Raw genomic sequence first — 72,089 nt, forward strand, 5'->3', positions numbered from 1 at the left:
ACATTCGATGCATCGTTATACCAAACGCAAAGTACATATATGCTGGATAGGGAGCTCGTGCAGTTGCCCAAGATATAAAATATGGTAAAGAAACAAAACATTAACAAGTGGTACGATGATGTTGTCTGCAACTTGTGCAGTTTCCTTGAACTGCACCCAAATCCTGTACTATAACTTTAAGAAAAACTATGTTGAGTCATATGTATCCTTGGTTGAACCAGGAAAGTGACATAATTAGCATGCCGAAGATAGGAGTTGTATTGCCCAGTGGGACGAGGGCACCAACAGAGCTTTTCTTAGCTTTAAAATCTCTAATGAAACCGACAATGCCGCGATTGAAAGTTATATACATTACACATGTGCTTTTCAGTTGTTTTGGCAAGCGGTTTCATCGTTTGTCACGGCAAGTGCGGTTCTTCGATGCCACGGCAAGATTGTCTGATTTAAATCATGATAAGATGTGAACTTCTAAACTACTAGTGATGAGCGAATCAAATGGTCAATATGATTGAGAAGTCGCAATTGTCTTTGTTTGGATGCACACGTGTATCTTTGTTTGGATGCACGCGTGAGTGAGTTATGTTAGAAAAATCTAATATTGAAGAATTAATATGGTGTGAAACGGTTAATATATCATAATTAGCTCATAACTCATTAGTGAAAGTTTTTGAGTGAAGGTGTGTCCAACCGGATATATTTATAAGCTTGAATTTAGACTTTTTTTTAGTGATCTCCCATGTGACGGTATCGGATTTCTGCTATGCACTCTTAATAAATAATATTATAGCTGAGACTCAAATGGTATTAGAGCCGATGGAATAATATCATTTATAGTTTGATTAGAGAAATCCCAAATCCAATATGGAGATTGGTGTGATTTAAACTATTACAATAAGCCTGTGACTCGGTCTTTATGTCCAAGGATGGAATTACTGAAGGCGCAAGTCTTTGCCTTCGATCCAAATATCTGCTTTTATCAAATTGGTTCTTGCGGTAAGACCATTCGATTTTCAGTACTAGACGACAGCCACACTACAAAGCGTGCATCCAAGGCAAAAAGCGTCATGTCTCCTCGCACACGATTGAGCCCAAATGTGCTATCGTCCACACATACCATTTCATATTCGCTCAGATACTTCATCCAACTCTCACCTCTCTACAGTTTTTTGAGATTGAAACTTCTCAATAAGTACACCTGGTTTAGTAACAGGTACTTTGTCAGTCCGCAGTTGCAAATTGCAATAGCGAGAATCGGAACTTGAAGGTTCTGGAGCTCACTGTGTTCCGGTATCCTGAAATGAGAGAACAACAGTACTCCACGCCTTCCTACAGAGACCATGAGAACTGCAATAGTGCGACATGTAGACGTACTCCATGATGGTGTCGCCGGTCTCTTTCGACCTCATCTTTTTTGTTTCTGGGGAAGCATGTTTTCCATCAAAGACAGAGACCGTGAAATATACTTTCAGATATTCAGCTTTTTTATCGGCTTGCGCGTGAAGATATGGTCATTAGAGTGCTTTGTGGCATCCCTTCGAGCCTTTTGTTTTGACTTTTGCATTATCTTCAAATCCCAATCGCCAATACACCATAATGTAGAGAAACTAAGATAAGCATAAGACATGCAATACAAGCATTCGAAGCATTGTATCGCGGGGTTCTTTTGCGAAGAGAGCTTAGCTCTTATTGTTAAAATTTGCCATTTACCACTATTGATGATAAGTTGAAATCATTTACACATTTTTCGTGAGCAAGTGTTATATATAATTGAAGATTTTTCTCCAGCTCCTAGCTTAGCTAACCTAATAAGGTTCACAACCCATTCATTAATTCTAGGGAAAATGATATGAATGATTCATGAACTTTCACTCAATGCATAAGATGATTTTTGAACTTTTAATTTATTCAATATGGTCATTGAATGTGCAATATGATTCTGAAACTTTTAATTAGTTTAATGCGGTCCCTAAACTTTTTATATATATTTAATTTAGTCCTTGGATTGTATAAAATGTTCAATGTTGTCCCCGTTCTTGAATTAATGGAAAGATAATATTAATATTTTCATATAGTTCAAGAACTCATTGTATAAAATTAAAAGTTTAAGGACTACTTTGCACATTTGATGAAAGTTTAGGGGCCACATTGAATAAATTAAAAATTCATGGGTTACATTACATATTTAACTAAAATTCAAGAATCATTTGTGTCATTATCCCTTAATCACATGCTTTCATTAGGTCGATTGCTTTCAACTTAACCATTGCAATGAGAAGGGCAAAGTTCTAAACTAGGGGTGAACATGAACTAAGAGCCACTCAAATCGGACCGAACCGATCTGTTGGGTTCGGTTCCCGATCGGTCCAGTTTTCGATTCCATAAAAATGGAGCCGATGATTGTTGGTTCAGTTCCCAATTCCCTGGGGAGAATTGGACTGACTCTTTTAAAAAATATATATATATATATATTTTTTTCAATTTCTAAAAAATAGCAATAAACCTTAAAAATAGTAAAAACTCTAGTAATTTTTTTAATTTTTTTTTTGTTATGTAATTAGTTCCATGAGACTGGACCGGGAACCAATCACCCTTATTCTAAATGCCTCTAACTCAATCATCTATTCATCACACCGAATAAATATTTACTTTTCCCCTTGCTTATGTCTACGTCAATCATAAAAGTTGGGACAAGAAAAATCCATTCCAACTAATTGAAACCCAAGCAGCTTGTATGCATGCAGGAAAATCGCATCATCGAATTGAACCAAACCCGAAACGGACTTGAATCCTCAAAGACAGCTTGAAATCGACTCGACCTTAAAGTAATCAAAGATTCAAAATGATTCATAAATTAGAAAATTGACTTAACTCATTCATTTGCCGCATTTACTTTCGGATTCGAGGTTGTCATCACAAGACAATGCACCCCAAAAAAGTAAAATGAAAAAGAAAAGGAAAACTAAGACATGGATTCAATTAATCAAATGCGACATGTGAAGGTCCCTTGGGTACCTTATCTTGGGAGGAAATCAAGAGGGACCAACTTGGAGAGGCCCCCCAACTTGGGAGATTTCCATCATCATTGAATGAATTTCATAATACGAGGGAGAGAGAGGAGGGTGGGAGGGGGAAGCATTGAGTGGGCCCCTTCCCAAAGATCATATAACAGGAGGCTGACATCGAGAGGCAAAGTGAGGATAAAACGTGCATTCAACCCACCAATCAGAGCGCGCAGAAATCTCCTCGATCCGTCCCTTCCCAAATCGTCGCCTCCTCCAGTCCTCTCCCCTCCACGATCCGATTGAATTTGATTACACGAGCCGGCCCCCTCCCTTTTCGGCCACGAGTCAATCGCCCCTTCGCCCCCAAAAACGACCTCACGTTTGACACCTTTCGCATTCCCACCACAAGCCAACCCCCACCGGAAAAGATCCTCCCCTCCCTTTCGGGCTCTTTTCCCCTTCCCATCTCGCCGGCCGGCGGAACCCAGAACCGCCGTCCCCCCCTTCTTCTCCGATCGCCTCGTTGACCTCCATTGCCGTTCCTCCGCGTCGTGAATTGGAAAAGGGGATCCGACGGGCGTGATGGCGGTCTCGAGCGGCTTCACCGGGGCGAAGTTGGAGAATTGGCTCCTCCTGTGCAATGGGTCGCCGTCGCCGGCGCCATCGCAGTCGCCGTCGAGGGCGTCCTTGTCCTGGCCGTCCCCAATTGGGTTTCCCAGGAGGCGATTCCTCGCGCAGAGGGGCGTGAGCGTTGGGGTTGGGTTCAATCGGGTCGCGAGATGCGAAGTCGCCGCGTCGGACGCCGTCTCCGGATCGCCCGACGTCGATACTTCCAGCATCTCCGCTCTCGAGCAGCTCAAGACCTCTGCCGCCGATAGTGAGCCCTCTTCCTTGTTGTGTTTGAGCTTCAAAGTGGATTTCTTGCGTGTGCTCTGAACCTGGGATTTTGGTTATGTTGTTCAATCTCATGAAAGTGCGTGTTATTGGAAGCATTTTCCATTTGTCTTTAGGATTGGTGTGGTGAGGGGTTAGGTGGTTTTATTATGTTCAAGAATTTGTGAACTTGTTAGTATTTTCTGAAATTATGGAGCTTCATTTCATGGTGAATGTCGTCTTTAAGCTCAAAGAGGTAAATTCGTAGTAGCGTAAGGGAGAGAGTGTATGTCTGGACCATTTTCTACTTTTGGTTTTAGATAGAAATGCATACAAGATCAAGCAAGAGGTTTAGAGTTAGGTGGTAGTGTAGGATTGCTGACTGAAGATGTTTCGATGTCCAAATTGGGTTAAAACCGTAATGATTCGATTGAACTTGAGAATCTAGTCTGGGGTTTGAGCAATTCGGATTTTATTCTGTTCCTATGGTGATGTACCCCTTTCTTCACCTTTGAGGTGGAACTAATTATTTCCCTCTCTTCTTAGATGTGTTGAGCTTTAAACAGTCCTGCATGTTCATAGAGAGTGGCTTTCTTCCTTTTATTTGTGGGCCGCAAATGTGTTTACCTACTTTCTCTTCCTGTTGCATAAATTCAGTCCTTCCCTGTTTATGACCACCAATCACTGTCTGGTGATTGGTAAAGACTTTTTGTGTGTGGTCTTCTAGATATGAGGGTTGACTAACCAGATATCTGCTTATGTTTAGCTTTTCAAGCAATGATGCAAATAGAAAACACAGAAGCGAAAGTATATATTGTGACATCAGATTCCTATGTTGAGATCACTAAATTTATCTCAATTGTTTTGGTCAGGGTATACAAAAGAAAGGAGCAGCATTGTGGTTATTGGGCTTAGCGTGCACACAACTCCTGTGGAGATGCGTGAGAAACTTGCCATTCCTGAGGCAGAATGGCCTCGAGCCATTGGAGAACTCTGTAGTTTGAATCATATAGAAGAAGCAGCTGTCCTTAGCACCTGCAACAGAATGGAGATATATGTTGTCGCTTTGTCTCAGCATCGTGGGGTTAAGGAAGTGACTGAATGGATGTCTAAGGTGATTTACTTTTGCCCTTGTCATGACTATAATTGTTGGATTCTTGCAACAATTAATTTCCAACAATTAATTGACACTTGTTTTATGGATGAAAAGCACAAGTTTCCTTTGAGTTCTTGTTAAACCGGGATTCTTCCTTTCTGTTCTCTTCTTCTCTGGCGAACGGAATCCTTTAGCAGTTGTTATCATATGATATCCTGCCGTTAGTTCCTTGCAGAAATTAAAGCAACCAAGTTATCCCAGGTCATAGACCTTTAAATTTATTTAACTCGACTTTCCTTTGAATTCTTTTTAGTGAAGGACTCTTCCTTTCTATTCTTCTCTGGTGACCAGAATCCTTTAGCAGTTGTTTTTCTATAATATCCTGCTGTTAGTTCCTTGCAGAAATAAAAGTACTGACCTATCCAGCTCATAACCCTTTAAGCTTGTTAAACAGTTTGTAAAGAATTTAAACTAATGATTTCTGAAGCATCATGGGTAAGTATGGAAGATAACATGTGTCATTTGTGTCCTCAGCATTTTGCTTGGGGGTCTTGTCTTTACAAGGTTGATGCTGCCTTGTTAATTAACAGTTTGCTGTTATGAGTTTTGTCTAGCTGATTACCTGTTCTAATTTGTGTGACCTTATGGAAAGAATTAGCACAAAATGCAGTCAAGTTCTTATCACTACTTTTCTTCTTGACAGACGAGTGGGATCCCTGTTTCAGAGCTTTGTCAACACCGGTTTTTGTTGCACAATGGGGATGCTACACAGCATCTTTTTGAAGTCTCAGCAGGTCTTGATTCTCTTGTCCTAGGAGAAGGTCAAATTCTTGCTCAGGTTAAACAGGTTGTAAAAGTTGGCCAAGGAGTTGTTGGATTTGGGAGAAACATTAGCGGGCTTTTCAAGCACGCCATCACTGTGGGAAAGCGGGTCAGAACGGAGACGAACATTGCTTCTGGAGCTGTTTCCGTAAGCTCTGCTGCTGTTGAGCTGGCTTTGATGAAGATCCCGGAATCCTGCCACGGTACAGCCAGAATGGTAGTAATTGGAGCAGGCAAGATGGGTAAACTCGTGATCAAGCACTTGGTGGCGAAAGGATGTACAAAGATGGTGATAGTGAACAGAAGTGAGGAGAAAGTTGCTGCAATTCGTGAAGAGATGAAGGGTGTTGATATTATCTACATGCCCCTCACAGAAATGCTCAAATGCACAGGCGAAGCTGACGTGATATTCACGAGCACAGCATCAGAGACACCTTTGTTCTTGAAAGAGCATGTGGAGACTCTTCCTCCTGTGAGTTCAGAAGTTGGGGGCCTGAGGCTCTTCGTTGATATATCTGTTCCCAGGAATGTGGGTTCTTGCGTTGCTGATGTTAGCACTGCACGAGTGTACAATGTTGATGACCTTAAGGAGGTCGTGGCGGCCAACAAGGAGGATCGCCTCCGGAAAGCCATGGAAGCTCAGGCAATAATCTCCGAGGAGTCTAAACAATTCGAGGCTTGGCGGGATTCATTAGAGACTGTTCCTACTATTAAGAAGCTGAGGGCTTATGCAGAAAGAATCAGAGTCGCGGAGCTAGAGAAGTGCCTGTCAAAGATGGGCGATGACCTACCGAAGAAAACTAGGCGAGCAGTGGATGATCTCAGCCGAGGAATAGTCAACAAGCTGCTCCATGGACCAATGCAACACTTGAGATGCGACGGAACTGATGGGCGTACTCTGAACGAGACCCTTGAGAACATGCACGCTCTTAACAGAATGTTCAGCCTCGAGACAGAGATCTCTTTTTGGAACAGAAAATCAGAGCGAAAGTCGAACAAATCCAGAAATGAGCTCCATTACTGAATTCTTCTCACATAACTTCTCTCTTACTGCCTCGGAAATTGGAATAAGAGGATTACGTTCCTCACCTTGTCAAAGTTTTCGCTCTTCACTTCAAAGGTAGATGACGATTGCAGAATACCGAGGGGGCGTCAAACGGCAAATGACCCTCGTGTATGTGGGTTTGCTCTTACTGCTGTGTACGTTCGTTCGGCTTTGTAGGATAAGACGTGAGGGATTTTTGGCGCGGGCTTGGTATGGATATCGAGTTATCATTCGTGGAGCTGGATTGTATGTTATACTGCTACTGTTGTAATTAACCAGTTGATTTTTTTCAATAATTGATGTGCTGTAGATTGGCAGTCATCATCTCATCATTATAACCCCGGTAGGCAGACGGTATATCGGACCGCCGGTGCAAGTCAAAATCTCAAAAGCCTGGAAAAAGACCAAACGGTGAAATGAACCTTCGCGTGGAGTAAGACAAAAGCACACCCAAGCACACTAGAACACACAAATCTTCTGCAAAGATACTGACAGAGCAAAAGATCAGAGGCAAGTTAACCTTTTAAGGGAAACACCAATCATAATGCAATGAATACACATGAGAATTCGTAGCCGAACCCGCGTAATAATGATGCTAATATGTTAAGAGTAGATAATAGCTATAGGTAATGAATGCAAGACGAGAAAGATGAGGCACCCAAATAAAAAGGGAAAAAGAAAATTCCATTGCACTAACAATTCATTTACACGTCGTCCCTTAATTCACACAATTCAAAATGGAACCCTGGCCGTCAATGTCAAACCTCCTCCTAACGAGCAACAAGTGTCAATGTTTTAACCCAGACATTTCACAAAACCGCAAGACATGTTTACCAGCTAATACAATACACTACGCCCCCAATTTTTCGAGAAGTTACTGCACGCGCCCGTTTTGGTTTTAGACCGGTGCACAACATCTGTCGCTTCGTGTGGGATCAACATGATCCAACGGATCAGGCGTATGTGGCCTATACGGTCCGGATGTGGCTAGCTAATGATTTTTCCTATTTTTGGTGTCAAACTATTTTCTCTTCCAAAATGTACTTTTGACTGTCGAGCAGAAAATCAGGATTCAGAATCTGGCGTTTTCAAGGCCATGCAAGTCGCTTACTCGACCCAGCGACTTCTTCCCAATCGCCGCGCCAACCGACTTCGCCGACGGCGTGAGCGGCTCCCCACTCGCGTCGACCGTCGCCGTCGCCGTCGCCGTCTCCGCCCTCTCGCTCCCTCTCCCCGTTGCATCATCTGCCGCATCTCCAGGGCTTGCTGCCTGCTCCAGTACAGCTCCGCCAGTTCGGCCTCCAGCTCCCTCACGAACTCCTGCGCCGGCTCCGAGCCCGACTGCATCAGCAGGGCCCGAGCCGACGCCAGCATGTGATAGGCGCTCGTGTAGTCGCCGTACTCCGTCAATCTCCTCGACTCCGCGACGGCCCTCGTCGTGACGAAGAGGCTCCTGAGCTGCTCCACCCTCGGGTCCGATGACCGGACGGCGTGGAGCCGTGGAACCACGAGCGCCCGCTCCGACCCGATGACGGCCTCGTGCGTCGCCGGGTCCCTGTAGCCGCATCGCACCGTCATCACGTGGTGGGACCCGACGGTCGAAGTCGGCACCCGCAGCTCCACGAGCAGCTCCCTCTCCTCCTCGGCGTACAGGTCGCCGAGCCGGACCGACCCCCCCGAGCCGAGCAAGGCGGGCCGCCCGTTGCCGCACGAGTAGACGGCGGCGACCTCCGCCGCGTCGGATCCGGACGCGAACCCGAGCTTGATCGTCAGATCCTGCACCACCACGCTCAGCAAGCCGCCGACGCACTTCGCGAAGGCATCCTCCGATGGCTCGCGACCGAAGCCGCGGCCGCCGCTCTTGCTGAACCCGGAGGCGTGGACCGGTATCTCGACGTGGGCGAAGCGCGTGGACGGCACGTGGCTCGACGCCTGCCTTTGATTCTCGCCGCTGTAAGGGACCGTTTCGTCCTGGCCATCGGATAATAAGATGATGCTGGCTACGGGGTTTTCTCTCGCCGGTCCTCGAGCACCTTCGCGGCCTTCCTCAAGGCGTCCCCCGCGCTCTTCCCTGGCCGCACGTGAGACGGTCGACGACCCGCCGAGCCGCGCGCTGGCCCTGAGCCGTCATCCTCCTCAGAGGCAGCAGCCGCCGGGGAGCCGCCGAGAAGGCTACCAGAGACAGACGGTCGGCCGAGCTGAGCGAGCCGATGACCAGGCGCATGGCGCGCTTCAGCATCTGCAGCTTGGCGCCGGTCATGCTGCCGCTGGTGTCGAGCACCGCGACGAGGTCAATCGGCGCGCGGCGCGCTGGGTCGAGGCCGCTCCGCGTGGCGGCCGCGGGGGGCGGCGCCTTGATCCGCAAGGCGACGACGTAGGTGGCGCAGCTCTTGGACAGGGAGACGACGGCGGACTGAGGCAAGATCTTCACGTCGACGTGCGTCGAGTCTTTGGAATTCGTCATTTGCGAAACGTCGGCGCACGACGGAGTCGGGTTGACGAAGAACCCCTGAAACTCTTCAACCTCCTCCTCTTGCTCTTCTCCTTCTTCTCCTTCTCCCTCGTCGATCGGAACGAATCTCGCCCCGTACTTGGGGGACAGCAGGGACTCGTCATCGTCGTAGCATCTCGAGTAGGCCAACTTAGGCGAAACCGGTTCTGGCAATTTTGGCGTGGTAGGTCTCGCGGCTCTGGGTGAAGCAAAAGATTCGATCATCTTCTTGTCCTCGAGCTTGACTGATTCGGCCCGTGGCGATGGCTGTGGTGGGTCTAAGTGTGGCTGAGAATCTCCGCGGTGGAGGTCCTTGTGGATGGAGAGCAAGGGGACGTCGGTCCAGGAGGCGTTGCAGATGGGGCAGACCAACGCCCCGTGCTTCCGGACGTGGGCGGCGATGCAGGCGAAGTGGAAGGCGTGGCTACACTCCGCTGTGTATATCGCCGCGCCGCGGCCTGTCTTGACACTGCCGAAGCACACCCCGCACGTGGTCTGGAACACAACAAGCACGACGTCAGAAGACTGATTAATTAACGAAAACGATTTACAAAAATGATGCGACGTGTTCTAATTACGCGGTCCAAGAGGGGTTCCTACTCTGAACTTGAAGCTGTTCTTGAAGAAAGACAACTTGAGCGGAGACCGCGGAGACGAAGAGTTGGAGCCAGGCAGCGATTTGGGCGTCATCTTCGTCGACTTGGGAGTGGAGGTCTTGCACTCGAGCCTCGGGGTCTCGCTGTGGCTCACGCTCGCTGTGCCGGCAGCCGGAGACGATCCTGGAGCCGTTCGGCATCGGAGCAGGCTCGGGGTTGAAGAAGAGGGAGGCGGAGGTTCGCGGTGAGCCTGCACTCGCGGCGTGGTGGGGTTGCTCCCGCCGGACAAGAACCCTAGCTTGGCGGCGGCGCATTTACGAGGGCTGGGGCCTGGGCTGATACTCTTCCGCTGGTGCTGCTTCTCGAGAGCCTTGGATTCTCGGTCTCGAGGGATGGTCGTGCAGAATGCTCTTCTCCAACCAGTGCCCATCTTCTGCGCAGTCGAGAGAGAGAGAGAGAGAGAGAGGCAGAGATAAGGAAGACGAAGAAGAGGAAGGAGAGAGGAAGGAGAGATCTCTTTTCTTCCTCTTTTGTTTAGGTACTTTATTGAGGGTGGAGACAAAAAGTGCAAGATCCGATTTTGGGAGAAAGAGAGAAGGAAAAGGGGCATCATATGGGATCGAACGATGCGAGCTGAGGATTATATAGAGACAAATTTAATATGGGCTGGTGCACAATCAAATCCATATATCAATTTTTGGCCACTACTTTCTCTAGTCCCTCTCTCTCTCTCTCTATCTCAATGCACGCACTGTTTGTATTTTGCATTTTGTATTGATAAACCCAAAAAGATCTCTGCATAAGAAGCAGAGGCCGGAAATCTACTCCCCACCACTTCTAGTCTCTACAGTTCCTTCAGCAGCCTCGCCTCTTCTCGTGAATGGCAGTGCAGCAGTAGCAGAGGGAGAGGAGGGAGTTTTATCCTTTGGGATTTCGACGCTTTATTATATTCATCGAAAGGTGTGCTCTGCAGGGATTCGTTTTCTCAAAGCAAATCTCAAACTACAGTACCGATTCACAAAAACGATGTGACGAACTGAGAGTATAGTTAAATATTTCGAGAGAGATGCGCATCGAGCGAAATGCGACTTCAATCGAGCTTGTTTGCTTGCATCAGCGCTAACGTGCTTTGGCTTTTTCTCTCTCTCTTTATGACTTTTTCTAAGTTGACAGGCATGTGTTGCGGGTTCGCACGTTGACGTAAGCCGTCAAAGATGGTGCGTGGGAGCGTGGGCGCTGGCCACCGACATTAAGATGAGTGCTCAGGTTCTGTCCGTGGGGAGCACTCGGTCGCCCTCGCGTCCTCAAAGCCCACTAGTCGCCTGCGATCTACGTGGGACACGTGAACTGAACGGCTGCAATGCATCTCCTCCGGCGGACTTAGAATCCGAATTAGAAATATTCTTCTATCCATGCTCCTTGTGACCAATGTTATCGCCTCAATAGACAAATACGCGTTTAGACTCGAGTCTAGTGGATCGAATTATTCACATTAGTTGATTTTGTGGGACCCATTGTGTTAGTGGCTATGGTTCACTTGATTTGCTGGACCATTGTCTGGGTAAAAGATTTCCTTTCGAAGATACTTCTACTTATGAATAGTAACCATACATTTTGCGCATTATTTCTCTCGTTAGGTATCCCCGGAGTATGGCTTCCCTCCTATTAAAATAGAAAAATCAACTTACCTTAAAAAGAGGGGCTTCAACGGTGTAACTTTATTATAAACGGATTCAAAAGTTGACTCCCATATCATAGTACTTCATACCGTGTGGCATTTATTTTCCACATTGCTTTTATACACGATTCGCCCCGTTCTAAGTGGCAAATCTGTGAAAAGGATTCCTCAAATCATATTCAAATAATGACCCTTTTTTAGATAAGTTTTATATTCAATCAATTCCTAGTATTTATTCATCCAATTTAGGATTTGGGATATCACAAACCTCCCCCTTCTTCAAGCTTATAGCACTGGCTACTTGCATGTGTCCTCATACATTGCTTCAATGGTACTCCTGCTATATAGGCATGAGCATGGTTCCGGAATAAAACCTGAAACCCGAGAACCATATCAATAGGAACTTGTAAGTTTCAGGTTCCAAGATATGCGGGATTAATTTTCATATTTCAAAAAATAAGGAACTTGTCTTAATGGTAAGGATCCAAGTTCTTAGTTAAATGAACCCGTAACATGTAAGCCGTAACTTAGAACTTTGAATAAGTTTTAATATTTTTCTTGATTCATGTATTCGTACAATCTTGCGATATCTTATATTGTTTTGATGATGAGTGTATAATCTTGAAGTACTAGTTTGACCTTTCATTTTATGACTCAAACTTTTACTTTATTAATGTTCATATATTTTCGCGTGTCTTTATGACCAGTAAATTATAGTAGCAAGTGGTAGTCATTAAGGATTTTAATTTACCTTAATCGTTTAATTAATAATACGAAGTTCCATATAGAACTTGGAATCGCTCACCCCTACCGCTATTGATTCTTGTCTCCTTGATGTCCTCAAAGTTGATCAATGAGTTGCACGTCATCCATCTCTCGTACTCTAGTCATCACTCTCATCACTCATTAGATCGATGTGCAATCTAGTATATCCCCTAACATGATATCTATCGGAGGAGGTTATATTTTCATACTATTTATGGCAATCTAACTTGATTTGTGTGGTCTAAGCATTAATGGTTAATGATCATATGGAAGTGGGGTAAATGACACAAATTGTCCATAAATTATGGCTCAATGTGCAATACCATCAATGTAATTTAAATTTATTTGATATATGCCATAAACTTTAATCTAATGTGCAATATCATCCTTGAATTTTTAATTTATTCAATATGATTCTTGAATTTTTTATGCATGTTTAATTTAATTCATAAATTATATGAAAATGTTCAAGATAAATTAAAAATTCAAGGACAATAATATTTACTGAGGTAAAGTTTAGGAACCGCATTAAATAAATTTAAAATTCATGAATTATATTAGATCATTCGTGTAATTATTTTTTAGGATCAAGTCTCAGCTTAATAATTAAGCCATTGTCATTTTTTATCCTATTTAAGAAAAAGGTGTGGCACCTAATTAGCCAGATCTTGGTAACAACTTTTTTGAAGGGGTGAAATGCAGTGGTTTCCCTCCTCGGAAGGGGACAAGCACAGTCACATTATGACTCCCTCTTTAGGGTTTTCTTGCTGGGATGGCCGCATAATTCTCCCTCCCCAAACAGAAAGGACCACAAAAGAAGAGAATGCGAAGCCAAACGATAAAACAAAAAAGTCACATCATGATGCATGCCCGTGTAGTGCGCCTTGTGCAGCGTAGGGTCCTCGCTCCCAGTCTGAGGACTTCCTTCCATGCGAATCCGACCGAGGAAGAGGAAGGAAAGCTACTGCAGTCGTTGCCCTTGGTATGGAGGACGGTCGCGGGTGTGGTCATACGTTGTGGAAATTAACGTGACAAATGTCACAGGACAGCGAGAGAGGGACATTCATTCATTCATTAAACAGTTCTCGCAATGAAAGCAAAACATTAAGGACCCTGACACGGCCAGGACCGTGCATGACCAGTTCAATCTAGTTTCCTAATGCAGGCGTAGTTCCTAGGGTTTCTGGGTCCTTGCCGCTTCTCGATTCTCTTATCATGTCCAAATCATGCCGCAGTCGCATTTACCACAGCCAGTCCCATCATCACCTCCTTCGCGAAATACTCGAAAAAGTTTTAAATCGTTTTTCATCAACGCGGTAGTAGAAAAACCATAAAATAGAATTTGACCGAGCAAAGCTAGGGCGGGGCGACGGGGTTGCGCCGGAGTGGAGGGTCCCTTCCCGATAAAGAGAGCATCGCAGCGTGGGGCGGTTTCCACGACGTTGATAGCAGGAAGAAAGGCCATCAGGCCCCTGGGAACGCGACCTATAAATTGGCATCGAAAACAGTCAATAATTCCGACACGCACGTGGGCCCCCTCGAAGACTTTAACCCCCTACGACGACGACGACGATTCCTAGGGGGACCTAATTGTCCGAATTGTCAACTCCCTCATGGGAATTATAAAACCCGATTATGGTCCCGAAATCGCAACCTAATCACCCCTTTTCCGCTCGAGTTAGGCAGGGGAAGAAGGCCGAGGGATAATGGCTTTTGGGTTAACTTTAGTTGTTGGGGTTTAAAGCACTAATCGATTTCATTATCCCTTGCGAAAGACGAAACTTCATTTGGATTTTGGTCTTTGGAGGGTAGGCTTACTGAACTGTCGCCCGAGCTCTTTTACTAAAGGGGACGGATTTCTTAGTTCTACCCCTTAAAGGGGTTGATAATCTTTAAGATTGCGTAACGTGGCTGGGTTATGATACAAAGAACCAAAATAAAGAACACTCCGTGATCAACAAGCAAAACCAAGATCGATTTTCAAAGTTTGATTATAAACCAACGTTGTTTATAAGCTGGATATTAACAATATCAACTTATTGTCTATTACATCGCTTTATAAATCATTAGTAATATTTTTGGTGTCGTGTTCACAAACGAAAGTGATAATTTACAGCTCTTGGTCAAAAGATGCTACTATACTTTTTTCCGGTGCTTGACAAGCACTTCATAACTACGACAACTCTTCAAAATTGCAGCAATTACCGTCAATGATATTACTTGTCCCATGTTGGTAGGCATGTGTTGTTTTTGCACTTTGACATAAGCTGTCAAAGCTAGAGCTCATCTTGTGGGCAATGGCCACCGACCTGTAAAATGAGCACTCAAGTACCTGCCCATGGGAAGCGCGTACACCGAACTCATTGCATGACAACCCTTGATCTTACAGGATCTATATGCGAGGTCTACATGGATCCACAGGATAAATTTATCGGTCTAGTGGACCTAGGTCCAAGAGACAAATGAAATGTCTTGCTGCCTGTCGCCAAGGTTATTACATTAATGGGGCTTAGATTGCATATCCGCATCTGTGTTCGAGTTTCGAATTCAAGAGATTGAGTTAAAATACCCATTATTTCTCCTATCAGTAGATTGCCCCCAAAGCATGGGTTCACTAATCCTGCTAAAATAGAAAAATCAACTTGACTTAAAAACATGAGCTCGCACTGCGTAGCACTTTGTTATTAATGGATGCAAAAGTCGGCTTCCACAGCACCAGACTCCTCAGTGTTACGTATGTCATTTCTTAGAATACTGGGTTATTGTCTATTACCTCAGTTTATAAATCATAATTTATTGAATTTTATTTCTTTAATAGGTGTATTTCATGTCCACGAACAAAGACTACGAAAGAGACTACTTGGTACAATTTTCACACAACTACAGCAAAAAGACGGTACAGACCATTTCACAACATGTCATGTATGCTTTGTGGAGCTGTTGCCTACGCATCGTTTTGGAGGGAAACGTATTTCCTGGACCCTCATAAATTCATGCTCAGAATTCATCCAATCGCTGCAATCGATGAGGAAAATTGCAGGAACCAAAGCGTCGCATTATTGCACGCGTTAAGTGTGCAAGAAGTTTGACCAAAGAAAAAAAAAAAGACGAAAGTATGCAAGAAGGTTTGAAAATGGAAGGAACCTGGAGAAGCAAAGTACCACTACCCACCGAGAACCTAATATCTTCAAAACGAAGCGGTACATGCACGCACATGACTCACGCACATGCGAAGGAATCGGCGTTTAAAGTAAATGCATCGCAGCGAGGAGCGAAAGTACATCATTTAGAGTACCAAGGGAATCAGTTGCTTCAGTGGATGGATCTTCTTTCCCATGTGAAGTGCCACTGCGTGCTTGTAACCCTAAAATAAAGGATTTAACCCCCCATAAGAGAAGACTTGAAAAAATGGAAGGGGGAAAAGAATGCTAATTCGATTTTGCAACGTCTTTCTTTGTTCCTTCTAAGCTCTCGTGGTTGTTCGTGGTTCACAATAAGATCGAGTGAAAATGGTTTAAACTACTAAACCACATTTGATCAAGTGGTTTTTGATGTTTTGGTTCGATTTGAAAGTACTTTTTCAAAAAGAAAACATTCTTAAATCATACATAATCTTTTTTTTTTTATCTCGTAGATAATTTCGAAAATTTCAATTATTCATGCATGATAGAGGAAGAAGATACACCCTTGACATGGCTAGCTAGCATCCTAGATCCATGGCATTATGGTCTGAAGAACTTTATAGGCTTAGGTGTTGAAAATGAACCAATACTTGTACCTAGAAATTTCCATTTATTGCTTTGTTTAAAAGAATCTAATCATATCGTTATCATGTGAACCGATAAGTTTCAAAATAACATATGATACCCTCTATTCTAAAAACTTCATGAAAGGTTGTAGATAAGTGATCCATAAGCTATAGATCCATCCCTAAAGTGTAGGCCATTGATTGGATCAAACATTTGAAATCAGACAAGGGCATGAGGACTGTTTCTTTCCCCTAATCCTGAGCTTCTGCTAGTAGCTAGGGCAAGTTCCCCTCACATTTAATTAAATTCAATGGATTTTCCCATTACATATGCTCCTCGGCCAGTACTTGGGTTTCTTTGTCTATACTAGCAAATACACACACATGTGCCAAAACAGAGATTGCACAGAGATAGTCAACGATGTTCTTTTATTTATGATTTTTTCGATTTTATGATGATACAATTAATTACAGGTTTCCTCAATAATAAGTATAGGTTATTAAGGAACTTTTTAGGCAAGTATTTATGCTCGAAAACAGCCTTTAATTTTACTTTATGTATATAATAGAGGATATTTAATTGGCACGATCTTGTTAAGCCACATAAATGTTTTTCAATTTGTTTAGCTTCATGAAAGAAAGAGGAAATCGACGTTGAGAGAGAGGCTTAGGAGCCATCAGAGCCCAACACAGGTCTAGATGACAGTTCAAACGCGAAATCAGATTTATTTCATACTGTTTAACTTGATTTAATTCGCATCAACTGGAATTTGGGATTAGGGTTTGGGAACAGATAATCAAGATCCGCTTCCCATTTTCTGCAAAACTCATAAAATATTAAAACGGTCCTTTCCACTTCCCGGACAACAAATTTCTTCCTCTCCCTTCGAAAAATTGAGACGATTGGGAGCTCGAAATAAGTACTAATCAGCGACTTCTGTTCAGTCTCTTTATCATTTAATATTCGCACCATGATCAGACACCTCGAGTCCAGGCTAGGGGAGCTCCAAATATTCTTATTTAATCTAATAACTCATCATTAAAGAAATAATAGTGCAATCATCTGCCGACGATTCTGATGATTCGGTAGGCCTTAATCAAACCACTTAAACAAATGACGATTGCCCACCCCAATCATGTTGGCTGAGTCACTATGATTGCAACCCGGATTAAAAAATAAAAGCCCTAATAACCTCCACATCCGAAGCTCCACAATCTAATACAATACTGGTCAAAAGGGTCTGATGAAAATGTGTGCGCAAGTGGCGAACTGTCGAAAAGAGATTTCCGAGCAGACGGCCTACGCGACATTATTCTAATGGGTCACCAGCAGTTGGTGGTTGTGGTCACATGGATGATGGGCTAATCAATGTTTATAGGTTCAAATCCGATGGAGCATGGAATTAAATAAAAAAAGAAGGGCAGCTTATGGGGAAATAAAATAGGAGCTTGTCCTTTCTGGTTTAGTCCGTTTGTTTTTTCGATTTGGAGATGGTGTTGTGCATTATTAGGGCACATGTAATGGGGACTTGGAGAGCTTGCTTGGATCTCTGACAATGTTGTCATGTTTAGCTTAAGGACAAGATTAGCATGAGGAATGAAATAGATAGTGGGAAGAGATGACCTATGGAATAACGAATCATACGATTCTTTGCTCGGATTAATTAGAGATTAATGGGGTCGTAATCTTATTTATTTATTTATTTGTTTTTTTCACCCTTTCCATGTTATGTGAGTCCTTTTCTTTTTAATTTTCTTTATTTTCAGGTAATGTGCACTCTTCGAATGAACATCATCACGGGTCGGGCGGCTCGACGGAGTCTGATACGCCCGCCAATTCAGTGGGCGGACTAGACCAAGCCCGATAATTGGGCTTTTTGACACGTGGCTTTTCTGTTAGTCAAATGTAGGCCCATAAAAGCCCAAAATTTTCGCGTGATGTTACCCACAATGTTTTTCACATGGTTGACGATCTTAAGGAGAAACTTAGAACGCTTCTTTCATTTTCTGTCAATTTTTTTTTTTAATTATCAATGTTTGTTTTCGGCTATTAAAAAAATAACAGATTTTTTTTTCCTAACGTTCTCTTTCTAGAAAAGGATTTTTATAGTGGTAAAAAGAGATATAATGCCAAGTTTATTTTTTAAATTTCTCAGTGCAATTAAAGTTAAAAAATTTATTACTAGTTTATAATGCTGCACAGAGAAAGAGAATTATTCGCACTTGCACATAACGTACGCATGAATGCTAACACCCTTCAACAAAATTTGCCTGTTTCCATTTCGAGTCCTTAGGCCATGTGGTGCGTTGATGCAACTTTTACCGGCCAGAAATCAATTGAAAGTGATTTGACGTATTGAAAGTATCCGATTATATTTTGTACATAGTCGAAGTGACAAAACATAATGGGCAGAAAAGAATTTTTGGGTCATGTCGTGTCATGATGTAACTTTCACCGGCCTGATATCAATTGAAAATGATTGAATATATCCAAAATATCCGTTATTATTTTGTTCATAGTCAAAGTGACATAATGTCATAGGCGAAAGATCGATCATACTTCCCTCTCCCTTGCGCAAGGCAAGTTGTTCCCCAACTAAATCAAGGTTTTGCTCGTCGTGTCGGCTCAAATCTATGTCCAGATTCATAAGTGACGGTTTGATGACATTTGAAAGCTTGAATATCGCGGAAAGGGAAAACACTGTAATCAGGAGAAGAAGAGCTACGCGGAGCAGCAACGAGTGAGGGGATAATGTCAAGTTCATTTTCCAATTATCAATGTTTGTTTTCTGCTATTTAAAAAATAACAGAATTTACTTATCTAATGTTCTCTTTCTAGAAAAGGATTTGTATAGTGGTAAAAAGAGATATAACGTCAAGTTTATTTTCTAATTTCCCAGTACAATTAAAGATAAATTTCATTACAAGTTTATAATGTTGTACAAACAAAGAGAAATTTTCGCGCACGCGTGTAATGGGCGCATGAAAGCTAACGGCCTTCAGCAAAATTTGTCTGTTTGATTTCGAGTCCTTAGGCCATGTTATGTGCTGATGCAACTTTTATCGACCAGAAATCAATTGAAGATTATGATTCGATTCCTTGAAAGTATTCGATATCATTTTGTTCATAGTCAAAGTGACAAAATGAATAGGGCGAAAAAGAATCATTGGGACATATCGTGTAGTGATGTAACTTTCACTAAGTGGATATCAATTAAGAATCATTGGATATCTCCAAAGTATCCGCTATTATTTGGTTCACAAATCGAAGTGACATAATGTCACGGGCAAAAAAACCGATCGTACTTCCCTTTCCATTGCACGACGCGGGTTGTTCGTTGATTAAGTCATGGTTTTGCCGGTCATGTCGGTTCAATTCTACGTCCTGATTCATAACATAAGTGACAGAGCGATGACATTTGAAAGCTTGAAGATCGCGGAAAGGGAAAGCATCGTAATCAAAACAAGAAGAAGAAGGAGGAACATACGGAGTACCGACATGTCACGGGAGACACTTTGTTCGAATGACCGGGGAACTGCCAGAGCGAGACCGACCGTGTCTTGCATATCTCCCTTTTGATGCATACGTCTTTGTTTGAGAGCGAGTCTTGCGCGTTGTTGCTCTGATGCGGTGCATGCCGATAGTTAGAACCTGTCCATGTTGGTCGGGTCGCATGATTTACACGTGAAGGGGTCTTGTCTCGAGGCTCTTCTGGATTCATCTCTGAACTTGGACGATAGACTTCATTCTCGATAGGCTAGTTGTGGAGGAGGAACTTCTTTCCATCCACGACATTTATAATGATAATCATTATCGTAAAGTCTCGTTTGGTTCAATATCTTAAATGGACTTTAGGATTCTAAAATCCTTTGGACAAATACAAATAGTGTTCGGTTCATTTTTTGCTCAACTTTGGAGCATTTCCAAAGGCCTCTAAGGTCCTTTAACCTAAGGTAAGTCCGGAAATCCTCTAGGAAATAGCATTCTCGAAATGCAAGTTTTGGCCTCGGTCACTGGTTATTCATTTTTCATTTTCTTCATATTTTGCACGAAATAGTTGAACAGAGGCTATGATTATCAGCGGAGGGGTCGTGTGACCTTAGGCGACCGTCACCTAGGTCACAACAACTCAGACAATGCTTAAGATTGTGTGACCTCAGGCAAGGTTGGTCAATAGTTCTTTTGACCCATCAGTGGCTGAGCTCCATCGAAATTATTTGAAATTTTGAAAAAAAAAAAGCAAAAGTCCTTTATAAAATATAATTTTTACTGAACATCATTTAAATTAAGGTCTTTTCCCAATATACTTTAAAATTACAATTTACTAAATATTATTTACATTTTTGAAAACCTTTTTAGCCTAAAAGTATTTGTATTTTTCAAAGGGCGTTTTCCCAAAGCCGTATCAAATGGCCCAAGTATCACTCTATTTCAATTCAAGATTGAGTGAACCAGAAGCGATGGGCTTTGCGGATCTGTCCCAGGGGCTTTGCGAATGCCAATTGAATTTTTGTATGGGCCCTTCGAGGACACTGAACGAGAAGTGGAGCCTTTTTTGGCATTCGACGTCTATCAGTAGCTTTAGTTCAAGCTGTTCAGTGCACAGACCAGTTGGGTGGAAAGTTAAGAGTGCTTCTCACAAAGGCCCGTGACCTTTGGCCCAATTTACAAGTTCATCTGTCTCCCACCGTGGAAAAGCGGCTAATAAAGTTGCGGACTAGATAATTAAGATCCAAAAATAAAAGGTTCTTCCACCGATTTGGATAGCTCGATTGCTCAAGTCCTTTGGGATTTACTTTGTCTTGAAACTCCCCATGTGGGCTCTTGTGTTTAAAGGTTTGAGTTCTTTGATTTGAGTGACATACAATCGAATGGCTACTTTATTTTCTATCATCCGTCTAAACATTTTCTCCATTAAAATCTCATAAATCATCCATGTAAATTTGCCGAACCCCATCAAATCCTTGTGGACGAATCCTTTTTGAGTCATGGACGATGATTCTGATTTTGGGTATTTGCTCTCGCATCACCAGCCAATGCAAGATAAGCGCTTCTCCTTGATGGTTGCTAAGACAGATTTCAAGAAGATTTCGATGCTGAATCCGTCTTGGACGAAGAAATTGAGGAAGGGATGATCAGCTTGGTCACAGATATGACGATGAGCCATCGTCCATAGCTAACCATCCGAGCCCTTGTCGCCGGATTTAAAGATGAGCCTCCATCCATGGCCAACCACTAATCCGCCTCTCTAGATTCGTGGAAAGGTTGCTGTTCAGATTTTGAGGAGGCACAATTTCATATCTGGACCAACGGCGTTGCCGGCTTACAAGGAGCTTGACGTCACATCAGGCTTTGCCACTGGAGGCATTGGAGGCATTGACGTTGTGTCCATTAGGGCTGAGCGCGGTTCCCGGGTAACCTGGGAACCGGAACCGAACCGAGGAGGGTCCTCCGGTTCCCGGTTCCAAGGGGGACCGAACCGGTTCCGGTTCCTTTTTCTGGGAATCGGAACCGGTTACTTAGGGCAGAAAAAGCTCAACCTTGGATGTTCTAGTGACTTATATGTGATGTTCTAGTTAAAGTTTGGCTTCGGCCTCTAAATGAAAGTTGTAAAGGACTTCTTGGAGTATAACATACTCAAATTTGGGACAAAAAAAAACAAGTATAAGTGGGTGAAATCGTTATTCTTTGGAAAGATTGGATCTGGAGATTTTGGGACCGACCCTTGATGAATGCATGGACTGTAAGGCAACCTTTTTGTCGAAATTTCACTTCAGTTTCTTAACAAAAGTTGTAAAGGACATCCTGAGGTACAACATATCAAAAATTTAGAGAAAAAAAAACAAGAATAGGTAGGTGAAATCGTGGTCCTTTGGAGATGGTTAGATCTGGAATTACGGTACTACGAACAGGGATTTTAACCATTCATATTTAATTATCTAGGACGAATTTGACTTCAATGTTTTCATAAAGTATCTACCTTATGGTCTTGGCTATCACATAGTCGAATTTCATAATTTTTTAAGGTCATTTGGGTATTTAATCGGAAATTTTTCTAAAACTGTGCAATCTGATGTGTTCGGATCTTGTAAGTTGCAATGTGTGGACTATATCATTTTGTATGAGGTTCTTTTGGAAATGTGTTCTGCATGAAATATCTCTTCATGTCTTCCTACAACATATTTAAATTTCGTAATTTTTGTAGTTCATTTGCCTATTTAACCAAAAATGTTTCAAAACTGTGCAAGTAGAGAATAGGAAAAGTAAATCGATTTTATCTTTTAATCCAGAACGAATTGGACTACGATTTCTTCATGAAACTTGTAACTCTAGGTCTTAAATACAACGTGTCCAAATTTCAGAATTTTCTGAGTTCATTTAAGGGTTTAATCGAAATTGTTTTCAAAACTTGTACCTCTAGACATTCTTGTTCTAGTGGTGTTTTATTTCTACTTTCTAGTTTGCTATTTGTTTTGAAATTTCTAATTATATTCTATTATTGTTGTGCAGTGCGAAATTAATGTATCAAGATAACATGTCAATGGGAAGTTACCGTGTAGTATACGCATACATTATAGTTTTTTTTTGGTAACATGCACATACGTTATATTTTTTTTTTGGTAACGTGTGTGCACGTTATAGGTTTTTTTGACAATGTGTGCATACGTTATATTTTTTTTGGTAATGTGCGCATATGTTATAGTTTTTTTTTGGTAACGCGCGCGTACGTTATAGTTTTTTTGGTAACGTGCGCGTACGTTATAGTTTTTTTGGTAACGTGCGCGTACATTATATTTTTTTTAGGTAACGTGCGCATATGTTATAGTTCAAATATGAAAATAACAAAAAAAAAAAAAAAACCTGTTGGAACCTGGAACCTACCCTAGAACCTATGACCGACCCTAGAACCTATGATAGGGTAGGTTCCAGGTTCTCGGTTCCCACGAGTAGGTTCCAAGTTCCTCATTTTGAGGAACCTATACCCGAGGGTAGGTTCCAGGTTCTCGGTTCCCACGAGTAGGTTCCAAGTTCCTCATTTTGAGGAACCTATACCCGAGGGTAGGTTCCAGGTTCCAGACGGAACCGAACCGGAACCTGGAACCGCTCACCCCTAGTATCCATGGTCTTTGTGGTATGCTTCCTTAAGAAAATATTAAATAGGCTTATCTTGTTACATCAGCAATAGATCATTCTATTCAGCTCTCGTCATGTATTCATATAGGTTTCACCTAATCATTCTTCACTTTCTCTTTTCAATTTTCTCAAGATTTTCAAGGAGCGAAGGTGTTTTTATATTTGAAAGTGTCTCTCTTTTCGCTCTGCAAAGGTATCTCTCTCTTTGCAACCGAACAAGCCTTCGTCATTGCCTCCAAGAGCCCTGCGACAGCTTTGGCTCATCGTTTACATTCGACGAGCTCAAATTTGCTGGGTTTGTCCCCTCTTTCATGATTATATTGTGTCTACTTTGATCAAAATATGTCAGGGGATTCGGTCACATTATCAACTCCATAGGAATAATTCACTGCACTCTGAAGCTTGACATCATTATGGTGAAATAGGAAAACTTCCCCGTCCGTATCCAATCATCAACAATGGGACTATTAACTAGTAAACTATACTAATATACCTAAATTCTAAAGTTCTAAAATATGTAATAAATATAAATGCTAAATATATATATATATATATATATATATATATTGAAATTGAATATATATTATAAGATAGAAAAAAAAAATCTGAATATATAAATAAAAATAGAAGTAAATAAAAACTAATTTGTTGTTATTTTTTTGTTATTCTGAATTTTCTTTTTTTTATATTAGAATTCGAATATTGTCTTAATTTTATCAATTTAAATAGTTTGCTATTCAAGAAAAATAACTTTTATATTATAAATATTAGAAATTCTATTCACCTTTATCCAATCCTCTATGGAATATTTATCCATCTCTCTTATATCGGACTAATCTTGTGCAAGAACTAAACAAGAATATGATGAATTTTATCCTATCATAAATTTTATTCTAACGACCAAACGTAACCTTAAAAATCACATGTATTGCACATGCTAACGGAAAATATAATGGAGGGTCAAGGTTGTAACAAAATGAAAGTTAAAGGAATAATATGTAAATGTTGAGAATTTGGGGGAAAGCGTATTCTAACCCAATATTCAAGACAGTTTTGTGCGATTTCCCCTATAGTTATACTGAATGATCATTTTTTCTCCTATTGTTTGAATGTTTCAATGCCACTCATTTTGGTAATCTCATTATACAAACTTAAAAGTTGGTTATTACAAGGTTGTTATAAATTATTGTGGTTACAATTTTGAATAAGAGAAATTCACTTGCGTCAAGAGAATAGGCTCATGATAACAAAACCAACATTTGCACTCCTTTAGCATGTTTGTTTCTTTTTGTTGTTTGATATTTTAGAGCAGTTGTAAATTTAAATATGACATATAGAAGTACTAAAAATATGCTTATGACTCTAATATGATGTGAATAGTTTCTAACAATTATGATTTAGGAGTAATACTAGGGACATGCCCGCTAGTTCGTATAAAGAGGCGAACACATATAATTTCAATGAGAGACTCTAGAGTTAAGAAAAAGGTTCAGAAGTTACAAATGTATTTTCGACTGATGGCAAATACTTTTTTCGAATAATTTTGGATATTCTAATCTTCTCTTTGACATATGCCTTGAATGCATGCAAACCACCTTGTTCACATAAGGGATAAGGATTTTATTCATGTATAAACCATAATATCGAATGAACTTGACATAATGATTATATTAGAAATTATTACATTGAAACTATTGTTACAAACAAGCGGATTGATTTCATAATATGCAGAATCCTTTTATGTGTGAGTTAGAAAATAACAACTATTTGCCATTGTAAGTGCTAAGTGCTAATGCTGCTTTATCCCGTAGACTAAAGTCTAAGCGCTCTATTCGTTTCGCGGAAAATAATTTTCGGGAAAACGTTTTTCAGATTTTCCGGCGTTTGTTTCACGGAAAATGAATTCCTTGGGGAAAATGTTTTCTATGAAAGGAAAAAATCTTATAAATTAGGGAAAATGTTTTCCACTTTTGAAAAGTGGAAAAATTTCCTCTCTTGATCTCTCTTTTCTCACACCTCTACAAATTCTCACTTCCTCCTCCCCTTTCTTATTCTTCTTTTCTTTTTTTATTCGAATTATTTTTAAATTTTCTTTTTCTTTTTAATTCAAATTATTTTTAATTTCCTTTTTTTCTTTTCTATTTCTTTTCTTTTTCTTTATTTTTTCTTTTCTTTGTTTCCCATATTCTTCTTTCTTGGCTAGTCATCAGTCGTTGCAAGCGAACCTCAAGCTCACGCTCTGCACTCTTGCTTATCCTTTTCTTTATTTACTATACTTTGCAGTTGTACATTGCTCAAGCAAATTGCTCTACATGCTTTGCTTCTTCTTTTTTTCTTTTGTTTATTGGAACACAAAAGATGCAAGATGATACCACCCACCTGGGTGGCGCTGCTGGCGGCGAGCTTCTCCCTAACACAAGGGAAGGAGTTTGATTCCCGGGCGTCGCAAGGGTGACTTACTTGGGGCACGAGAGATGGTGGTGACTCATGTGCCTCCCCAGGGTTTACTTCGCCGCGCCATTAGCGTACGGGGCTTCCCTGGGTCATAAAAAAAAAACAAAAAAAAGACGTAGGGGGATAACAGGCCACTCAACGGAAAGTCTCTCATTAGGGCTATACATGCTTTGCTTCTTTTCTCCTTTACTTCTTTTTAAAATCCATATGAATATTTTTTAAAGTAGATGAGCATTTGGTGACAATGAGGGAACAAAGATATGAAGCAAGTTTGTCCATATTTAAAGGCAAGTTCATATTTGATGAATTTATAGGTCAGTAGTGATGCATTACTAAGTGGTGAAGTCTTAGAAAATATTTTCCTTACTGAACTCCAGAAAATATTTTACCGAACTCCAGAAAATATTTTCCGAAACATTTTCAAGTTTTAGCCAAACACTAAAAATATTGTCATTTTCTTGAAAAATGACTTCCTAAAATATTTTCCAGAAATGACCCATTTTTCGCGAAACGAACGGATCCTAAGTATGTGGATTTTTACTACGATGCATGCCTGAAAACAAGTAACGATATCATGCTGACAGAGTTTTGAAAGGATTGGAAAGAGACTATCGATAGTTTGAAGATTGTCATGCAAGGCTGCAGCTTTGAAATATTTGAAAAAAAGTAGTACTGTAAGTTTGAAAATTTAGCAAAGTAACATAGTCCCGCGAAGTTTACGCACAACAATTACTTAGGCCCCGTTGGAGTAACAGAGACGTGAGAATGTGAATAAAATTAACGGAATTGGAATAGATACTAAGGTATAAGAATGGTCATCAGTCTCTAAAATACCGTGTTTGCTAACTTTCTGGAATAAGATCCACAGTTTGAATTTTAGTTGGAGATTGCCGATGAAACTATATGCAATATATTTGGAAACACTTCAAAAATTGAAAGCTGGAAATGTAAAGATTGGGATTGGGATTATCCATATTTATTTTAGATGACGCATGACGATATTGTGTGAAAAAGTTTCAGGTTTAAATATTTACCGAGTTTGCTTTATATATAGTTGAGATGATTATACATAGGACGTATAGAAGTACCGATGAAATACATAGTTTATCAAGGAATAAATATCGACAACTACATTTACAATAACACTCCTCGATACCCTTGACTATTCTCGAGCTCGACCAAAACCCTCCTTCGTCCTAACCTTTAGTCAATTCGTCCAATTTAGCACCGTGTACCTTCTCAGTCAATATCTCCAACTATTTAGGAAATCTCCCCTTGATTCCTTGGACAGCTAATCAGCAAATCTTCAACTTATAATTGACTAATTGCAATTGGGGCTATCTTTTTCCTCTAGAACTCACTCCTCGTTAGGTAGAGTTTGAGAGAGAGAACAAACAAGTGGGTTTAATCAAGTTCCTATCTTCTAGGACTGAAGGACGAAATTGAGTTCAAAGACCGATCTTTAATCTTGATTTTCTGGTTTAGTTTTCTTGAAAGTCCCCACATAATCTGAATATTCATTATTTAGTGAGAAAGATGGTTACTTAAAGATGATTCCATGTTGGTATGAATGTACGACTGGAAAAAAGAGTAAAAATGAAATGGACGGTTCATTTAAAGCCAAACTGCTGTTTTTCTAAGACTTCACAAGATAGCCTAAGAACCGAATCTTCTAAATTAAAGAAACCCTAATTGACGGGCTCGCATGTTGATAAACCCTAGTAGGTAGCTAGCTAGCTAGACAATTGGTGTCCACAAGAATTGCAGTATTATTTGACAGCTGCACCTAAATATGAGACCCATCAACCCTAATGCAGATCCAAGGAAAACCATCATAAAGTTCTTACCCGCCGATCTTAATCATGATTTAAGACGGGTTAGTTACCTAGGATAGATTAAAGAAACCTCAGTGGAAGTGTCAACGTGTTTAAAGAATAGTTAGCTGTTACTTGTAATTGATAGTCAAGGCATTGTCGATCGCCGGTGGACTTTTTAAGTTTTGATAAGATGAATTGATGAGATTATGTACCGACAAGGAAAGCAAAACATCCCCACAATATCGTTGTTCATATAAAATCTTGTAAGAACAAGAATGTGCTCCATCTTTTGGGTTTGAGTAAATATAATGATATTCTGGTTCTTCGAATTGAGGGCAAAACATTAAGACATTGTGTTCGTCCAATGGTTATGTTGTAGAAATCATTTTCCCTAAATGTTTAAACTGTTAGAAAATGGGCAATAATATTTTTATAGCATGTGACTTATTAATCCCTCTTGTCATGCAAGCCAATCTTTACACGCACAAGACAGGTTGTGGACGAAACTGTATTAACAAGATAACGGGCGACAAGGAAATGGGCACAATAAAAGGAAGAACGGGCGAACAATGTATTTATAGCATATGACTTAACACTCCTCTTGCGGGTAAGTCGGTCCTTACATGCGCAAGACCGGTTATGGATGGAATTACATAATGGAATAATTGGTGGGACATGAAAATGAACAAAATAATACGGATAGCAAATAGGAGAAAATCGAGAAGGTAGTGCTTAGATTAGAACCATTGACTTGTGCTCTGTTATCATGTCAAATAAATCATTTTTCCTTAAACTTTACACTAATGAACTTATGTGGGCAAGATCATTATTCAAAGCTGCCTTCAATTTGTTTTTAATTAGTAGTGAGGTTGGATATTTAATATCTATTTTCTTATATGCTAAATCTTTACAAAGACAATGACTTGGATTTAGCTGTAGTGAGACTCCCCAACAAATGCTCAATTCCGTATAATCATTCATGGGAGGACATCCTCCGGAAAGATTGCCATGTACTGCATTTCAAAGTAGTATCTTGGTGGTAGGTGATGCTTGGTTTCATACAAGATCTCTATACGATCTTAATGGTAGGTAATGCTTGGGGCATAAGATCTCTCCTACGGCCAATTTATCAATAATGTATATTATTTCACTTAATTTTGTTTAGTTGGGCATTTGAAGGAATCGTTGCTTCAAGCACCATCATTTTGTCTTGGACGTGGGGAGAAAAATAGGATATTAAAGGGAGTTGTTGCTTAAGAAGCCAGATGAAATCAAATCCAGTGGTTTCCTAAGATCTGTGAGGTTTCCAATAATGCACATTGCATTTGAGATATTTAGCCATGCACCTCTTTTACAATACCTAGACCACAGGAATGGAGGAGGAAAGATCCGTGGCCATGTGAGATGCTGAATTAATAATAGAAGCACAGGGGATCTTATAAACTCAAGGCTTAATCATTTAAACTCAGTCAACAGAGTTTGTTCTCCGACCAAAAAAAAAAAAAAAAAAGAACAGTTTGTCCTTTTCCTTAAGTGCAAAAAAGACGAATTATGCTATACAAGTATACATGATACCAGAGAAAAGATTTTGATGTTAGTTCATCATAATTAAGTATCACGACTTTACTAATTAACCATAAACTTTCGGGAAAATTGTCCAAAAAGTCCCTAACTTATTATGCGGCAACCAATTTAGTCATAAACCTTTTAATTATGCCAATATTTTTTTTTTTGGTCTATCTTATTTTAATTCTCAACTCATTCTTACATGTTTATCTCATCCTTTTATAGAGCATGGGAATCAAACTCCACACCTAAAACTAAATGTTCCAGCCCTAGCTCCTAGAAGGTAAAAAGGTTTAGGATTAAAATATACACAATTGGAAAGTATAGGATTAAATTGACAAATTATTAAAAAGTTTGGAAATGAATTGATACAGATGAAAGGTTTAATATTAACTTGGCCACTGTATTATAGGCTTAGGGCTTTTTGGATAATTATCCCATGAATTTTCTCAACACAATAGGCAAAATATGAATCTTGGACAGGTCCAACAATTCTTTACCATCTTTTCATCGTTAATAATAAGGTTTTTGGGCAATAGACATGAAAGGTGGATCTTTTTCATTTGATCTCGATGAACATTTTAGGTAGCAACTATAAACAAAGACTAGCATCCATCATCATTTCAACTCTTAAAGATTTCCAATCCCCACTATCTTATAAAGTGACATCACTCATGAAATCACATAGAGCGGTAAAACACGGGAAAATATATACCAAGGCAAATCAGAAACAGAAAGTCAAATTGAATACTTTTGGGAGAGAAGGAAGGAGAAATGGAAAAAGTGAAATAGGAAAAGTGGAAAATTAAATAAATGAAAAGAAAAGGAGAGGAAAAAGAGAAGAACGCATCTCTCATGGGGTGGCTGTGTCTGAAGGGAAAAATTTAAGATGAAGATTTACCTCGTAAATTTAGAGGATTTCAATTTCACGAGATGAAACTTTCATATAAATTGAGAATACGTCAAAATATAAAAATTCTGCGTTGAAGGTCCTTTGAGATGGGACTGATTAAAGGGATATGCACCTCATTTATTAACGTCTGTGATTAGGTTTGTTCAAGAATGCCAACTTGAAATAAAAATAATAAAAAAAAGACACAAGGTTTTCTAGTAGCATCAAATACCCTATTTTCTCTCTTCTCATCTTTTAGCAATCCACGCAAAAACTTAAAAAGATTATCAAATCAGAAGATTTTTTAGACTTCCTCTAATATAACCTACACTCTCCTTTGACCCCAATGGCAAATTTAAACTCTCCAATAGTTTGTCATTCTCCAATGGGACAGCAAAGGTTTCCAAGTCATAGGGACCTTAACCAATTGAATATCTTGAATCTTCGCCATATGAAATTAACATTTGACTTTCGACTCTTATGCATTGCTTGACAATTTGGTGCGATCAATACATGACCCTTGGTTTTTTTGATAAAGAAAAAACGACCCAAGTTGTCATATTCCTTTATCATGGCAATGGCACTTTCACACCCCAAGTGGTGTTTCACTATATAATCCCTGTCTATTCCATATCAACCACTAAATCTTCGTGTATGGATTTCTTGTAGATAATTGAGCTAGGCATGGCTCCTATTATTAACAACACTGTCTGCAATTTTTATATGCTTCAACTGGGAGCTCTTGTCCTTGTGCCGCTTTGGTAGCGTTCAGCAAGTGGCATTAGCATTATTAATCCTTGCTTCACGACTCTAATAAGATATGACTAGGATAACAAGATTCACAATAGAACAAGCGTGTTGCGAATAAGCTTCTGTTCTCTGCTTGATCGCTCATTCGTTTGTGGCTTCGCCACTCAACTTTTTCCTGTTCTACGCATCTAAATCTCTTGCAATTTACTTCAGACAAGTGTGTGGTCCATCATATGGTTAGTTGGTTTCAATGAGTAACAGGAAACAAAAAGCACGTCCTCAGAAACAATAGTGACGAGAATATGAACGAACCCAAGGAAGCAGTTATAACGCTAGAAAAGACAAAAAGCCAAACTCTTTAGCTAGGTAATGCGTCTCGAATAAAGAATGTTAGAGCCCCTCTCCAACGTTTAATGCCCTTCTTGAGCAGGGAAATCCGTACTGTTCATGACTTAAAAAAAAACAAAAGAGAAAGAAGACAAATCACGTTATAGAATAATATATTGAATGGCCATAATTCTTCCAGACGTAATACCTGCACTTTCATAGCAATATTGTGGGCTGGCAAACTGAAAAGAGAGAGAGAGAGAGAGAGAGATTCATGTAATACCGCTCCTCTGCGAAGGGTGAAAATGGCCGCGGTTTTGCTTTGTTTTGTTACTATTCCGCCCAGATTCCTTTTTCATTAACTTGTATTCTGGTCTGTCCAAATGAGATGGTTCTGCATACTTCTTCTACAGTTATCTTTTTTTCAATCAAACATAAATGTTACTGTTAAATTTCCATCTGGGTACCTGGAAGAAAAAACACAGAACCCTAGAAAGCCAAAGAAGGGGAAATGGGAAGGGAAAAAACGTAGAGAATCTATGCTCAACTTGTGCTTTAAGCTTCTCTTCTCGAAGTGTTACTGGTTTACCGATTTAACCTGCCAAAAGCTTTCGCTTCTTTAGATCATAGGCAACAGAAAACTCTTCTGTTAAGAATTTCAGCTATACACATCAGCAGTTGATGGACAGCGCAGTACTATGTTAAGGGATTTAATCTTGTACATAAAGTATGAAACAAGATAATTTTGGTAAAAGAAGAAAGCACAACGTAAAATGGAGAATTTAATGGAGAGCGGGGGAAAAACATAACTACGATGTTCTGTCTAATGAATCGACTGAAAAAAAGAAAAACAAAAAAAACAAAGTCGTATTTGAATCATGTGCAGAGTCAAATGAAAGAGGCAATGCTCATATCACTGCACAGTTGGAACACGAGGTTAGAAAAGAATTAATCAGTTTCCAGTCGTGTAGCCAATTTTATTAAGTATAAAATTTAATTTCATTGTAATCTATTGACATTCAGCACCCTATCATTGGATTCAGCTCCCATTAGATGACCCTTGCCAGCTACTACATTCGAGCTAATAAATGACACTATTACCACCTCAGTCTTGTCGTATTTGGTCATCTTTTACTAGAACTATAAAAAGGTCCATGTATCTAAAATAATTTTTGCTTTTTTAAAGTCCCACAAGCGTGATATATTCAGTTAAATCGATATTATCATGCTAAGAAATGTCCCTAGCCGTAAAAAATTGATGTCGGATTTCTAAAATATCGATTAGATATTTCCGGAGAAAATCCAAAGTGGCGTACATACTCGCTTTTGTGCGCTTGAAAATCCAAAGGACGAATACTGCAATATATATAACCCCTGTGAAAGTGGCACTCAAGAGGCTTATAGCCAGTGGTATGAACAAGCATATGGCAATCTTTTGAAGCAATCTGGATTCACACAAAAGTTGCAATTAATGATTGTGTGATCACCCTTACCACACCGGCACAAAATTTTCTTACAAGGCAACATGCATCTTTTAAAATCAGGAATATCCAACAGGGTCTCATTCCCTGAAGGACTTTGATATAAGACCATACACAAAAAGCCAAAACAGCACATAAAAACATAAGGGATATTTGCAGCAAGTAGCGATGTACTTGAGCCCCAATTCATATTTGGAGTCCCTATCATATACCTACTTGATTGTTTAAAAAGTAAGGTAAGAATGAAAACATGTCATCGTTCCTTCACCCTAGAACAAGAAAACAAAAGCATAAGCAGTTGATTAGGATTGGGGGAGGGGGTGGGGGATTGTTGTCCTGTTCTGATTGAACATTCTCTTAATTTGTTTGGTATAGTTGTGATTATATTGCACTGTTGCTGTGCGGTTAAGAGCGGCCACTGGATCATACATGTTTAAGGATGCACTACCCCAAATGTGTACAGCGTAGCTTCCTGCAAGATGCCGTAAGCTTCAAAAGTTGTTGGGATGTTGTAGCTGTGAAGAATTCACCAAATGCTTCGTACATGTTGGAACATTTCTTTTGCAATTGTAACTGCCCATCGAAAAATTGTACCAAACAAGCTCTTGGTCAATTACTATCGTTATAAATAGGAAAATAGATAAGCATATACTTACATGCTTTTCTTTTTTATAATTATATTACATGAGACTGGTAAAAGATTTTCGACTGTTGTTTTTATGAGTTTTTACCAATATAAACTTTGAAAATATTCAAGAAAAATCTAGATGTTGATGAATATTATTGTGCTATCTTGAAATTTTGCTCATTTGTTGGACCCATGAGAAATGAGAAAATGATAAAAAACTTATTTTCATATCGGCAATGTATATTGATGCATAAAACAATCTGTCACGGCACAGCACAAACTCCATTTTTCTGGGTTTGGACGGATGTACGTGGGGGTCAAACTTTACAGGCAAACAACATGAAATAAACAATGGGTTCGTACGATTCAGATTTCGGTGAAAAGGACATCAAATCACAGATATAGAATGGGAGAAGAGGGTGTTGGATAGAAGACAGGACTCTCTTTCAATATCAAAGACTTAGCTGCTAATGAATACATATTGATGCACATACCCTTTAAATAAATCTCATTATATTAACTACAAAGACTGCACTTTTGTACTATATATATTTCGCATTGGTGCAATTAGAATTGGCATTCTTAACACGCATTACACAGGGAGGGAGGGAGGGAGAGAGAGAGAGAGAGAGAGAGAGAGAGAGAGATGGAGCTTTGTGGACATGGATATCTGGAAGACTTGTTCTTGGCTCATCAAGAGAGAAACCCTCCTTGGGAAGCTAACGTTGCGCCCATGGAATTGAACGAGCTCTTCTCAAGCGATTGGAATTATGATTTCTTTGATGACTATCGAATTCCATCTCCCTCCTCGCATTTTCCAAATTATTGTTCCTCGCAAGAATCATTGCTCTCTCCTCCTACACACCATCCAGACCAGAACATCTTCTCCGAGCTTCCTCAATATCCACTTAGCATTGAGTCCTTGGCTCACCAGCTCCTTGATTCGCCGATCTCGCCCCGCGGATCGCCAGTTCGTCCTATAGCCCGTGCGACGACGCCCCACTTTTCCCAGTTCAAGAAAGAACACTTCCCTTGTCTGTGATGACGGAGGAAGGAGAGGCCACGTTTCTTCATGCAGATGGTTTTAAGCAGACCATTGGGATGCAGGGAGATTGTAAACCAGAATCGATGGAGTCTCCGAATAATCAGGTTCCAGTATTTTCCGCAGCAGGGCCTAGTGTAGGGGCGAAGAACAATCGGGCTAGAAAGAAGTTGGGGGGACAGCCCTCGAAGAACTTAATGGCTGAGAGGAGGCGAAGGAAGCGGCTCAACGATCGGCTCTCGATGCTCAGATCCATTGTCCCAAAAATCAGCAAGGTGCGTACACATTTTGAGTTCTTTTGGGTCATTATGTGAATGCTGAACTTCTTGTCTTACTGAAAAGTTCTAATTGTGGTTTTGTTCTCATCATGTCATATGCCAGATGGACAGAACTTCAATCCTATGTGACACAATTGACTACATGAAAGAGCTGCTCCAGAAGATCAACCACTTGCAACATGACAGCCAATTCGGTCCCTATCACTTGAACATAATGGACATTATAGAAGACATGAAACCCAATGAGATGTTGGTGAGAAATACACCAAAGGTAAAATTTTACTGAAACTGTGATCAAGGCCCTATAATCAGACTTAATCATTTGTTCATGGAATCTAAGTATATAATTTGGGCCATGTCTTTTCAGTTCAACGTGGAGCGAAGAGACGTGGAGACAAGGATCGAGATCTGCTGTGCCACGAAACCGGGTTTGTTGCTGTCAATGGTGAGCAAATTGGATGCATTGGGCCTTGACATGCAGGAGTGTGTCATTAGCTGCTTCAATGACTTTGCGATGCAAGCTTCTTGCTCAGAGGTACGAAAACCAACGACTATACAAAGTGATGATAGCTTTTTGAGCCTCACGATTTTTCTAGCAGAGTTTTTTTGGTAAAGATTTTTTTTTCTAGCAGAGTTGAAATCATAAAAACCTTAAATTTCTAAATGAGTTCTTGCACCTGTTGGCAATAGGAAATGCAGCAAAGAAATCTCACCAGTACTGGGGATATAAAGCAAGCGCTGTTCAGAAATGCCGGATACGGAGGAAGATGCTTGTAAAGATTTGAAGAGAATTAGAAAGATTCTGATTTTCTAGGCCTTAGATTGAGTTCTGCAAATGGAAGGCTTTTAGTGATTTTGATTTTTTAGCGTGAGCTTTCTTTATTTTCCCTTGCTGAACCGAGCAATGTCTTGAAATTTACTTCATGTGGGATTGAAACGTTGACCATTGGTGGAAAAGTGTTTTTCTTCTTGCTTCAAGTTCATTAGGGCATGTTTGTTTACACTTAAAGCAAAAGCAACACAACAATTCCATTTAAGCAGAAGTACTTAGGCAAAAACAAAAGGAAAATCTAACAAATTATTCAAATTTATGTATTTTTTCGTGTTGATATTCGAGTGTCATGAAAGTTCAATAAGTTTCAAATTATAAAAAAGTCAAAATGCACGAGTCCTATGATTTATATTAATCAAAAAATAAAAGGTAAACATCAATTTGGATGGGTCGTTTTAATTTCATCCATCCAAATCATAGCGAAAGCCAGTTAGGTTGTATTGAAATCTGTTAGCTATGTTTTGCAGCAGAAGAAGAAAGCTCTATAGGAGACTGGAGATAGAAAGCAAGGACAAGTGGTGAGGTCAAGATTTTTCTTTCAGTTCTTCCTTTTCCATATGGTTTTCCTTCCTTAAAGAAGACCGAACCTTCATAAATGGTAGATTAATGTGCTCCCGAATTTCGAGTTTGCTCGTTGTAGTAAATGAAAGATTCGAACTGGTGAAGTGGTTCTTAAGCGATATGTGTGAACTGATATAGCATTGAATGAATCTGGAATATAAAAGTTGAATTTGAATTGCTAAATCTAACAAGAACTATGTGAGACTCACCATTTGTGGCGGTCTAGACATAGCTAGGTACATGTACTTAGTCTGTGATAATGTTTGCATACGATCGTGCATTTTTTTTTTCAAAATGCAATACATACCTAAACGACAAATAGTATGAACTGCGAGCGCTTTGACATCATTTTTCCTTTTCCTTTTCCTGTTCATGGTTAAATGTGCTTGGCGACACATGCTGATACCGCTCATGGATTTATATCTTTCTGTTGGCTTTGGACGGGCCTGTACTTTACACTCCTAGTTACGCGCCAGTGTCTCAAAACAGTAGAACTGAACAGTTCAACAAGCAAAACCTCCTCTAACCTTATGGCGATTTGATGTGTATTACCGGTCACTGACAATATCAGCCAAATAAACCTATCATAATCAAAGTACGAAAAAATTCTATCCTTCCACCTTTAGAAATATGAATTCGACTTTTTTTCCGGTGCTTATAACTTTCACTAAACCATCGATTTTATTTTTCTAGGTAACATTTTAATGACCTAAGAAAGATCTTAAGAAATTACCGACATTTTATAAAATAGCATGCGAATTCCCAATTTTGTACTAACTTACCAGCTTTTATTTTTGCATAACTTTCTAGGGGTGTGCAATGGAAACCGCCCGAACCGGGAACCGGCCGGACCGGACCGGACCAGTCGGTTTCGGGCGGTTCTAGAGGGTCTCGGTCCGGTCTCAGGTTCCTATTTTTGGAACCGGTGATCGGTTGGACCGGTTCTCGGTTTTGAGGTTAGAACCGGACCGACCATATATATTAGTTTCTAAACTAAATTACAATACCCATTACCAGATTCATTTTTCCTCAAAGTTAATCCCCTTTTTTGCGTTTCTCTACACTCTACGATAAGCATCACATCAGCCTTTTCTTTTCTAAATTTTGCAATTCTTATTTTCCTTTTCCTTCTTGAAACCTAAACGGCTAAACCCCTCTCTTTATTGTTTTTAGTTTCTGCTCTAATGTACAGTAACCATCACATCAACTTTCATTTTCCCAAATTTTACAATCCAATTCAACGGCAATTCTCGCTATCTTTCCCTCTCAAAACCATAAGCCCTCCCCCTTGCTCGCTCGATGCCTTGCCCGACGCTCCCAACGCCTCACCAATGGATGGTATTGAACAATGACCAAACTATGTGTTGAATTTTTATTGAGTTTGGATTATGTTTTTCTTTTGTTTTTTGCCTCTCTAATAACATTTATGTTCATGAGAATGAAGGTGAGTGTGTGAAATATGTTTGGAAAGAAAAACTTCTCTGATATTTCAAATGTGTGGATCTTTACCTTATTTTTTTTTGTTTCATAATAGTGCAAGGACATAGAGTATGATACAGGATTTTAATTTTTGTTTCCACAAAGTGGACGTTTATAATTTAATAGGGCGTCACTTTGTTGGTCACAAAGTGAATAAGAAAACTTGACCGAATCATAATCTTGTGCATTACTTTACTAGTAATTACTATTTATTTTTTTATTAAATGAAATGAAAACAAGTGATGGTTCATTGGAACCGACCGGTTGGTCCGGTCCGATTCTCGGTTCCAAGACAGCCGGTCCGGTCCACGGTCTAGAAAAGTGAGAACTGGTCCTCCCGGTCCGGTTCCCGATTCTTGAGTGGAACCGGATCGAACCGGAAACCGATCACCCTATAACTTTCTAACTGTTCAAATTTATTAACATTTACATGATATTACCAACTTAAATTAGGGTGACTTATCAACTTTTATCATAAAGTTACGGACTATTCTTAGGTTTTAACTCTCATTTGAGTTACTTACATTTTCTTTTAATTTACCGACTTTCTTATTAAGTTATCAATTTTTATTTACATTGGTTATTAATTTTTTAAAATTTAGGGAACAAGTTGTTGCATGACCTAGTATTTGTTTTTACATATAGTTTTTAGACCTTATCGACTCTTACCTGTGATCATGGGGAAAAAATCCGTTCCTTAGGGAGTACAGCGGTAAAATCATCCTCAAAATATATCATAGAGCAAGCAATGTATGATAGGAGCTGTCTATACAATTTATATACCAAGTAATATATTAAATTGTAGGTGAGAATTTATAAGAGTACTTTATATTCAACACTGTCCAATATTTTGTTTCAATTGATGCATAGTTACCAAAAAAAGTCTTAAACCTAATTGCACGAGTATCAATCTAGTCTAAAATTTTTAAATTTGGCCAATTTAGTCTTACACCTTTTGACAATATGTTAATGTAGACTTTCTAGCCAATTTTGATGGACAATCACTAATGTGGATGCCGGTAACTTTATGTGGCATGACCAATACTAACATTGATAATATTTTATAATTATTTAACATTATTTTGTTTTTCTTCAATATTTATAGATTTTTTGGTTCTTTACTTTCTTTCCTTTTAGTTTCCATTGAAATATAGCTGACCTTGGCGGGTTTATGGTGAAAAAAAGAGAGAAGAAAATATAAAAAATTAAATAAAATTTAGAGAATTTCAAAAAATTGCAAAATTGTTCACATCGAGTTAGGCATGCCACCTAGAACAACTAGTATCTACGTCGGAATTGTCGGCCACAATTGGTCAAAAGGATTACATTGGCGTATCGTCAAAAGGTTTATGATTGAATTAATCAAATTGAAAATTTTAGAACTAAATTGATATCCATACAATAAGTTTATGGTTTTTTTGGTAATTTTCCTCAAAAGTTGGTGTTGGTGTACCTAAAATTGGGCCCGCTTGGTTCGGCTTTTGGGGAATGCATTTGCCAAAATGCAAATACCTTTGGGTGAATGTGGTTTTCCAAAATGCAAATATCGTTTGGTAAAATTTGCATTTGTAAATGACTTTTATTAAATTAAAAAAAAAACATTTGTATTTTTTTTGAAGTTCGGCCATCGGACCGCTGGATCTGGCAACCGGATGGCCGGATTTGGCGGCACGACCCCGGCAACGATCGCCTGGGGTCGCGCGACCCAGCGTCACCCGAGGTCCGACAACAATCGTCGGGCCGGGTGACCCTCGTGCAATGGTCGTCGGCGCCTTGGCTGGAGGTCGCGCCTCCGATAAGTTTCTTCATGCAATGGTGTGCGGTGGTTTTGGAGAAGATGAACAGTACCGATATTTGCATTCCAAAGATATAACTTCCCAAAGTACCTCCGGAGCTATATTAGGCTAAAGGTTCTTAGAGCCACTTGAAAATGCAATTGCATCTCACCAAAGTCACCCAAAAAAACAAACCAAATACCTTTGCATTTGGCCAAGGGACTTTAGAGTCCCAAAGGGCTTTCCAAATGCTCAACCAAACAGGGCCATTATCCTATATCATGTGCCTATATGCCCTGTCTAAACGTTTAGTCCCTAACCGGTCTTATTTTCCCTAAATTAGCTCTTCAATGTTTCTTTTTGTGCATGTTACTCCTCAAAAGTCTCCTGTCGCAAACCCTAAAATGTTGATCGCGAATAGGTGATGACCATCAAATTTATGTACTAAAACCTCTAAAGCAGGAAAGAAGTTGAGACAATTCTCAGTAAGAAATCTCAAGAGTCTTTAGGTTTGTTTGCACTGGAGTTGTAGGACAAGCCAAAATTTCTCTGTAAGGCAGCCCGTCTATACCCCTAATCGTAATAAGGCAATACCTAAGGCCAAAATGAGACTTGATATAAGAAAGTCGAAAAACTTAGCGATGGCAATGAAGTATTGCAGTGATCAAAATTTACAATTTGATTGTATGACCTAAATTGATCCGGGCTCCAAATGTGAACCCTTATGGACTAAAGCTGAGCCGGAAAACTCATTGGTTTGATTGATATTGCCATTCATTTCTTACCTACTTATTTTTGTTTAAATTGTGCATCAAACGTGGCACTACATCTATATATTCGACCAAACCAAACGGAAATAAAAAACATTGAACTAGAATCAGGTTTCTTTAAACAAATGGTAGGCGAAAACCGAAAAACTATAGTAATTTTTTACGCAAACCCGATTTAATCGCATGCCATCCCATTCGATTTGACCTTGTTTTATTCTGGTTGTGTTCTTCTTATTCATTTATGATTTGAGAAAGCTCCCTCCTGAAGAGATTTGATGAACAGAACAGAAAGTGGAAACGAGAGGGAGAAAAATGAAAAACAATGCAGAGAGAAAGTGTATTCTTATTCAATGAGTGCTCGCTTACATCAAAAAAACTTGTCCCCATTTATTCTTCCTCATCAGTTTTATATCAACCGGAGAATGACAACAGAATGAAAAACAACTAGCTAACGTAACAACTAAGGGTGCGTTTGTTTGCGTTTTTATTTAAAAATTGTTCCAGGAAATAAATAAAAAAGTGTTTCATTCCTGGGAACAATTTTTGAACAAAAACGCGTTTGGTAAACTTGTTCCGAAATAAAAAATAAACAAAAACACGTTTAGTAAATTTGTATAATTTTTTTATTTCTTTTATTTTTCTATTTTTTTTTTTTTTTTTCCTTTTTTCTTTTTTCTTTTTCCTTTTTCTTTTTTCTTCTTTTGGCGGTCACCGGCCTCGGCCATGGCCGGCGACCGGCCGACGAGGGCCGGCCGCGGCACCCAGCCACGGCGAGGCTCGCCGGCCCCCGCCGGGTCACCGCTGGGCGACGCCGACTCGCCTGAGATCCGGCGAGGCCGAGGCTCGCCGACCACCGGGCGAGCTCGGCCTCGCCGGATGGCGAGATCGAGCTCGCCCGGGCCGGCGCGAGGTTGGCCTCGCCGGATCTCGGGCGAGCTCGCTAGCCAAGGCGAGGCCGACCTCGCCCGGGCCTACGGCGAGCCTCGCCTCGCCGGGGGACGGCGAGCCTCGCCATGGCCGGGCGAGGCCACCGGCCCTCGTCGGCCGGCCGCCGGCCATGGCCGAGGCCGGTGACCGGCGAAAGAAAAAGAAGAAGAAAATAAGAAGAAAATAAAATGTGTTTCTCAAATGTGTTTTAAATAAGAAACAAAAATTTTGTGTTTCTTATTTTTGTTTTTTTTGTTCTGGGAACAAAAGAACAAAAAGGAACAGAAACGCACCCAAACGCGTTTGTTTTTTTGTTCCCAGAACAAAAACAGAAAAATGTTTAAAAACAAAAAAAAAAAGAAACACAACCAAACAGGCCCTAACTAACTGAAGCAAAAGAAGAGAAAGTTTGACTTTACAAACTTAAAACTGAATACTAATTCCTCAATGGTAAATCAGTTTTAACTGAATATTGATTCCTCAATGGTAAATCAGTTTTACATGTGCTATAATCTCTGTTGTTGCTTTCTTTCTTTCCTTTATTTTCGTTAGCTTCTTTCCTTCCTTTGTTCTCGACGCTTTCTCTTTTTCCTTTGTACTTGATAGCACTTACTGGTTTTCCATTAGCTTCGCCTTCTTTCTTTCCTCTGTTCTCAAAGTCTTCTTTCTTTTCTCTGTTCTTGACATCACTAGTACTTTGTGTAGTTCTCTTAACATATGAGGCTTGAATGTGACTTCAATCTATTGCAGATTCATCGTCTTTTAATAGAGAACAAAGTTGATTTGTACTCTCAGGAAAATGGCTCTGATACCAAGAAGAGATTTGATGAACATAACAGAAAGTGTAAACGAGAGGGAGAAAAATGAAACCTCCAACCAACGCGTGATTCATCCTCACAGAGAAAATCGTAGTCAAATTCCGGATGTCGGTCATGATTAGGAAATCTCAGTTTCCTGTCTCTCTGGCCTCTAATCGAGTAGGGTGTTCCTTGGATCTTCTCTCCACACTCTGGTCGATAGCTTCGACGTCTCCTGATGAATTTCGAGGGGGCGATTTGAGAGATTTAGGAAATTCCCCATATCTCCCTCTATTGTTTATATACCTCATAAATTATAACTATTATTGTGAATCCAGGAAAATGGTGGTCTGAATATACATCTCTTTGCGCTAACTAGTTGCCTTCCTTCTGGTGTATAGATACCGCTGAATGCACGAAATTCATGCATTCTCTCTTTCGATTAATTCATCTGCCTATTTGTGATTGACGACTCTGATGAAATGCCTATATCCTAATCTCGGAAAATAAAAATAAAAATGAGACTCCTTTTGCATTGCATATATATGAGGATGCTATGCATGTGTCATTGTAATGGGTTCTGTTACAGATATTTAGAATATGTCATTTGATTCTCCACATCTCTCGTGATTGTTTATATGTTTCTTTTGATTGTGCATATGCCCGATTGGTTACCATTGATGTTTCATTATCATGTTACTTTGTATAGTAATTCAATAAAGCATATGAATAAGTAAACTTATATAAATACACGAATCTCTCAATTCTTTCATTTGCATTTTTTCTCATCTTTTTTCTCCCATTAACTGGTTTCCAATATCAAGAATTTATTTTCCTCTTCACCCCTATCAATGAGCTGATAAGTGGAGAAGGAACGCTGATGTTGTTGCACCTGCGCATTGACTTTCTTTATGGGGAAAGGTTAAAGGTAACTTCTTGTTGCGGCTAAATTCCTTGGAAAGCCATGTCTTAGACTCTGATTTTTTCGTTTTTTTGGTTGGAAATTCGGCTTCCTTTCATTTAGTGAAATTTCCAAGGATACAACATTTTCGCTTCGCAACATAGTAACTCGAAAGGGCTGAAGGGAGGAGGGAGATCTCGTTTGAAGGTAGGGCCTCTTTTCGTTGGGCCTTTATTACAGCCCGGTCCATAAATTTCGTCCGCCCATTTTCTTTACCGATGAAAAGTAACTTTTGAGGGAACATCGGATGATACAAAAATTCTAATCGAAGAAGAGAACAATATAATAATGCCCGGAAAGCATTCCATCAAGGTCGAATCAAATGTACCCCAAATTATTTTTGATGAAACATCCCGGGATACAAAATATTCTAGTCGAATAAGAGAACAATATAATAATGCATGGAAAGCATTCCATAAAGGCCAAATCAAATGTACCCAAAATAACTTTTGATGGAACGTCCCAAGATACAAAAAAATCTAGTCGAATGTGTCACTCTTATGAGTTATTAAGGAAACAATATAATAATGCATGGGAGATTGATAATTATGATAGCTTAAATTGGCATTTGACGCACATTAGACCATTCTTTTTAACTCGATCCAAAGTCGACGGCTCATATCAGAATTAGTAGGCCCAAGCAAAATCGCTCCTCTTCCTTTTCTCCTCCTCGACTCAATTCCAAAAGGCAGATGAGTTGACATCAAATCGGAGTTCGAAGTTTTTCTTATTCAAAAATCCCAATCATATTAGAATCCGTGACTTAGTCAAGTCCGATAACACATAGAATCACGTAATCTACTCCCAACACAACCCGGTTATACCCGTTCATTCGCAACATGCACCACAACCAATCTCCGAATCTCTATATTCCAACTTTAGAACCCGCACTTCTCATTGGATGGCGCGTGCACGCATTACCGTACAATTGAAAGGCATCCAGCCTATTTCTTCTTTTCCAGGACAACCGGCTCTGGCCAACCCCTGGGCAGGAACATTAGCATAAGAATGGTACCCGGCATATCCGAACGGGAATGGCGAACGAAGTATCCGCATCGGGGAAAAGCTCGGGAGAGGAGAGCATGATGCGCCGAATATTCCCCCCCCGCTGTCGAAAAGTCTCCCGCCACGTGAGACTTTCGAATCCCTCCACAACAGCTCGGACACGTGTCGTCCCGGCCGCGGGCCGACGGGAGGCCCGCCACGTGGCCCTCTGGATGACGGGATTCGGTTACGACTTCTGGCCGGCACGCCATGGAAATTGGGAAGTTAATGGTTGGTCGGTCGGTCGGCAAGCCGATACGCCGCCTGTCGACTGGGATTTGCCCGTCCTTCGAGTTTGAATTTTCTTTTTCTTCCCCACCGAATAATACGTCAAAAAAAAAAAAAAAAAGGAACGGAAAATTTAGTTAGCAATTTCGAGGTGCGCGGAATCGGGGCGGGTTGGAGGGGTTGAGTTCGCACCCGGCGCACGCAAAGGCCACGACTATGGTGATTCACTGTTGTGCGCCGCCTGGCGGGTGTACAAGTAACGGCCTTTCCTCCTCCTCCTCGTCGCTGTCATTATTACGCCCCGCCGCCTCCGTACGTAGTAGCCGTTCTCCCTCCTCGCTCGTCCTCCCTCTCCCTCGCGATCTCTCCGTTTCGCAGCCGCCGCCGCAGCCCCAGCCGCGTCGACGCCGCCGTCGCCTCGACCTCCTCCCGCCGCCGCCATCCGCTCTTCTCTCCGCCTCGTTCTTCCGGTAATCCGTTTCGGCTGCGAATCTTGTCGTTTCGACTCCTTCTTGTGTTTCGCGTTTCCGCGGTTGCTGTTTGATTGGTTGGTGACGGATTGCGCGTGTGATTCGATCCGTTTCGCACTGAGAGATCTTTGATCTTCCGACGATTTTTCGTCGCTCGGATTTTGCGGTTCGGTTGCGGGTCGGTGTGTTTGAGTTTGGATTTAGGTAGCGAATGTGCTTGCGCGAGACGGATCACGTTTCGGCTTTCTTGAGATGCTGCGGCGCATTGTGACTATTATCGAAATGGATTCGGCGTTCTTCAGATTTCGGAATATTTGTCCTCTTTTTGCGTGACGATGATGGTGTGATCTGGGATGCGATTGCGAAGGACTCGTCGGTTAATCGATGATGCTGCTTATTTGATACCTACAGCTGAAATTTGGATGATCGTCATTTTCGCCCGATGGAACTGACTCTGTGGGTGCTCCGTTTTTTCTTTGGTTACAGACATGGATTCTGCAGTGACAGGGCTATATCCATTACACCGTTGCAAGACACTCCACCTGGTACGCAGCGTTGCCCTGTTTTGGGTTTCTTTATGCGTGTGTAAAAGCAGATTCATAGGCGTTAAGAATTTCGGTTCTGACTGGACAATACATGCAGGTTAGGCATGCACAAGGAATTCATAATGTGGAAGGAGAAAAGAATCACGACGCCTATCTGTCATATGATCTCTTTGATGCTCACCTCACCCCTCTCGGCTGGCAGCAGGTGGTCACTTTTTCTCATGTTCCGAGCGGAATTTCTCTTTAAGATCGCATTTTATTGGTTTTCTCATTAGGAATGGAGTTGCTCCCGTGGATTTGACAGCTGAATATTCTCATTATAAGAACTTGATTAAAAACTAGGTGGGCTTGTATAGAATTTTAATAAATAGACGGGGCGACAATGACATAGCCAATTGAAGTTGTTGCGAAAACTGAGAAGTCTTTGCTGTTCTTGTTCTTGTTATAATGCCTAGAAGTCTACATTTATGTATATAATTTTTGAACTTCAGCAGATCTATTAGAAAAATTTTAAGGCATTTGTTTCTTGCTTTTTCTTTTTTTTAATGCGGTTTGTTTGGACTGGTTTACTTTCTAATGATCTCTTCATGCGGTGATAGGTGAGTAACCTGCGCAAGCATGTCCAAGCACACGGACTTTCGAAGAAGATTGATCTTGTAATTGCATCCCCTCTGTTGAGGTACTCGGCTTCAAATTTGTTTGTTGCTTTATCTTTTCATGTGTTCTTACAGATTGCATTGTCTTCAATTTGATTGATTATCAATTGGCAGCTTAGATTGTTAAGGATATAAGTTGTTTTGTTACACATAGCTGCTTTACTCATTTAAGCCTTCATAAGTTCATAGAACTTTGATATAAAGTCCTAAAAATTGGTTGCTAGAGGCACCTGAGACATGAGGTCCTCTGTGATGAATGATTGCATTTGAACTTGCAATGAGACAACTTCATCTACAGCATAAGAGAAGAGAGTAAGTGAGATAAATTTCGGATGGTGTATCCTTTCTCATTTGATGGAGAACGGGCCAATGGGCAAGGTGTATATTCCATTTGTCAAGATAACTACAATAAACTATATCATTTTCTAGTAACTTAAATTTTAGTATTAAATGGTTGCATACTCAGTTCAACATATATCTTAATGAGTTTTCATTCTTTATATGTTATGGGTTTTAATCATTCTTTTGTCCACATGTTTCGGGTCCGCAAACTTTAAGTTTAACTTGTCATTCTCCTAGCCTTTGCATGAGGAGCATGCTGTTGTACAAAATTTGGACTTGAAGTTCGTTCAAGTGCTGTTTTTACACTTTTTATGTGATCACTTGCAGAACTATGCAAACAGCTGTTGGAGTTTTTGGCAGGGAAGGCTACACAGATGGAATAGGTGCACCTCCTTTGATGGTTGCAAATGCTGGGAATAGCGATCATCCTGCTATTTCAAGTCTCAACTGCCCACCATTTATTGCCATAGAACTTTGTCGAGAACATTTAGTAAGTGAATACTATGGGAATAAAAAATCATTCACAAAATCCTGAATATTGATTTGTTTTTCAGAATCGGGAAGCATTTTGTGTGGAAATTCCGCTATGGTAACTTTTGTCCGTGGAAAATGTTGGTAGTTTTCATTTCTTCTTGCTGTACCCTTTTTTGAATGGATGCAGTTGAATTTGGAATGGGGCCATCCACTTTACAGATTGTATCGCATTCTGTTCACAGCTTACAATCTTTACTCTATTGACTATAATATGCACAAGTATCTGTATTGGACAAGGATTGCGAGACATAAGAAAAAGAATTTGCCTTTGTCCTTGACTGGTATGATAATTTGTGAACTTCAAAGTGGATATCAAGTGGAAGTACAGCTGTCTATACCACTGGCTTTATAAGGGTCATACTTCAGAGTATTTGTTTCTCCTTGATTTGAGATTGAGGGATTCTTTCTTGTAGTTACCTTAGTAAGTATGAATGAAGCTAGAAAGCTGGCACTTATTAGGAAGAGTTCTGATTCTTGTTTAGCAAATTGACTGATCTTGCTTTAGTTTAAATTTAGTTCTCAACCTAAGGACTTCTTATCTTGTTAAGGATGACCAAACGTTACATATTTATTGTTGTAGAAGGATCAGTTTCTTCATGTTGCACAGGTTCCTCCTTTTAGCAGTTAGAATGGTGGATGCCACAATACATCATTCAACTTTTGCCAATTTTTATTTGTGCAGCTGAAATTCAGTTTCTATTATGGCTATCATTTTACAAATCATTCGACTGCTACCACTCTCTTTGTATTACATTTCAATTTCGACGAAAATGGACATGTTAGCACAAGTGGATGACCTAACATGACATGGCATGATGGTAACCTCACATGGTGAACTGATTTTCGCTTGAGCACCATAATCCATAAGATTGGTCACAGATCTTGTACCATGGATCATGCTATCTTGTTGAAAAATGTCCCATCTAGCTTGTTGTGTCATGTATTTAATAATTTAGATATTTTGTCAAATGGAGTTTGCATATTAGCATAATATATCTCGTTCTATTGAAAATGGTGACCAACTGGAAACAGAGTAGTGATAATTGCATGACTTTGCAAAGTATAGTGGTAATACCCCAAGCCGAATGATCTCTCATATAATTAGCCTCCATTTAAAAGTTATTGCAAGACAAAGATGCAGACATTTTTGCTACTAGTAATTGTAGAATTTCTCTCTTTCCTGGTATTTTGTGGATCCTCTTGTATTGGTATTGAACATTCCTTGCAATGTTTCATGTTGCTAAAAATTTACATTTTGGTCCATAGGAGTTCATCCTTGTGACAAAAGACGAAGCATTAGCGAGTATCGGCCGCTCTTTCCTGCAATTGATTTTTCATTGGCAAGTGCTTCATTTCTTAAAATGTTTTTATTGGGCATTTGCTTTGGAAGTCTCAACATTAGCAAATCTCAGTAATTTAACTTTGATATTCACTTTTCTTTAGATTGAGAATGAAGATGACGTCTTGTGGATGCCTGATGTTAGAGAAGAGGATGAGGAAGTTGCTGTTCGAGGAATGAAGTTCTTGAACTGGTACTTCATAACTTCCTACTAAGTGCTTTAGAATATAAACCACAATGCAAAATAGACTTGCAACTTGTATGATCTTGGTAGAAAATAGCTGAAAAGCTATGTAAATAGTAAAAATCTGGAATGAGCCATTTGATTCTGCATCTCAAGGTTTTGATTTATCTTCAGGTTGTGGACACGGGAAGAGAAGGAGATTGCAATTGTTACCCACAGTGGATTCTTGTTTCATACCCTCAATCGTCATTCATCGATCAAGAGCGAAATGTGCAAGCAGTGAGTATCTCCTAGTTCATGTTTGGTCGATTGGTTCTAGTCAATGGTTTGATTAATCTAATTACGATTGGGAGCGCAGAAATGTTTGTGTTCTGACCGACTTGTTTTTCAAATTATTTACATTTGGTCCTTCATGTTGTCTTCCTTCTGAATATATTTCTAATGAGTGAATGACATGAAATTAAGATCGTTCCTGAAAAGCACTCTGAAGATTTTATGATATGCTAAATTTTTAAGCAGTATACACATTAGCAGTGACCACTTTTTAATCCACTGTGGATTGTGTTGCTCGATATCATACCACAACCGTTTGTTAAGCAGAAAAAACTTGATTGTAGGTGGGTGATGCCCATCAGTCAATAGGGAAAGCTGGATCTCTATCTTCTCTACATATTATCTTTGGTTTTGATAATGAAGTTTTGCACAATCATTTTTCCACCTATGCTGATTGCCAACAAACTCCCACCTTCAGTTCTTTCGGTCTTGCTTCATGTTCGCATTAAGTAATGTATCAATTTATAATCCAAGACAGATAATTGAGTTAATAGGAATTGATGAATAAATATGCATTGGCGTTGTCCATGTACATGGTATTATTAGGCTCTACACAGATATTTATTGCTTCACTAAAATGCCATAACATAGCTTTTCTCTTTTTTCTTATTGGAACTTTCCAAACCTATAACCTGTGTAGCAACAACCACTACCAGTTCTGATGGTGGTACTTCTAGCAGATTAGGCTGATGAAAATGATGATATGGTTGTGACAAATGAACCTGGTTGGTAAACTGCACATGCATCGGAGTTGATATCATGTAGCACTTTGTTTTTAGGAAGGTGGGAGCTTTTACGTTGCGGACTGAACATATTTTTTCTGTGGTTGCAGCTTTGCAAACTGTGAACTCCGTTCAGTTGTCATCGTGGATAAAGGGTAAGCATGATATGCTCAAAGCATACTAGCATACTATTAGATATTTCTTGAAACATATACACAGGTCCCTCCTTGATTCTGTTCGCTGGTTGCAGGATGACCGGATCAGATGCCGCAAAGACTGACTATCCAGGCAAAATTCCTAATGGACTTGATCTTCCAAGTGATGTTGCCAAGGACAAGCACTAAAGGAAGGTCTATGAAGGCACCGAATGGTCTAATTGGTCTCCCATACTCTTGATTCAATTAATGATTGAGGTGTGCAGCTTGACACCTACTATTTTTGGTGGGGAAGCAGTTACAGCATCACACCATTGACTCTGAACTTGTAAGCTCTGCTAGGTAGCTTCAAAGTCCATTCTTTTGGAAATCAGGTACAATATGGAGCCAGTGAAATTAGGTGCCAATTCATTACAACAATAAAAGGACACAACAGTTAGGTGCCAATTCGAACTAATGAATGACACTACTACTACCTCAGTTTTGTCATATTTGGTTATCTTTTTTTAGAATTATAAAAAGGTCCATGTATCTAATATAATTTTTGCTTTTTTTTTTAAAGTTCCATAAGCGCCATATATTCGGTTAAATCAATATTATCATGCTAAGAAATGTCCCTAACTGTAAAAATTGATGTTGAATTTCTGAAATATTGATTAAATATTTCATGAGAAAATTCAATGTGGCGTACATATTCGCTCTCGTGTGCTTGAAAATCTAGAGGACTAGTATTGCAATACATATAACCGGTGTGAAAGTGGCACTCAAGAGGCTTATAGCCAGTGGTATGGACGAGCATTTGGCACTCTTTTGAAGCAATCTAGATCCACACAAAAGTTGCAATTGATGATTGTGTGATCACCCTTATAACACCGGCACAAAATTTTCTTATATGGCAACCAGCATCGTTTGAAATCAGGAATATCCAACAGCATCTCATTCTTTGAAGGACTTCGATATGAGACCATACACAAAAAAGCCAACACAGCACATAAAACATAATGGATAGTTGCAGCAAGTAGCGATGTACTTGAGGCCCAATTCATATTTGGGGTCCCTATCATATGCCTACTTTTTTTTTTTTTTTGGTCGGTATCATATGCCTACTTGACTGTTTAAAAAGTGAGATACGAATGAAAACATGTCGTCGTTCCTTCACCCTAGAACAAGAAAACAAAAGCATATGCAGTTGATTAGGATGGGGGGATTGTTGTCCTGTTCGGATTGAACATTCTCTTAATTTGTTTGGTATAGTTATGGTTATATTGCGACGTCGCTGTGCGGTTAAGAGCGGCCACTGGATCATACGTGTTTTAAGATGCACTACCTCGAATGTGTGCAGCGTAGCTTCCTGCAAGTTGCGGTAAGCTACAAAAGTTGTGGGGATGTTGTAGGTGTGAAGAATTCACCAAATGCTTCGTACATATAGGAACATTTCTTTTTGCAATTGTAACTGCCCCTCAAAAAGTTGTATCAAACAGGCTGTCAGTCAACTACTATCATTAACCACTGGGGGTTCGCCCCAGTGGCCACCCTTCCAACATGGAAGGGGGAGGTGAGGAGTTCAAATCCCCACCTTCTCAGGGGGGATGGGGGTAGGGACGCGTAAGTTTCGAGCGTGGGTTGCGACTCCCACGCCCTGCAAGAGACAGGGCACAAAGTCTGCGAGTGAGTGTAGAGTAGGAATAGAGTAGGACTGACAAAAAAAAAAAAAAAACTACTATCATTATAAATAGAAGAAATAGATAAGCATATACTTACATGCTTTTGTTTAATTATATCAAATATGACGGATAAAGAACTTTACGACTATTGTCTTTATGAATTCTTACCAATATAAACTTTGATAATATTCAAGAAAAAAATCCAGATATTGACGAATATTATCGCGTTACCTTGAAATTTTGTTCATTTGCTGGACCCTTGAGAGATGAGAAAATGATAAAACTTAGGTTCTTTGTATCGGCAACGTATATCGATGCATAAAACAATTTGTCCCGGTACAGCACAAACTCCATTTTTCTGGGTTCGGACGGATATACGTGGGGGTCAAACTTTACAGGCAAACAACATGAAGTAAACAATAGTTCATACGATTCAGATTTCGGTGAAAAGGACATCAAATCACAGTTATAGAATGGGGGAAGAGGGTGTTGGATGGAAGACAGGACTCTTTCAATATCAAAGACTTAGCTGCTAATGAATACATATTGATGCACATACCCTTTAAATAAATCTCAATATATTAACTACAAAGACTGCACTTTTGTACTAAATATAATTCGCATTGGTGCAATTAGAATTGGCATTCTCAACCCATGGGGGTGTGTGGGGTGTGTTGGGGTTGTTGCGGGGGACGGAGCTTTGTGGGCATGGATACCAGGAAGACTTATTCTTGGCTTATCGAGAGAGAAACCCTCCTTGGGAAGCTAACGTTGCTCCCATGGAATTGAACGAGCTCTTCTCAAGCGATTGGAATTATGATTTCTTTGATGACCATCAAATTTCATCTCCCTCCTCCCATTTTCCAAATTATTGTTCGTCACAAGAATCATTACTCTCTCCTCCTACACACCATCCAGACTAGAACATCTTCTCCGAACTTCATCAATATCCACTTAGCATTGAGTCCTTGGCTCACCAACTCCTTGATTCACTGATCTCGCTCCCACGGATCACCAGTTCGTCCTATAGCCCGTGCGACGACACCCCATTTTTCCCAGTTCAAGAAAGAACACTTCCCTTGTCTGTGATGACGGAGGAAGGAGAAGCCACGTTTCTTCATGCAAATGATTTTAAGCGGACCATTGGAATGCAGGGAGATTGTAAACCAGAATCGATGGAGTCTCCGAATAATCAGGTTCCTGTATTTTCCGCAGCAGGGCCGCAGCAGGGCCGTGCGTAGGGGCGAAGAACAATCGGGCTAGCAAGAAGTTGGGGGGACAGCCCTCGAAGAGCTTAATGGCCAAGAGGAGGCGAAGGAAGCTGCTCAACGACTGGCTCTCGATGCTCAGATCCATCGTCCCGTAAACCGGCAAGGTGCGTACACATTTGGAGTTCTTTTGGGTCATTATTTGAATGCTGACCTTCTTGCCTTACAGAAAAGTTCTGAAAGTGGTTTTGTTCTCATCATGTCATATGCCAAATGGACAGAACATCAATCCTAGTTGACACAATTGACTACATGAAGGAGCTGCTCCAGAAGCTCAACCACTTGCAATATCACAGCCAATTCGGTCCTCTATCACTTGAACATAATGGACATTGTAAAAGACATGAAACCCAATTAGATATAGGTGAGAAATACACCAAAGGTAAATTTTTACTGAAACTGTGATCAAGGCCCTATAATCAGACTTAATCTTTTGTTCATGGAATCTAAGTATAGAATTTGGGCCATGTCTTCTTCAGTTCGACGTGGAGACAAGGATCGAGATCTGCTGTGCCGCGAAACGGGGTTTGTTGCTGTCCACGGTGAGCAAATTGGATGAATTGGGCCTTGACATTCAGGAGTGTGCTTTGCAATGCTTTTTTAACCAAAAGAGACTTCTCGTTTGTATCACAACCAATTGAATGAACCCATATATAGATAGATGTTTTTTGTTGAATGAAGTAAAGTGAAAAAACGAAATCTTTTAATTTCCTGGCATGGATATTGGCAGGAATTGATTGAAACTTTAGCATGGGCTCGTGAACGCACATCTTTAGCTAAGATCGTTTTTCAAACCTACTTCCATTTCGAGTCAAGAGATTGATAAATAGACACATCCCATTGTATTGATCGGGGACATTCATAGTGACTGAGAGGGTCTAGGGTATCTAATCCCATTTGCTCTCTTGGCTTTCACCTCTCAGTGTTAGTATTGGCCTAGCAAAGTGCTTTCGCCGTTGGTGTTGTTTCCAATCTCTATGCATTTCACCTCTCCATCAGAGGGGCATGGGGACGTCATAAATGGGATCCCATTAACTTGTTTCAACCTAGGATAATAAGTTCATGAGCTTGGTCTTACTTCATCGTTTAGAAACGAAAGATATTCTATATGATAGTCTTATGCATACAAGATGTATTCGGGTTATAAAAAAATCCTCTCTCTCTCTCTCAAGTTTTAGCTTTTGGAGTAGTTGCTCTGGCTCTGAACCTATGTGCCTATGACTTTGTTTCCCAGGAGATTTGTGCAGTGAAATCTTCTGTTTTTTCCACTTGCTCTATCCCTATCCCATGGGCACAGCCTTTGAATCATGGAGACATCAAAATGGGGATCCTATCAACTTATTCCGACCTAGGATGATAAACTCATGAGCTTAGTCTTACTTCACCGTCCAAAAAAGAAAGAGACTTTCATCTCCAAGGTGAACTCAGATGTAGCTCACCTCTTTTTGGGTGTAAAACAATGTCAAATCAAAATACCCAACAAGTATTAGCTCTCCCTGAAAAGGAGGTGATCCAGCCGCACCTTCCAGTACGGCTACCTTGTACGACTTCTCTCCAGTCACTAGCCCTGCCTTTAGCATCCCCTTCCTTGCAGTTAAGGGAACCTAAATGCTTTACTTTGTATTGAAAAGCTAAGAATTCATGTTTCTTGTGAATCTAATTAATTGAAATTCCATAATATGTAGAAGTATCGACATAATTTCATAGAGTCATTCGGTTTGAATGCCACACGAAGAACATAAGCCAGATCTTCCTGACCACAATTTGTCTTTTCTTTTTTTATTGTCATTTAACCTCGACACGAGTACTGATACTAGGTATCAAAAAAACAGAAAAAAGTAATACGGAATGAAAAAGACAATGGTAGAATCATAAGCATAGAATACAACCCTAATAGAAATGCATCCATTTGTCTCATATACTATGGGGATGGTGAGAAGAGATATATTTTACATCCTAGAGGGGCTATAATTGGAGATACCATTTTTTCTGGTGAATATTTGACGATACATTCCGTACCTTGCTAAAAAACCGATCCTTGTTTACCAGCCACACATTGTCTAACCAAATCCAATTATGAATGATTTTCTATGAGATCATGAAAATGCAAATTATCCCTAAATAATGAAGAGATAACAAAAAAAAAAAAAAATCATTCATTTTTTTTTTTTTTTATGAAATATTTATGTATTAAGAGTTAAGTTAGGGTCAATCGACTGAGTATTCCATTTTTCTTAGAGTCCTTTCTAGGGAAGGCATTGAGTTTCAATGTATACAAAGGGAAAGCCGTGTGCAATGAAAAATCCAAGCACGATTTATGGTTCCTCTATGCCTAGGACATCATAATATAAAATCTTGGGTCACAAACAGTGATTCGATTGATGATAAAGAAAGAGAATTTTTGGTTCAGCTCTCCACCTTAATGATATCTTCTTTTTATAAAACAAATCGACTTTGATTCTTGAATAATCCACATCACTTCTACTTCTATTGTAACAAAAGATTCCCCTATTATGAGGTCTTATTATTCCTACATCTAAGGAAGATTTCATTGATACTTCTAAATGGGTCACTGCATATTTTGCTTGTGCTTAACGTTTTTCATATTGTCAAAGAGTTGAACAATGAAAATAGATGGTGAATGCCTGATCGAATTGATCGGGTCATGTATATCTATTACTATGAAATTCATAAATGAAGTAGTTAATGGGGGTTACCATTATCCTTTTGTAGTGACGAATATTGTATATGTTCTTAAGAAAAGGAATTTGTCCATTTTTTGGGGTCTAATTGCTCCCAATTATTCAATCATTTGATAAAGTCATTATTTGATAAATGATCATTATGAGTCAAACTCAATAGAATTTGATCAATCCTTTTTTTTTTTGTCTCGAACGTTTTTGAGATGCTCCTAATAACCAACGAATGACAAGTGCTTTTCCTTGTGTGGATGCTATTTCAATGGTAATAATAACAAAAAGAAATATATTTATATAAATTATATATAGAAACAAAAAAAGAAAATAATTCTAAAATATATATAAATAAAATAAATCCATCGTTACCACTTAGACGAGAAGTAATAGCTAGGGATGATAGGATTTGAACCCGTGACATTTTCTCAATTCCAATTGACTAGGCATATTGTCTTGATTCTATAGGTTTGAATAAAAATTTGATTGATGATTTCATATAATTGCTATGCTTAGTGTGCGACTCGGTTTTTTTTTTTTTTTATAGGATAGGATAGAATTCCAAAAAAATGGATAGACCCCTACTGTGAGCTAAAAACTATACAACTAATAACTAGGGGTGTGCAACCGGATCGGGTAAACCCGGTTCCCAGATTGGCCCACCCGAAAAACAGGGTCGGGACCAGTTCCCATTGAAATCGGTCCGGGAACCGGTTCCCAAAATTTAGAACCAGTTTGAACCGATTTGGGAACCGGTTTGGAGGGATTACCCACCCGAGAACCAAATCAACCAGACCGGTTCAAGAACTGGTTTGAGAACCAGTTTGTAAGCCAACCCAAAAGTCCAAACCCCTAATTTGTTCCCCTGTTTGAGAATCGGGTTGTATGCCTTCTTGTCAACCTTGTGGCTTCACTAGTTGCTGGTGTCACGAGGAGCCGAGCGGCAATGCTGTTGCAGTGGCGGCTTCACAAGGGCAAGGGCAATGGCGATGGAGCTTCGGGCGGTCAGAGGTGTTGGTTCGTCGCAGCCATAGCAGGGGCAACAAGTGGCGGTGCGAGTTCGCGGGTGAGGGGGCTACGGCAGTGGCTCAGTGGTGCGGCCGTGGCGACGCAGGCGCAGCAGTCGGCGGCTGTGGCATGCGAAGGGAGCCCGTGAAGAAGATGAACAATGCACTGTTCTATTTCTTTTTTTTTTCTTTTTTTTTTCTTTTCACAATGCACTGTTTCTATTTCTTTTTTTTTTTTTTTTTTTCTTTTCCCCCGCTGGCTTGTCACGTCTCCCTCACACTGCTCTCTTTGTTGCCCACATCTCCTCTTTTCCTTCCCTTTTTTTTTTTTTTTTGTGTTTCTTTTTTCCAAGAAATGAAGAAGGCCTCCTGCCGAGTGATCCCAAAAAAAAAAAAAAACCAGTGGAGTCGCCAAGCTATCGTTACCTAACCTCGGTGAACCACCTAGAGTTTGGCTAATGCATACAAAATTAGGTAGAAATTTACTTATTAATTACGCTTAATATTTCAATATAAATTAGAATAATTATGTTGTTTTCTCACGTATTAATATAAAATTCGAAGTCGTATAGGATGAACAGTTGCAAAATAGGTTCTAATATAAACAAGGTTAACCCTGGAACCGGACCAGAAAAACATGGTGAGTCGGATACAGGGTCCAATGCAAATAGGGTCAGGTACAGAGTCCAAAAAATTGGAACCAGTTATAACAGGGTCGGGTACAGGGTCCAGGTCTGGAACCTACCCACCCTGGACCCGATCACCCCTACTAATAACCAACTCCTCTTCTATATCTTACATCTATAGTATTTTTGCCCTGGTGGATCTCTCTCATTTTATCAAGTCACAAACTTCCTTGATCTTTTGGCACTGGGCAGATGTTAACCCCCATACATGGGCGAAAGCCTGACGAAGTAATGCCACGTGGAGGTAGAAGGCCCAAAACTTTTGTTATTGAGTTAACCATACATTTCACATGTATGCTAATTCCTCATCCTCAAATCTATCATGCCCAGAGGTTAGTGTCCCAACGAATAAGTAATTATAGGAGTGAAATATTGATATAATTCAAAAAAAATCTAGAGGTTAATTGTATTATGGCAACTTTACGTAAGGTAGAGTTTGGTTTTTTGGGGGTGATAGTGGAAAAGTTGACAGACAAGTCATCCTTACTACCACTCTATAAAAGGATCACATCTCAAAATAGCCCCGTAACTTCGGGAGAAGGGGTGTCTCCTCACAAAGAGGGTCGTAGTGACCAAGTCTGAGAGACTGTTTACAAAAAATACAGGTCTCCACAAAGTTGTAAGACCATGTATGGGGGTTGATGCTTGCCCATGCTGGAAGCTTGCTTAGATGTACTATTTCGCAGATTTTTGATTCTGTAACAAAATATTTTTCACCAAGTATTATATTTTGATTTTATTAAAGGAGACTCATGTTCTATATTAGCTTTGAATATAGAGTCAAATGCAAACAAAACCTTACACCACACAATCCCGAATCTAAAGAAGTCATTGATTTGACACGAGGTGAATACCAAAGATAATCAATATTGAAACCTAATCAATGATGTTATCTAAACTCACTTTAACATAATAATGAAAGCCCATTAATATTAAAGTGGTTTATACAATGTTGAAGATGTTTCGACAACGTTGGATATTATCAAAATGCTTAGACAATGCTACTCTCTACTAAGTCTCAAGACACAACATAGAAATCTAATCGACGACGCTGGACAATGAGGATGACACCTAGTAACACTGCTCCTAGATGGATATTAGGATATAATGTCGGAAGCTAATCGACAACACTAAACAATGGTAACGATACCTAGCACACATCGTTCCTAGATGAATTTGAGGACACAACATCGGAATTTAATCGATCATGCTGGACAATGAGTTAGCACTGGAATCTAATCAACAATACTACTCGGGATATAGACACTCGTCAAAATTGAATCTACTATGGGAATCTTAAACTACAGCTAAGCTAGGCTAAGTAAGGATAAAAACAAGATAAAGTAATTTTGTATGTTGTTCAGAAGGTTCTTTGTTGCGTTGCTTGCAGTATTTATAAGCTAATTTGGTAACCGTCAATGGTTGGTTACTTCTTCTTCAAAAGTCGCTCTAATGTTGAATCGCCTTATTCATATCTGGTTTTTGAATTGTTCTACAACATTTTTATCGCTTGTCTAGGACTAATTGCTAGGGGTGAGCAAGAAGAACCACTCAGACCAGACCAAGAAGTGCTTGGACCGTTCCTGGTTCTACTAATTTGGAACAGGGGAACTTCGGTCTGGTTCCCGACCACCTAGACAGGACCGATCGAGTATTAATTATTTAAAAATTCTTGTCTTAATTCTTAAAAATAAGGGTTAATACCCTGAAAAACCTCAAATTGGTAAACAAATTTACTCAAACTATTTTTTTGACTATGAAAAACTCCAAAATTAGTACACCTAAAAATTTATCTCGACTGAATAAAAATCTTAAATTGTTACATTTATGACAAATTTACCCTAAACTAATTTATTCGACTGCAAAAAACCCAAAACTAGTAAATTTGTGACAAATATACCCTCTGTTAAATTGGATTAATACCACAAAAAAATCACAAAAATTATAAATTGTGACAAATTGAGCGTAAAATCTCAAATTGGTATATCAGTCAACTGTCACGTATCATTTAACTTAATAATTTAATAGTAAAATTTAACGAAAACTAATAAGGGTAAATTTGTCACAAGTGTACTAGTTTGTATTAAATAACGAAAACTAATAAGGGTAAATTTGTCACAAGTGTACTAGTTTGTATTAAATTTGTCAAAAGGTATACCAATTTGAGATTTTTGATGGTAAAAAATGTACCAGCTTGAGATTTTCAGAATATTAACCCTAACAATAAGTACCTAAAAAATAAGTAACTAAAATTCTTCGCCCTGAATTAAGGCTTTCACAACACAATGGCTAGCCAATGAATGAACGAAGCCTCGATCAGTTCCTCGCTATTTAAGGAGGCAACATGCTTATTTGGCTCTCCTACCAGTCGATGTGGGACTAAATTCTCTATGGCTGTCTCACACGCTCAGTCTTTCTCTCCTTCTCTCCCTCTCTCTTAGTCCCCCTCGCCAGCAAAAGATAAATCCCTCCCAAGAGTCCCACATTGAACAAATAGCAAAGAGCATAAGAGAGTTTGCTTATAAAAGCCAAGCTTAGCAACCCTTTTAACCATGTTCTTATATTTTTTTCGGCCTTTGCGCTAAAATCAGGTGTCGAGCTTGAGAAGTGTGGTCAATGAACACGAGTGCTGAAGTAGTTTAATCTCTTGAACACGTATTATACATTTGTTTAATCAAATGTGAGTGGTTCCTTTGGACCGCCCGGGAATCAAACCGGACCGATCAGTCCCAATCTTGACCGATTACAGGCTCCTTTGGTCCGATCTTTAGTTCCAAAAATAGGGAATCGGTCTTGTTGGTCTAATTCCCAATTTGGGGTGGGAATTGGATCTGGACTGATCGGTCCAATCCTAACCAATTACAAGCTCCTTTGGTTCCAAAAATAGGGAATAGGTCTTGTTGGTCTGATTGTCGGTTTTGGGTGGGAATTGGATCGCCCAGGAACCAATCACCCCTTCTAACTGCTCCTTGTGTTTGGCGTTCTTCTAACTGTTCCCACCTAAATTCACCATCAATATCATGTCTTCAGCAACATTCCTTAGCTTCGGCATGTGGCAACCAACTGTTTCATCATGAAATTATATGTCTTTACTTATATATCCATCAAAATTCAGCCTAAGGATTCTCAAAATCCTTTACCATCCTTTGTTTTCACAGCCACTCATAGGTTGGGCTGATGTAAATTACAGCCCACATATGGGAACGAGGGTGATTTTAGAATTTTTGCCCCTCATGACTAGCACATGCTTGCAAGGGTATTTTTGGGTGTAAATAGGTACCAAAACCAATGACCATGATAGCTTTTTCAGCCTCATGATTTTTCTAGTAGAGTTGCAATCATAAAATCTTAAATTTCTAAATGAGTTCTTACATCTTTTGGCAATAGGAAAGTCACCAGTACTGGGAATATAAAGCAAGCGCTGTTAAAAAATGCCGGATGCGGAGGAAGATGTTCGTAAATATTTGAAGATAATTAGAAAGATCCCGATTTTCTAGGCCTTAGATTGAGTCTTGCGAATGGAAGGCTTTTAATGATTTTGATTTTTAAGTGTGAGTTTCCTTTATTTTCCCTTGCTGAACCGAGCAATATCTTGGAATTTACTTCATGTGAGGTTGAAACGTTGACCATTGGTGGAAAAGTGTTTCTCTTCTTGCTTCAAGTTCATTAGGGCAAATTTGCTTACACTTCAAACAAAAGAAAAACAACACTTCTATTTAAACGGAAGTACTTAGGCAAAAGCAAAAGGAAAATTTAACATATCATTGAAATTAATGTACTTTTTCCTGTCAATGTTTGAGTGTCGTGAAAGTTCAATGAATTTCAGATTGGGATAAGTGCATTGAAAATCCTAAAATTTATCATGAAAATGCAATTTAATTCTAAAACTTTCAAAAAGTACAATTAAGTCCCAAAACTTGTCACAAAGTGCAATTAAGTTCTAAAACTTTCAAAAAGTGCAATCAAGTCCTAAAACTTGGTTCAATCTAAATCCTTCAATTGATTATATTTTTTGAAAGTTTTAGAACTCGGTTGCACTTTCAAGACAAGTTTTAGGACTTTTTTGAACATTTTAAAAGTTTTAGGACTCGGTTGCACTTTCAAGACAAGTTTTAGGACTTTTTGAACATTTTAAAAGTTTTAGGACTTGATTGAACTTTCGTGACAAGTTTTAGGACTTAATTGCACTTTTTGAAAGTTTTAGGACTCAATTGCATTTTCATGATAAGTTTTAAGACTTTTAATGCACTTATCCATTTCAGATTTATAAAAAGTCAAAATGCATGAATCCTTTGATTTATATTAACCGAAAAAATAAAAAGTAAAAATCAATTCATTTCATCGATCCAAATCATAGCAAAAGCAAGTTATGGTGTATTTAAATCTGTAAGTTATATTTTGCAGCAGAAGAAGAAAGCTCTGCAGGAGTCGGGAGTGAGAAAGCAAGGACAAGTTGTGAGTTTTAAGGTCAAGATTTTGCTTTCGGTTCTTCCTTTTTCCATATGGTTTTGCTTCCTTAAAGAAGACCAAACCTAGATAAATGCTGGATTAATGTGCTCCCGAATTTCGAGTTTGCTCATTGTAGTAAACGAAAGATTCAAACCGGTCAAGTGGTTCTTGAGCGATATGTGGGAACCAACAAAGCATTGGACGAACCCAGAACATAAAAGTTGAATTCAAATTGCTAAATCTAACAAGAAATATGTGAGACTCACCATTTGTGGTGGTCTACACAACTAGGTACATGTTCTTAGTCCATGATAATGTTTGCATACGATCGTGCATTATTAAAAGAAATGTAATATATACCTAAACGACAAATAGTATGGAGCGAGCGCTTTGACATCATTTTTCCTTTTCTGTTCATGGCTAAATGTGCTTGACATCATCAATACTAATACCGCTCATGGATTTATATCTTTCTGTCGACTTTGGACCGGCCTGTATTTTACGCTCCTAATTACATGCCAATGTCCCAAAACAAGTAGAACTGAACAGCTCCAGAAGCAAAACGTCCATGGCATTTTGATGTGTATCACCGCTTAATGACAATATCAGCCGAATAAACCATTCACAATCAAAGTACGAAGAAATTCTATCCTTCCACCTCTAGAAATACGAATTCTATTTTTTTTTTCCGTGCTTATGACTTTCACTAAGTGTTGGCTTTAAAAAAACCGTCGATCTTTTTTTCTAAGTAACTTTTTAATGACGTACGAAAGATTTTAAGAAATTACTGGTATTTTTTAAAATAGTATGCAAATTACCAGTTTCGTACTAATTTACCGGCTTTCATTTTGCATAATTTTCTAGCTGTTCAAATTTACTAATATTTTCATGAAATTATGGACTTAAATTAGGGTGACTTATCAACTTTTATTAGAAAGTTACTGACTAGTCTTAGGTTTTATCCTCATCTGAGTTACTTACAATTTTTTTTTTTAATTTATCGACTTTCTTATGAAGTTATCGATTTTTATTTACATTGGTTAGTAATTTTCTTAAATTTAAGAAACAAGTTGTTACAAGGAAATCAGGTCACTGGTAATTATTTTTACAAATAGTTTTTAGACCTTACCAACTCTTACTTATGATCATGGAAAAACAAGAAAAGTCCGTTCTTTAGGGAGTACAGTAAAATCATCCTCAAAATATATCATAGTGCAAGCAATGTATGGTAAGAGCGGTCTATGCAATCTATACACCAAGTAATGTATTAGATTGAAGGTGGGCATTTATAAGATTACTTTATATTCTACACTCTCCAATATTTTGTTTCATCCCCAGCATATTATTAATTTTTAAACTTGATGCATAGTTGCCAAAAAAATCTTAAATCTATTGTATAGATAACAATTCACTGTTAAACTTTTAATTTGATCAATTTAGTCCTAAACTTTTTGACAATTTGTTAATGTAATCATTCTTATCAATTTTGACAAGAAATTGCTAATATGGACACCGGTCATCCTGCGTGGCACGTTCAAAGCTAACATGAATAAATTATATATTTTTATTATTTTTTCTTTTTTCCATTTTTTCTTTTTCTTCAATTTTTTTCATTTTTTTTCTTTTCTTTATTTTCCTTTTGTTTTCTGTTGAAGTTAGGCCATGGTGAAAAAAAAAGAGAAGAAGGAAAGAAAATACAAAAATTTTAGAGAATTTAAAAAAAATGAAAAATTATTCACATCAAAGTTGGTCATGCCACCTATAACAGCTAGTGTCCACATTAAGGACCGCTAGCCATACCATTAAAAGGTTTAAGACTGAATTAATATCTATATAATAAGGTAATGACTTTTTTGATAATTTTCTCCAAAAGTTGGAATTGGTGTACCTAACATTATTATCCAGTACACATGCCCTGTCTAAATGTTTAGTCCCTAACTTGTCTTATATTCCTTAAATTAGCTCTTCAATGTTTCTTTTTGCTCCTGTTGCTCCTCAAAAAGTTAATATGCTATTGTTGATCGCCAAGAGTTGATGACTATCGAATGCATGTACTTAAAACCCTAGAGTAGGAAAGAAGCTGAGACAATTTTCAGTGATGAATCTCAAAAGTCTTTAGGGTTGTTTGCACTGGAGTTGCGGGATAAGCCAGAATTCTCTATAAGGCCGGCGTCCGGCCCATTTGCACCCCTAATCACAAGAAGGCAATACCTAAGGCCGAAACGAGACTTAATATAAGCAAGTTGAAAAACTTAGCAATGGCGATGAAGCGCTTCATCGATCCAAATTTACAGTTTGATTATATGACCTAAATTGAAGCAGGCTCCAGTGTGAAATCTTATGGACTATAACCCAAGCCGGCAAGACTCATTGATCTGATTGATATTATCATTCATTTCTTACCTACTTATTTTTATTTAAATTGTGCATGAAAACATGGCAGTACATCTATATATGACTAATGATTACAATATATGCACAAATATTCATGTCTACAAGAATAAGAAATTCGACCTAACCAAACGGAAATCCAAAACATTGAACTAGAATTAAGTTTCATTAGAGAAATGGTAGAGCGAAAACGGAAAAACATCAAGTTAAGTTTCAATGCAAACCCGATTTAATTTCAAGTCATCCCATTCGATTTGACTGTGTTTTATTCTGGCTCTGTTCTTCATTTATGATTTGGGAAAGCTCCCTCCCACCAACGCGTGATTCATCGCCACAGCCAAGATCGTAGTCAAATACCAGATGTCGGTCATGATTGGGAAATCTCAATTTCCTGTCTCTGTAGCCTCTAATCGAGTAGCTTGCTCTTTGGATCTTTTCTCCAAACTCCATTTGACAGTTTCAAAGTCTCCCGATGAATTTTGACGGGCCTGTCATAGGTATTTAGGAAATCTCAATTTACTGTGTATATCTTTCTCTATTGTTTATATACCTCATAAATTATAATTGTTATTGCGAATCCGAAAAAAGGGGGTCTGAATATACCTTTCTTTACCCTAACTAGTCACCTTCCTTCTAGTGTATAGATCCCGTTTTTTTTTTTTTTTTTTGGGGTAAAATTCTAGTGTATAGATACCGTTGAATGCATGAAATTCATGCATTCTCTCTTCGCTTAATTTATCTGCCTCTTTGTGATTGACGGGGGTGATGAAATGCCAATATATATCCCAATCTCAAAAAAAGGGGACTCCTTTTGCATTGCATATATGCGCGTGTCATCATAATGCATTTTGTTATAGATATTTAGAATACATCATTTGATTCTCCACATCTCTCGGGATTGTTTATATGTTTCTTTTCACTATGTATATCCCCGATTGGTTGTGATTGATATTTCATTATCATGTTACTTTAGATAGTCATTTTATAAAACTTATAAATAAGAAAGCTCATGTATATACACAAATCTCTCAATTATCTATTATTTCTTGTCTTTGTTAACATCTAAATTTTTACGACCTGTTTAATCATTTATTAATTGCATAGAAAATTAAGGATTAAATTTTAAACCCTAGCAAAAATAATTTCCATTGAATTGGATGGCATATAGATATTAGGAGCATTTGAATTAGTATCAATAGAGCTTTTATGTTAAAAAAAATTAATTAAAAGAACGATTATTTTTTTTAAAAGGAGAAAAAAAAAGTGAGACTGGGCCGAAGTCAGCTGCTTGGCCTTCTTTCCTTTTCTCTTTATCCGTTTCCTTTGGCTTGGGCTTGGCTCGGCCTACTTCACTTTTCCTTTCCTTCACCGGCCTAGTCTTCTTTTCCTCTTCCTCTCTTTGTTTCATGCTCTCTGCGGAAAGGTGGGAAAGCAAGGCACAAGCAAGAGGAGCAAGCAAGGCAAAGGATCGTGCAGCATGATCACAGGGTCGGGGCTAGGCCGGCAAGGCAGCCGGCGGTGGCAGGAGCCATGCGTGCCCATTGGCCAAGCTTAAAAGCAAGAGAGGGAGAGTCGGCCAGAGTGGGGTTCATTCGGGGAGAGAGAGAGAAATGCGGGAGAATAAAGGCGAGAGAGCGAGAGCTGAGATTGAACGGAGAGCCAGAAAGAGAGGAACCTCGGTCAATTCGCAAAACCCTTCATTTGACGTCACACACCACTCGCTCGACGTAATGCCTCAGTTAGATCTGTTTTCGTGCTACCTGTTTTTGGCCAAAACGGAGTGTCCATGTGTTTGATCCGTACTGTTGAGGCGATTTTGTTGTGGTTGGTGATGGGTTTTTCTATGTGATGATGGACCTAAGTAGGCTCGTCTGCCCATGTTGGGCCTAAAAACTCAGCCCGTAGGTTAAGGGCCCATGAATGAAGGGTTGAGATATGAAGATGTGTTACGTTGAGGGGTTATGTCTTTTGGAGGAATGTTTTACGTTGAAAAGATAAGTCTTTTGGAGAAGACATTTTAAGAGAGAAAAGAAAAAAAAAGGGGGGAATGTACATTTTGGACGTACGTATGTTTTTCAGCAAAAAGTTCTCTCCCCCTCCTAAAAGAACGTAAGAACAGTACCCTCAAAATAAGACTCTTCTCCCCCTAAAAGGACAGTATGCTTCTCGGTAGAACGGGATCAGGATTCTTTCTCGAATTTCAACGTTAGTGTTTTAATCTATGAAAAATAAGGTACGTTCGTTTTCGTGATATGCTTTTTGATCGGTGATACATATGTTTCCTGGGCTCGTCTTCCGCATTCGTTTTAGGGATTTGATTGAGTATCGGATTGATTTTAAGGAATACATATTCCCAACAGTCGGCATTCCCAAGAGTTGATCGTTTAGTCATTTCACCACCTTTCCACCATTTTCTTTCAACCATTTTCGTGGATTGGCTGAGAACGGCGGATGACGCTAGCCACTGACAACTCTAGAGGTCGGCGAGAGGTCGGCGACGAGTGGCGTTCCGAGTGGACGACGGTTGGTTGCTCAGTGGTGAGAGTGCCGGCGATAACATATTCAGAAGATGGGGACGCTTCGGACGGTATTGCTTCGGGGAGGAAGGCTTCGGGAGAAGACCTGCGTAGGTGGAGGCGTGGAGGAGAAGGAGACGAACAAGGAAAATGGAATAATAAAAGAATAGAAACATGAGTTAAAGGTTTTTGTGAATGTGGACTAAAGCATATGGGCTGGCTTTGGTTTTGGGCTTATATCACTTGAAGGGAAATAAGAAATTTGGGCTTTCCTAATTGAAACAGCCCGAACCCATTAGGTTAGGGCCACACTGGGACCAGGCCCGACCCTACACGGAGCTCTATGGTCCGGGTTAAATGCATATTCGGGCCGGATCCTTTGACCCGACCCCAGGCTTTTTTTAACAATTAAAAAAGGTTCCACACACCCAGAAGTCTTTGGAAAAAGCTTACAATAACTAGAAAAACTTTAGAAATTAGATTTTAACTAGTTCCATTAGATTTTTCATGTTAATTTTGGTTTAAAATCTAAATAGCACTGACATTGACATATGGCGCACGACATGATACAACACGACACGCCGACACATCATTTCTTAAAAAATAGAGAAATCTGACACGTTAGGACGCTTTATATATTAAATGTATATTTTTATATATACATAATAAATTATTATCTTTATGATTATTTTAATCAAATTAATTTCATTTTAATTCACAATTGAATAAATAATAAAAAGAGCCTAAAATGAATTTATATTAAAAACATTAATTCACAATTTGTTAATAGTATTCATTGTTTCAATTTGATGAATTCAATTTCAATCCAATAATCAACAAAACTTTGGGGAAAAAAATAAACAATCCACATTCTTGATTCCCATGTAAGAGCGTGTTGGAAGATAAGAGACAAAAAAGCAAACTTAGAAGGTGAATTATGTGTCACGGAAAGTGAAAGTCGGAAGATAAGAGAATATTAGGTTTTTTTTTTCTTTCCCTCGTTATTATTTTTATTATCATTTTTATATATTTACATTTGATTTATTGAAAATTTCTAAAATTAACCCTGTGTGTGTTGAAATTATATGTTGAAATTCCGAACTCACATGTCAAAACCTCAAACTTGAGTATCGGAAAGTGTCAGGAAAGTTAACCAAATATTGGATTTTTCAACACATGTTAACCAAGTATTGAAGAGTGTCAGAGAGTGTTAGACACGTGTAGGAGTGTCTGACATGACATAAAAACTCCCGAAAGTGTTGGTGTTTCATAGTTTAAAACTAGTTTAGCATTAAAAAAAAAATGCGTGTGAAAATCATTTGATAAAAAATCATGTACAAAATTAAACGAACTCTAGGGCTTTGTGATAGGTTTCCTTGTTTCCTTTTTTGAGACGAATTATCAACTGTTTGTGCACAATATATTGATTGTCATTTAACTTTAGCCTAGTTAAGAATGGTATCTTTCTTATTTATTAGCTTTAAATGCTTGTTTTTGCTTATAATTTATTTAATGCTTCCTTGGTTGTTGATTATTACTTTAATGATTACACATTTGTGTGATTACCTCACACGTTAGTAGATATATTTAAAATCAATCCAAACTGCTTAACAAATATCTTTTAAATTAAATAAAATTAGGTACCGAAAGGGCACTAGTTAATTAATTAGTGTAACCAAGTATTTAACCTTAAATCTTTGATTGTGTAGGAAGTGAGACACGTTTCCATACCTCATTTGGTTTCTAGCCGACCCTAATAGGTTAGTGGCAATCTTCATTAGAAAATTTTTATAAAGTCAATTTGAATTCCCAACATCGTATGAGATATGGGTTTAGAAAAGCCCGCATCTAAAACAAGGGTCATAGGCTTGCCTTTTATGTAATATCCCTAAACCTATGTCTTTTTTCCTTCGAACAAAAGAGGTAGGTTGCAATAGTTTTTCTCCCATTAACCGGTTTTCAATATCAAAAAAATATTTTTCTCTTCACCCTGGCAATGAGCTAATAAGTGGAGAAGGAATGCTAATGCCGTTGCTCCTGCGCATGGACTTTCTTTACGGGGGAAAGGTTAAGGCAATTTCTTATTGCGGCTAAATTCCTTGGAAAGCGATGTCTCAGACTTTAATTATTATTATTATTTTTGGTTGGATCATTTAGTGAAATGTCTGAGGATATATCATTTTTGCTTCAGAACATAGAAACGCAAAAAGAGCTAACGAAGGAAGGGAGATCTAGTTTGAAGGTAGGGCCTTTTTCGTTGGGCCTTTATTATGGCCCGGTCGATAACTTTCGTCGGCCCGTTTTCTTTAATAATAAGAAGTAACTTCTGATGAAATTTTGGATGATACAGATATTCTAGTCGGATAAAAGAACAATATAATAATGAATGGAAGGCATTCTATAAAAGTCGAATCAAATTTACCCAAAATAACTTCTAATGGAACGTCCCAGGATACAAAAAAGTCTAGTGGAATGTCTCACTTTTATGAGTCATTAAGGAAACAATGTAAAAAAAAGACATGACGATGCATGGGAGACCGATAATTGTGATAGCTTAATTGACATTTGACGCACACTAGGTCAATCTTTTCAACTCGATCCAAGGCCAACCGCACATATCGAAATTAGGAAGTCCTAGGAAAATCGTGCATCTTTTTTTTTTTTTTTTTTTCCCTCGACTCAATTTCAAGAGGTGGATGAGTTGACATCAAATTAGAGCTCAAAGTTTTTCTCATTCAAAAATCCCAATCATATCAAGGTCCACAACTTGGCCAAGCCCAATATACATCCAAAACACCCTCAACACAGGAACGGTGTTTGTTACACTATTTCCGAATTTTAATATGACTCTCTCAGATCCATGACTTCTCTCAGCCCTTAAGGTTAAGCTACATATTACTAGAGCCCCTCAAACTTCAGATTCTATTGCTACCACCTTACATTACCAAATGGTTTGTCAAGTCCAGAATTATGCCATTAACCTCAGCTTCCTTGGTTTTAAAGATGCCATGTTCATTTCTGTGGATAATGACCAAACCTCTTGTATCCATATTCTTAGATAGATCCCTCGAGATTAGTTAGTCAAGTTATTCCCAGGAACATGAGTAACTAACTATGAAAAAATCCACCAAGACTCCACACCCATTTAATCCATGGAGTCTCAGTTTACTAAGTAGAAAGATGGCACGGTTGTCATCAAATTTAGTAAGGAAAAAGAAGAGTCCACATCTTTTATTTTTCCTACTATTTTTATGATGCAACCTTGTGTAGCTCATGTTCCAGACAATAGAGGCCTTCCAGATCCAAAATCCATGATTGAGTCTTTTGACCAAGAGGGACGACCTATTCATTACTATAAAGATCTCTGGATAGGACACTGTTTCTAGGATTTAAATTGTCAGTGCTCTCTGTGCACAAATCCTCCTGATGATGAAGAAGATGATAGGCCATCTAAAAAAAAGAAACAATCAAAAGATAAACTTTACCATAGGTACCTTGACGGAGACCCCACCGTTGGACTTCTTGGTGAAGATGGAGGAAAGTATCAATTCATGGTCTCATATGGACCACATCGATCACACCCTCCTCCAAAAATCCTTGAAAACCTCCTCCACCTCCTCAGTCGCCATACAAAAAGAAACCCTCACCCCAAAAGCCAGTTGCCTCACCCTTCTATAAACCCATTTACAAATGGGTTAAAAAGAATTCCTTCTCTCTTGAAATACCGAAAATACCTTAGTCTTCATGTTCCCTAGAACCAGATATACCACCTATCCTTCTATTTGTCTATATGTTCCAATCCTCAAACTTTTCACCTTTGGAAAGGTCTAATTCCAGTGCCTCATTCCTAGCATTAGAAGAATTTACAAATGTTCATAGTCGGTTCTGTCATATCCTTAAGGTTCCGAATCCTATGGATATTAATGACCATGGAAGGCAAAATAAAGTTACAATTGCTGAAGCTGTTTTGAATTGACAATCAGAAAATGCCTTAGCTCAAAATAATATTCTCAAGACAGTTGATACTAAGCTTTCAACTGTCCAGGCTCGTCTTGATCATGTCGATTAGAAAGTTGATCAAACGGCTTTGGTCATGAATAAATTGCTTGAGACACTCCAAAAATGACTTAAGCGGATGGAATCTAGAAGATATGTCTCTCACCATTATTTTGAAGACCAAACGGCTGAAGTGGAAAATTGAGAAGACAAATTAAGCTCTTGCAGGATGGAAAATTTATTCCTCTTCCAAATCCATTTTCCCAGCCTTGGCAAACGATTCCAAGAGATGTAGGCCCTTCTAAGGCTACATCAATTGCTTTAATGATTGATGAAACCCCAAGGCAAGATCAAAGGGATATTGTAACCCCTTGAAATCATATCAATGAAATGGAAAAGCAAAGAAAAATTAGTGAAGAAAAGAAGCCAGCCCTTGAACCTTTTCCACAACCTCCCTCTGCTCATATGGTCTCGAATCCACTTGAGGCTTTCTTGCGAGACCAAAGCAAACAAAGTATACCAATTATTGTCTCGTTTGATTCCAACAGACAAAATACCTCCGAATCAACCTCAAAATTGAATTCCCTTTACTCTGAACCTTCTACAACCTTTGAGCCACAAACACCAAAATCCCGTACACTAGCTATCGTTATGCTAATCCTCCCGAAGCAAAAATGGAATCAAATTCATTCAAGCCAAAAGTAGTACATCTTCATAATTCAAATCCTGGACATAATTCTTCAACTTCAAAATACTACTTCACACTTGATGACATTCCATACTCCAATTGACCAGATAGATTGCAGGAATTCCATGCTTGCCTCAACACTAAAGCACTTTCTGTTGAATATTAGTATGACATATTGACAGAGTTCGTAAGTGTTGAGAAAACTCATACCAATTTTTGGAGTTGACAAAACTTTCTAATTCTTATTCTTATTTTGAAGAATAGTATACCTCTGAAGTTATGCCGCAGACTCTTGCCAAAATCTATTCATTCCAAAAGTCTTCTCACTCTGACGTAATCCAGATTGAAACTGTGTCCAAAATGAAAATAAAATCAGACTTAGATTTATTGATCTTGCAACAAAGATTCAGGATGAACACAATATGAATTTATTCTTCAATATCTAGCTCTCTAGCGAAGAATCTCTCTTATCTTTTATAAATACATTGCTGGAATCAATCACAAATTGATGAAATCAATCTTGAAGACAAGTTCATTTTTTGGAAGGCAAATACTTATGGAAACCTAGATTCTGATTCTATGGGCGACATGAATCGATAGATTTTCATCTCAATCTTCAAATGGCTATAAGATTTCTTTAATCGATTATGTTCAATGGATTGATTAGAAGAAATTCTTCTGAAAAATGTCAACGGCTAGTGAGGCGTGGAAGAGTATTTAAGGAGGTCATTCAGTCTATTTGAGATAGAGCATGAAAATTGAAATTCCAAAGTCTGAAGCCGTTCCAATCACTTATTCTTCATTGACGGTTCTTGCAAATTGTATTCAAGAGAGAAAATCGCAAAAAGAGTGACTTAGTGAGAGAAAATGAATCTTCCATTGAGTGTTTGCACTCGAAAAATTGTACTTCTCTATTGATGCTATAATGAATTTTAGCCAGAAGGCTGTCAGCGTGGGAGAGTGGACATGGGCTTAATTTAAGCCGAACTACTATAAATTTCGTGTGTAATTTTTTCTTCCCTTAATTCTTTTCATTTAAATCTGTCTCATTTTTTTTTTAAAGTATCGCAAAAATCTATTTCATCTCTTATCTAATTTTGAATATTTATCAGAATCAAACTGTGTTTGGTTCTCAGACTTTGTTCGAAATTTATTTTACTTTTCAAAAATTCTTTTAAACACCTATTCACCTCGCTCTAGGTGTTTGCGCTAGCTTTATCAATAAGCAGATTCACTCAAAGCTTAAAAGATTGGTGGAGATCTAATTCTGACATGATCAAATGGCATTTTTGCTCCAAACAGATTTTCATCATGTGATCCGGTTTATCCACCAATTCTTTATTGGTAAATGAGAAGATCTCCTTGAGCTTAAAATGAGAGAATTTTTTGAAAGAAAATGCTGCTGTCTATGGAGAAAGCATCTTAATAGGCATTTCCAAGAAATGCTCAAATTATTCTATGCTCTTAGAGCTAATCCCAACCTGAAGTAAGTATTTCTGGCCTCTATTTCGAAAGAGATTAGCCAAATGATGGAAAGATCCATTCAAAATAAACAATAAGTTGTCGCCATATTCCTCTTGGGGAACTTCAG

The 72,089-nt window shown here is 39.2% G+C and overlaps 4 protein-coding genes across 4 annotated transcripts; 3 read left to right on the top strand and 1 right to left on the bottom strand.

Moving 5' to 3' along the window:
- The first annotated feature begins 3,299 nt into the window (after window positions 1-3,299).
- LOC104448055 (glutamyl-tRNA reductase 1, chloroplastic) lies at window positions 3,300-7,159 on the top strand. The gene is given in 4 exon segments (XM_010061834.3): window positions 3,300-3,879; window positions 4,748-4,989; window positions 5,675-6,755; window positions 6,758-7,159. Coding segments are annotated over 4 exon segments (1,665 nt in total). The 5' UTR covers window positions 3,300-3,584; the 3' UTR covers window positions 6,805-7,159.
- A 344-nt stretch (window positions 7,160-7,503) lies between these two features.
- Window positions 7,504-10,588, bottom strand: LOC104448054 (E3 ubiquitin-protein ligase WAV3). Its single transcript, XM_010061833.3, is given in 5 exon segments — window positions 7,504-8,071; window positions 8,074-8,850; window positions 8,853-8,906; window positions 8,909-9,824; window positions 9,930-10,588. Coding segments are annotated over 5 exon segments (2,517 nt in total). The 5' UTR covers window positions 10,539-10,588; the 3' UTR covers window positions 7,504-7,910.
- Window positions 10,589-34,130: 23,542 nt separating this feature from the next.
- Window positions 34,131-35,464, top strand: LOC120294797 (transcription factor bHLH93-like). The gene is made up of 4 exons (XM_039315326.1): window positions 34,131-34,483; window positions 34,590-34,757; window positions 34,854-35,021; window positions 35,177-35,464. The coding sequence occupies exons 1-4, from the start codon at window positions 34,208-34,210 to the stop codon at window positions 35,261-35,263; spliced, it is 699 nt and encodes a 232-aa protein (XP_039171260.1). The 5' UTR covers window positions 34,131-34,207; the 3' UTR covers window positions 35,264-35,464.
- An 8,420-nt stretch (window positions 35,465-43,884) lies between these two features.
- Window positions 43,885-49,676, top strand: LOC104429403 (phosphoglycerate mutase-like protein 1). The gene is made up of 10 exons (XM_039314778.1): window positions 43,885-44,330; window positions 44,817-44,875; window positions 44,973-45,080; window positions 45,475-45,554; window positions 46,201-46,367; window positions 47,677-47,747; window positions 47,851-47,939; window positions 48,105-48,209; window positions 49,096-49,140; window positions 49,236-49,676. The coding sequence occupies exons 2-10, from the start codon at window positions 44,819-44,821 to the stop codon at window positions 49,327-49,329; spliced, it is 816 nt and encodes a 271-aa protein (XP_039170712.1). The 5' UTR covers window positions 43,885-44,330; window positions 44,817-44,818; the 3' UTR covers window positions 49,330-49,676.
- The last annotated feature ends 22,413 nt before the right edge of the window (window positions 49,677-72,089 follow it).

This window comes from Eucalyptus grandis, chromosome 6 (genome assembly GCF_016545825.1).
Source record: "Eucalyptus grandis isolate ANBG69807.140 chromosome 6, ASM1654582v1, whole genome shotgun sequence".
NCBI lineage: Eukaryota > Viridiplantae > Streptophyta > Magnoliopsida > Myrtales > Myrtaceae > Eucalyptus > Eucalyptus grandis.

Excerpts from the sequence above, each read along its gene's own strand:
- LOC104429403 (XM_039314778.1), top strand. The coding sequence starts at position 44,819 with ATGGATTCTGCAGTGACAGGGCTATATCCATTACACCGTTGCAAGACA. Across the intron at positions 44,876-44,972 it reads GTTGCAAGACACTCCACCTG|GTTAGGCATGCACAAGGAAT; the intron begins GTACGCAGCGTT and ends CAATACATGCAG. Across the intron at positions 48,210-49,095 it reads AAGAGCGAAATGTGCAAGCA|CTTTGCAAACTGTGAACTCC; the intron begins GTGAGTATCTCC and ends CTGTGGTTGCAG.
- LOC120294797 (XM_039315326.1), top strand. The coding sequence starts at position 34,208 with ATGACGGAGGAAGGAGAGGCCACGTTTCTTCATGCAGATGGTTTTAAG. Across the intron at positions 34,758-34,853 it reads TGGTGAGAAATACACCAAAG|TTCAACGTGGAGCGAAGAGA; the intron begins GTAAAATTTTAC and ends ATGTCTTTTCAG. Across the intron at positions 35,022-35,176 it reads TGCAAGCTTCTTGCTCAGAG|GAAATGCAGCAAAGAAATCT; the intron begins GTACGAAAACCA and ends TGTTGGCAATAG.